The sequence below is a fragment of the Aedes aegypti genome, chromosome 3, assembly GCF_002204515.2.
Source record: "Aedes aegypti strain LVP_AGWG chromosome 3, AaegL5.0 Primary Assembly, whole genome shotgun sequence".
NCBI classification, from domain to species: Eukaryota; Metazoa; Arthropoda; class Insecta; order Diptera; family Culicidae; genus Aedes; species Aedes aegypti.
Window position 1 is genome coordinate 129,003,194 of NC_035109.1, and position 72,089 is coordinate 129,075,282.

General features: G+C 38.6%; 1 long non-coding RNA gene across 1 annotated transcript; it reads left to right on the plus strand.

Annotated features, from left to right (window-relative positions):
- Window positions 1–2,684: 2,684 nt before the first annotated feature.
- LOC5580139 lies at window positions 2,685–53,003 on the plus strand. The gene is made up of 4 exons (XR_002502423.1): window positions 2,685–2,996; window positions 3,062–3,192; window positions 3,261–3,524; window positions 52,923–53,003. It is a non-coding gene; the product is annotated as an uncharacterized LOC5580139 (long non-coding RNA).
- The last annotated feature ends 19,086 nt before the right edge of the window (window positions 53,004–72,089 follow it).

Consider the following 72,089-nt stretch of genomic DNA (forward strand, 5'->3'; position numbering starts at 1 on the left):
TTAGTCTCAGGAAAAGTGTTTTTTTTTTGTGTTCCTCTGCTGACTATATATTTAAAAAATCAACAATTTTAGAAATAATTTCCTGTCTGTTTTGATTTGTTCAATAGTTTCGGACATGTTTTCAATTGTCCACAATCCCAAGGACACCTTGAACTTTCTATAGACTAGCTCTCCCCTGTAAATGTTATGTTTGAAAACAAACACTAATGAGAGAAAAAAAATATTATTTATTGAAACATTTGATCATGGATTTCATCGAAGATTTTTTTCAAATATCGTTCTTCATAAGTGTACTCAATGTACCATTTTAACGTCATATATAAATTTGGATACGCTAATATAATGTAATCTTCTCGCGCTATTTATTGACCAGCCATAAGCAGAATTAGATCAGTCTATCAAACTTCAAATTACCTAATCTTCAAAATTTTCCCTAATTAAATAAAACCAATTTTCAAGCGTAAATATTTCAACCCCGTAAAGACCTCCCACATTCCCTGGAGAGTCCTCACACAAGCAAAACCCGCCCCCGCAAAGAGGCTCCACACAAACACACTAAAATTTAATCACATTCAAAATTTTCAATTTCGACAAAAACTAATTTCGGCTAAAACTCTCCCATTTCGGAAAACTTCACACATGAGCCCACTCCGAAACGACGCGAGTAAAAGCAAGGCATCGTCCAAGTTGTCCTAGCACATCCTCAACATCGTCGGAGCCACACTAGACACATAAGGCTAGAAGAGGATCACCACTGCCGAGATGAGTGGCACCACCCGAACCGGGAAGATACGAAACGGCAGGCAAGCTATCGAGCATTTAAAGAAAGGGAACACTCTAAGTTTTATCATAGAGATGCCAATAAAATAATTAAACGTAAGCAATAATAAGAACAATTTTAGCAATTGCAAAATTCAAAAAAGTGTTGAAGGATAATTCGGCAAACCGATATGAAAAGGCAATTACATATTGAAAAATAGTAACTAAGATCAATCGATGCCCTCATGAAAAATAGTGAATCAGCAAAAAAAACTTGAAAATAAGCAATAAAATATTGAAAATTAACTTTAAAAACTTTGAAAATGGCACAAAAAATTGAAAACGTTCAAGAAAATATAAAATTACATATCACTACACAACAAAAAATTTCCAGTGAAAATTTGAACCTGAACGTTGAAAACACCAACTGTAAAATAAAAAAAACACCACAGAGCCAACAAGTTTCTAATAAAATCTGTTAAAAGTATTGCTATTTTAAAGATTTCAAGTGCAATTCGTTATTTGTCCATGGAAAATTTTGTTATTTTTGTGCTTACATTCACTTTTTTCTTGGAAAATATCTAATTCTCCTGAACTAATTTCAGATTTTGTAATGTTTTTTTTTTCGCAACTTTTTTTGTCAAAAAAAATACATTCTTCAATGCTGTTCTGCAATTTCATATTGGTAAGCTTTACTCAATTATTACTTTTCTCAAATTATTTTGTTGACTGTTTTTGGATAAGCGAGTGATGACTATCCTATTCCTATGCCATGATAATATTTTCCCCGATGCGAAACGATATAAGCCTTTCGCCATTGCCTCCTTCCCTGTGAAGGCCCGAAACGACACATACCCACCGTAAAAGCCGTACTGGGTAAAAGCGTCTTTCTAATTTTAATAAAACAGCAAAAATTAAATTAATTTCGGCAAAGTTAATCAAGAAAGCCTTCACTGCTTTCCTATTTTAGTTTTCTGTTTTGGTGGAGCCATTTTGTGCCCGAAAGTTCTCGGCACATATGTGAGAGGCAATGTAGGAAGACGTCCGAATACATATCCCAATCCCACCCACACATGGGTTTAACAATTAGGAAAGGGTTGACTTGTCATGGTAACCACTGAATACACATGGTGTTTGCGTTTAGTCCTTTAGTTCATTGGACAGTTGGGAACGCATAGAAATTTTATCACTCTTATATGTAGGGTGCAGAATCACTTGGGTACTTCTATGATTCACTTTGGCATGGAGGGTTTTTCTCGGCCGAATTATCTGAAACTTTGCAAAATGGAGCACTTCACTACGCCGCATGTTGTGGCCAAATATGAGCTTTGTAGCTTTCAAAAAACCCCACTGCCGAAGTGAATCAAAAGTGCCAAGAATTGGGTTCGGCTCCCTATGAGGAGAAAGGTGATGGAACTTTGGGAAACTAGCTTAAAGTACGATAATAATTGACGTCACTTTGATATTCATGAGCTTATACTTTTCATAATAGAATTAGATTCTACTGGGTTCACATTTTTCTCTCAAATCATCTTTACTTACATTTCAATCACAATATACAATTTCTTGATAATCAATCATTTTTTTTTGACCATTGTTCATTCGACTGACTTTCAACTCGTTATTCTATCAATCTTTATACTACGTTCAGACTAGGGCTTAAACTTATGACAGACATGTGATACCAAAACCACTGCACACCGTGATATCATATGTCTGTCACCTATCACGGTGGTATCACGCAAGCATCTTAGTACCGTATCATGGTTTGCGGGCGTTGTACTGTACCAATGTACAGCAAATGGAAGTGCCATCAGCGCTTTTTCCAGCCAGTAGTGAAACCGTGAACTAAAAATTTCCATTCGCTTGACGTTTGTGAAAAGTAAACATAAACAAAAATACAATACAATCAAGCACTAGCGAGATCGTAAGTTACGATTACACTTAAAATCTATTAAATTGTTTGAAATCAATTTAATTAGCTGTAGTGCCGAAGAAAATGAGCTCCAAGAAGGTGACGAAAAAGATCGAGAAGATTAGTGCGAAAAAGTTATTAAAAATTCCGATGAAATCAACAAAGTCATCGATGTGTGGAGTGAAAATGTGGACGCCTTGCGCAAAACTTGCAAGAACTCCCATATTTACTTAAAAATGTGTGAGCAACTACGGAGCTATGGCATCCGCTTGACTCCAACCGAATTGCGCAACCGGATCCACAATTTGTCCAGAAGATACAGGTAATGTATTTTCAATTCTGAAACACTAAAAACATAGGACTCATATAAATATGATTTTGTTGCAGGGTCGAGAAAAACAAAATGGGAGTGTCCGGAGGAACACGGTTAACCTGGACCTATTTGTTTGTCAATTGTTTCTTGAAAAGCTTCAAGCAAAATAATATGACCGAATTAATGGACGAGAACTTTGTTGCCGGTAAGAAAACATACTTTGCTGCCAGGATGATATGTTTCATAGTTCTGCTTTTTCCTATGCATTTCCAGACTCGAAAGCAGCATCCAATCATCCGGAAGCCATATAAGAACCGGAATGTATGGAATTTGCGGAAAGCATGGGAGATGATACGGAAGACATGAAAGATCCGGATAATCCGACAGAAAGCATGGATCTGTAAGAGAAGGAGGATTTCGAAGTAGAACTCTTTGATGATGATGCTTCCGAATATTGTGTGCTGTACACACAGCTGTCCGAGCCAGAATCTCCCCGGTCACCTTTGTCAACAATTTCGCAGGATTTTGGCAACAACGGTGAGTTTAGTTTTAAATCTGTTTAGTACCGAGGAACAAAAGGTGGTCTAATATAGAATTGGCCACAACGGGATAACCTGAATAGGTTCCGGTAGGGCACTGAGTAGACATTTTCGTAATTTTATGTATTTATATCATTCGAAAGCTCAAACTCAATGATTTTTCATATAGAAAAGAATTTTAACAGTGTCGTAGAACCAATGATAGACCAAGATGTACCTAACCATACCGAATGATGTGGAATAGGTTCCAGTAGAGAATTTTCATAATATAATAGATTTATACAATTCAAAAACTCAAAGTTCATGATTTTTTAAATGACGAATTCTGATTAGAATTCTTGAAGAATCTTGAGCAAGATTTTTGATTAATCCTGACCAGGATTATTGACAAACCCTGACAAGGATTCTTGACGAATCCTGACCAAGATTCTTTATGAATCCTGATCACGAATTTTGACAAATCCTCACCAGCATTCTTAAAAAAAAGTCTTACTAGCATTTTTACGAATACTGACTAGGATTTTTGATGAATCCTGACCATGAATCTTGACAAAATCTTGACCAGGATTCTTGACGAACTGTAATCAGGATTCTTGACAAATCTTGACCAGAATTCTTGACGAGTCCTGGCCAAGATTCTTCGTGAATCGTTATTACAGCTATCACCAGCGTATTGCTGCGTGCGATAATCGCAATTTTTCGACATCTCCATTGCAAAAAAAATACAATGATACTAAAACGCGTTAGTATCCTGGAAATTCAGTTCCTTAAATTCGTCTGAATAATGAACAATACTGTTTCAAATGTTATAGCATGAAGCAGCATATTCACTGCATGATAATTTCCCATGTTTTTGGAGGATGCCCTGCTCGAGATGTCCAGTGATGATGATTGCCCTAATAAAAATTTTCTAAATAAATCCATACATTAACTAAATTAACTAAAATTACTAAAGAAACTTTTTATTCAAAATATAGCTGGAATTTTTGGTGAAAATTAAGGCCTAATTCATAACAGGTATTTTCAATGAGTTTCAGCCTGGCTTAGGCTTCTAAAAACAATCCAGCAAAATCAGTCAAAGTTATAGGTATTCTACTAAACATCTCGAAGATTTATTAACAGTCAAAGCTGTTTTTTTATTCCAGCACGAAATTATTTCTTTGATTCTTTGAAAACTTCGTTTTTCCAAAGAAATGTATTATGTACTCTGAAATTAAAGAACAATCAAATTCTCCAAGGAAGAGTGGCTTCATATCTTTTGCTACACATCTCTTATAAATTAGTCAAATAATATTATGAGATTTGTTCATACTTTCATTGTGAGTTCCTCCTGAGTTTATTTTCAAATAAGTTCCGGATTTAACTAAAAAAATATTTAAACTTTCAAAGTTTAATGTTTTCCTCCACAATTCCTCCAAAAAATAAATGGTTCTGTCAAATTCATTTATATTTAAAAAAAATTATATAAAAAAGACACATTCTTTCGCAAAGTTTATCAAAAGTCATTAGAAATATCCTATGTTTTTTTTCTGTAAATTTTACTTCAGAGGAAAATTGTTGAAGAGCCCCAGGCATATTTTTGCTTCTGAAATTAGCAAGGCGGGCAAGGAATCTGTGGCACATAGCAAAATAACTGGAAAGGATTTATAAAAAAAAATGGTAAAGAATTATATAAGGAAAGGATATTGCTCAGAACTTACTTAAGAAATGGTTTTACCAATTCTCCATATTAAGGAATTGAATTCTTGTGCAATTGTAAGTCGGAATTCCTAGAGGCTTTCTGGTAGAATTCTGAGGAACCCAGAAATCAAAAAAGGAATTCTGTAAGATTTCACGGATAATTTGAAAAGAAGATTCTGATGAAGCTTCTTGAAAATTTGTTTATTCTTTGAAGAGGTTTCAATTATCATGTAGTCATTCATCTCTATTGTTTTTACATTGTTCAATGTTTTGATGTTTCTTCATCCTTGAATTGACGATTTCTGGAGCAACATCGTACCAAAAAAAAGTTCATACTCCAAAAAGCAACGTTTCAAAGAATCTAAAAGAAATTATAATATTTATAAGAGTTTTGAAAAACTGTAGGTTTCTTTTATGTATACCTCTTGATTTCTGAAAATCCATCAAGAATTAATCATCAAATTTTCAAAGTAATGTAGAGATTTCCTCCCAGGTCTAAATTCCGTAAAATATTCGGAGTTGCAAAACATATGTTAGATAAAAATTCATTCAGTAATAATTCCATCCATATTAACGTAAATCATTGTTCTTTATAAAAAACGAATAGAAATTAACGATATTTTTTGTAGTAAATCCTTTAAAAACCACCTAAGCTATTCTGTCACACTGGAGCAATTTTCCGTATTTCCCTTTATGGACTTAGCATTTTACAATTAGCTTCTTCCAATTAAAAATATGTTTAAAATTATTGAATCTCAAACTTATTATTAAACGTACCGTCGGACGGGGCTACTTTTGATTCCAGGGGCTGTCCAAAGTAGCCCGTTTTGTATTTATTAGCAGCGTAAATATTAATCTGAGCAATTTTGTGTCTTCAGCACTTTTATTAACCAATACATGCTCTAACACTAGGCATGATTTTTTTCTTGGAACAACATCAACAATAACAGGATAAACAAGAAAACCTTTCAAAAAAGCCCGAAAAAATATTCACAAGGTATAAAACATTGGCTATACAAACATTGTTTGAATTTTTCCCATGTCGTGGAAACTTATTGGGAGCATCACAAAACTATCGAATCGTCATGTTTCATGAAAATCTTGTGATTTGTTTTGCTTAAAATTGTTGTTTTATTAAAATAATTGATCAAAGGTCTCATTTTTGCGACTTTTATTATATCATAATGTTTTGGTTTGTGTATTTCACAACATAAAAAATAATAAAAAATGTTTGTAAAAGTGAATAGACATAAAACACACATATTTCAATACGTACCAATGCCAAATTCACAACATAATCTCTAAAAAACTATTTTTCGTCATATTTTACATGAATTTGTAGTACAGAACAGTTGCATCCTTCAAATGCTTAAATTAAACCAGCTCTAAACTGCTAAGAAGCTAAAAGCATATTACAGAAGCTACTTCTTTGCGATCTTGCTAAACTTTACTTAATAGATTGCGTTTTTAATGAAAATTACTTACTGGTATGGAATTAGTTATCGGTATTAATGTGATTCTTCAACATATCGTTCATATAAAAGTAAGAAAAAAAAAAGAGTTTTTGTACATAACTCATTTATCATCGCAGTACCTAGTAGTTACGTCGTTCGTTTATGTCAACTTGAATATCGAGCATTTGTAATTGATAGTTCCATTTAAGAGGAAGTTGAAAATTTAAGTTTCATACTGCAAACTGAGAATAGTAAATGGCATGTTTCGTTGAAATTTGTTATATATTTGTAATTGATTCTAGCTTTGCAATTTTCTACATTAAGTTTATCAATGAAAAACGTTCAATAACATCACAGTGGACGACAATCTATTGAATCGGTTTGAAAGTTATAAGGAAAAATCATTTCATTAGCAAATTGTGAAAATGTCCAAAGTAGCCCCTTTTTTAACCTGAAGGACACACTTTTTTCGCTATTCAAGCATTTTTGTTATTTTTTGATGGATTTGCCTCATATTTTACACATTTGTTACGTACATATACAACTTAAATATAGGCAAAAATTATCAACATCTATCCATAATTCTAAGAGTTACAAATCCTCAAAGTTAAAGAATGTGGAAATAATGTCAAAAGAAGCCCCGTTTGACGGTATGTGTGAAATTTATGATACCTAATTGTTTGTTTTTGTATAAGTTATTTATTAAAATGTAATAATTTACAACAACATTTGTTTCTAGATTGAATCAAATCTGATACAAAAAGAAGTTTACGCCTCGACGTGTGGATAGCAGGTTCAAATGTATTAATTGTCATCTGTCACTGTAGCTAGGAAGATGCAAAGGATCTCTCCAATGCAAACTCCGTAGCGCAAACCGCAAAAATTTGCGTTGAATGGATTCAATGCGTTGAATGCTATTCAGGTAAAAAGGAGCCCACACAATTGCTGCATACTCTAAAACGAAGCGTACTAAAGAGCAGTAAAGCGATTTGAGGCAGTGAATATCAGAGAAGTATTTGGCAACGCGAAATATAAAACCTAGATTCTAAGTCCCTTCGAAACAATAATTGAAATATGATCATTAAATGTCAATTGATAATCTACCATAACTGCTAAATCTTTTATCGACTTCACGCGGTTCAGAGTATATTCTCCTATGTAGTTGAATTCTGTGATGGTGTGCTTACGGCTAAAAGAAATGCTTGAGCATTTAAACGCGTTCAAAATCATTATGTTGTTCTTTAAAACGCTCCTCTGGTGAGGTACTCAACGATTCGGTACCTTATGGCGATGGTGGCCAAGTACGATTTGGAGATCGACCAGACGTACGACGTAACTGTCTTTCTACAGGGCACACTGGGTGAAGAAGACCGAGAATTCGGTCTGGAACGGTGGAAAGGGCTTTTAATTCAAGGTTGAAGGCGACAAAGACGATTTTTTGCTGTTCAGTAACAACAAAAAGCTAAAGAAGGCCTTGAAGAAGTTCTTGTGTGAACAATTCCATATGAATGACCTTGTGGAGGCGAAGTACTGCTTGGACCTGCGGATAAGAAGAGATCGAGTTAAATATGATTCTTGGCCAGGTAAACTATATAGAAGCGATGCTGGACAAGTTCCAAATGACAAATTGCTATGCTGTGGCTACGTCGTTTGAACCCGGATCGAGATCGGACAAGTCGATGTGTCCAAAAACTAAACAAGAAAAAGACGACATAAGGGATGTACCATACAATGAAGCCATCGGAAATTTAATAAACCTTTCCCAGGTTTCAAGACTCAACACCAGCAACGTAGATATTGCAGCAAGCCAGTACAGCAGCAATCCAGGGCGGAAGCACTGGGAGGCGGTCAAACGAATTTTCCGATATCTACGAGGTACCGTTAGCAATCGTTTGTGTTACCGGAATAATGGAAATCCAGAAATAGCCGGCTACGCAGATGCAAATTGGGGGGGGAGACGTAGACACCAGGAAATCAACGACAGACTACGTGTTCTGGTTGCTAGGTGAAGCTATTATCTGGAACGTGAAGCGTCCGTCCGTTTCGCTATCGTCGTGCTAGGCCGAGCACATGGGAATGTCGAGGACCAATCAAGAGGCGTTGTGGTGACACAGTATACTGGAGCAGATTTTCGGCAAGCGGAAGATGGATATCCTATGTGACAAACAATCTGCGATCTGCGTTACCAAGAACGGATCGTATAACCCTCGAACGAAGCTCGTGGATATACGATACCACTTCGTGAACGATTCGCTGGAGAATTTAGTAATCGAGCTGAAGTACGTCAACACTAAACATTGAGCTGCCGACGGTTTTACCAAATCTTGACACACCAGAACCTGAAGGCGATGAAGCTACAAATAGGCATCGAGTAATGTGGAAGAGTATGGACCTATGCACGAGTTCACTATTTGACTTTTGAGCAGTGCCGTGTTATTAACGCGACCATGGCAACGAGTGAATTCGGCAACGCTCAAACGTCAAATTCGTAAACTCGTGCACATGTCCATTGGGATGGAAGTAATCCATTAAAAAAAAAACTAATTGTAGTAAACCATGAGAATTAGAAGTAAAATAACATTTTCATTCCATGGACCTATGCACGGGTTCACTATTTGACCATAGACGATTTGACGTTTTAGTGGTGCCATGTTATTTATATGACCATGGCAACGCGTGAATTCGGCACCGCTCAAACGTCTAATTAGTGAACTCCTGCATTGGTCCATGGACCGATGCACGACTTCAATAATTTGATGTTTGAGCGGTGCCGAATTCACTAGTTTCCATGGTCACATAAATAACACGGCACCACTCAAACGTCAAATAATGAATTCGTACATTGGTCCATTATCGTTACTCAACCTATCAAGATGTGTTTCAAATCTGATGAATGTAGGGTAAATGATCTAATGGTGTATTGTGAGCTTTATAGCCGTACGTCTTAGTGTCGTCAAGCAGTAAGCGCATCGCGTCATGGAGAGGTGGTTCAACTCCCGCTGCAGCCGATGAAACATTTCGTCAGAATTGTTTCACGCCTGTATTACTGCAGCATGCTGCCCATTGTCTTGTCAATTATGAGATAAAGTAACACAAAAACTACTTGAACTATTCAAACTTGTACCAATAGTTGCGGTAAAGTATTCCCATAATGGAGGATCAAGAAAGCAATGGATACAAAAGAATAAATATACCGCAATTTATTCAACAGTGTACCAATTTTTATTGGTAGAGGTATCATTTTTCACTGGCATGCGGTTGATTACTGCGATGAAATCGATATTTTTATTAAGTAGATGGTGATTACGTCCTTATGCAACAATGTTATGTACATTTATTACGCTTTTGAATTTAGAGCAGTTAAATGAATTTATTTCGTGTTAAGTACCTCCGCTATTAGAACATTTACCCTGCTTAATTATTGATCAAATACCTTCGAAAATGCTTGAAGTTTTATCGTTTTACCAATAGTTACGGTAAAGTGATACTATAGTAGAGGATCTCATAAGAATACAACGAATACCAATCAATTGGAAAACAATTTAAAAATAAACCAAAACCAAAAATGAACAGTACATCAATGGACCGATGCACGAGTTCACTAATTTGACGTTTGAGCGGTGCCGAATTCATTCGTTGCCATAGCCACATAAATAACACGGCACCGCTCAAAAGTCAACTAGTAAACTCATGCATTGGTCCATAGATGGAGGTATCATTTTTCGCTAACATGCCGCAAGTTACTGCGATGAAGTTATTTTTCTCGTAAAGTAAACAGTCGTTATTTCCCGTTACAAAAATAATGTGTTCATTTATTATTCTTATAGATGCCATTGGTTCATCTAACCTATGGACCGATGCACGAGTTCACCATTTGACGTTTGAGCGATGCCGTGTTATTTACGTGACCATGGCAACGAGTGAATTCGGCACCGCTCAAACGTCGAATTGGTGAATTCGTGCATTGGTCCATTATTGAATTTAGCGCATAAAACACTCTAAATAGCTAAAGGGTCTAAAAACATGATTCACGACAATAAATAATAAACAGGTATGGCCAACTTTTGCAGCACTTGTGAAGAGTCAGATCTCAGCTTCGTATGGTCGAAATATTGACAAGTCTTTATAAGTTAGATGTGGAACTAAGAACTGTCAGTTAAAATACAATGAAATGATGGTCGCTTCCTAGCAGTGAACTTTGCCTGTTTCAAAGTTGGTAGTTTATGTCGTCAAGGGAGAGATAAAAGTTGCTCATATCAGAGAAGTATTAGACCCCGCCATACACGTACTGGCACAAGTCCAACCAGGCAGGATTCTGCCTGCCAGCTATACCAATAGACATGCGGATATAATTTTAATTTAATTAAAAGAACATGCAGGAAGCCATGGAAGCGGGCCCGGGTGCCTACCATCATCTATCGCGGAAAACTTTCTCCCTACAAGACAGCAACGAATCCTTGCGAACCAAACGTTGCGCAACGAAGGCTCACATATGCCAAACCATATACGCACGCGGTATTCATTAAATGCAGTTTTTGGGGTGCGGGTTTCCTTCGGTTGTAATGTGTTTTATGCTTAAAAGAAAGTCTCAAAGCGCTCATCACTCCCCTTCCTCCACCAGCTTGCCGTTATTTTGTACAAAAACTCTACATATGAGGCCATCACAGCATCTCCTGCAGCCAAAAGATGACATGGGCAACCTTCTAAGTCTAGCTCCGACTGATTCTCGAATGGAACCGCTTTCCTCAGGAATTATGTGAATTTTCAGCATTCGGGCTTACAACGTAAATCAACATGGCAACGGTAACACCCCACCCCTCTTGTGAGCCATCACTAACCATTCAAGCACATCCATCCATCATGGGGCGGAAGAGTGTAGCTGGTTCGCGGTATAGATACGAACTCAGCCTGATCTAGCTGCAGCAACAGCAGTCAAAGGTGAAAACTTATGAAAGACAAATAATCATACAGCGCCTGCCAGCATACCACACATCTATGCCGAATGAAGACTTTTCAGGTAAAGGAGCGCCTTGTTCGACTCATTCGCAAGCCCGTGGATTCCGCGCTAGCTGGCAGTGGGTAGTTTCCCTTAGGGACCGGCTGCTGGATGATGGCTACGACAAAGAGAGTTGCCGGAGTAACCGTACACCGTTTCTACTACCCACATGCTCGCACGTGGTGAATTCTCGCTAATAAGCGTACTGTGTTATGCAAAATGCTCCTTACAGGATAAGCCAATTTCACCGCATAATAACTGACTGAGCGGGAAAATTGACGTTAAGGAAAATATTGCTGTAATGCGGTTGCATGCATTATAAATAGTTGACTGGGCTCCGTAATGAAATGTGACGCGAGATGAAAGATGTGTTCTGGCTACGAACTCATATTATGCACTCCGATGTTAAATTAATAATAACAAAGTCTTTAGCTTATAAGCTTTTGCAAATCCTTTTGATTCAAATAAGGTATTAACATTTGGTAAGATACAAACATACTTCTTATAATATATACTTTATTATAGATGACCGTACGAATTTGTAGTTGCTACACAGTGATTAACCATAACAATCAAATTTGCACAAAAAAAAATGAATGGGGCTTACCATTTGAGAGCTCAAAATTGACAAGTCAATCAAGGCGCCGGCCATGTCCTCATAGTGATTGAAGAAAGAAAAGAATATTAATTAAACAAATATTGCTACTAGAGACTGAAGAATCATCTGTATCCCCACAGTTGTCATGGAAAGGATATTGCGTTAGTGGGATGAGTTGAAAATCAGAGATTCGCATTTGATTGGTGATGTGATCCATGGTATTTTCACGCCTATCATTCAATATTGTTCGCCGAACGAGAGCTCATCGTTCGTCCCAGGACCCAAAACTTCATTTACTTCTAAAAGAAATACACCGACACGTTGTTGCTTCCAGTGGGCATTTTGCCCTTTGAAAGAAGCACCACACTAAACAACGGACTAGCATGCAACGCCCAGTGGCACAGTCGGAAAACATTCCTCATGAAAAGCGTTTCGGGTTGAAGCGGGAATCGAACCCACACTCCTTAGCAAGATGCAGATAAATGCCTGGTGACACTAACCGCACGGCTATGAAGCCCACTACTTTGTATAAAATATACTAATTTTAAACGTAGCGTCGATGGGGGTGACAATGGGTCTAGGGGACGAGATTGGGTCAAAACGGAAAAATATGTTTTGTGAAATATTTCAGCTAATAACGCTGATATTACTAAAATCAATAATTCATATGTTAGGGAACATATTATTACACATAATTCATAACAATACACATTTTTAGAAATAGTAGTTTTTGTGTACTACATTAATAAACTTGCATGTTGAAACTAGATAAAATTTACAATATTAAATTTCTCCTGTACAAAGTATCACGCATGTACTCTAGCCTCTATCGTTGTATTAGTAGAATGTTGAAAGTCTTTTCATTACACATCACAGGTATTTTCCGGAATCTGTTTGATTTTCCCACAAAAAATCATTTTTTTCGGTACGATGTCTAAATATTGAAAATAGGGGTGAGATTGGGTCAAGCAAGAACGATAGTAAATGAAATTCTAAGTCCACTTTTTTGACATTTTACGGTGCCGGGTGTTCTCCTTTTTCATTAAGATGTGTTTATTCTTTCTAAATACAGCATCTCTGAAACATCAAACAAGTCTACTGGAGTATTCCGTGCATTGAATAACAATTCAACGCATTTTGACAACTTCTCAAACCAGCAACTGTGTTTCGTGTGCAGCAACTTCGTAAATTTTTATCAAAAGGGTGTTTTTTTTCTAAATTTGATTATTTATCAGTGTTTTCATATTATAGAAACATCTCACGGAAGTACTAACGAGTTGGATCGCTGAAATACTGGGATTATGACGTCAACTTCTGCCTGAAATTTATTGATCGTGGAATGTCGCACCGAAATTTGACTATTTGCGAAGGTTTAAAATAATCACTGTTTCAGTACACCTTTGGGAAAACTGGATGGGCTTTATAGCAATGGGGATGAAACTTTGAAGACAATTTGAGGGAAAAACGAAGAAAATTTATGTAAACTTGACGATAAATGTATTTTTTCTCATAGCTCTTCAATTTTCAGTATAATCTTTCTTTTAAGTGGGTTTATCATACTTGTGAAACATCTTAGATAACTTTTTATCTTGTTTGCATCGTTTTTTGTCAATATTTTTCAGTTGTGAATGGTTTTGCAATCATATTCTCAAAAACAAGTTATTTCAATTACAGTGACTCAATGTCACCCCCTCTATGGGGTGAGATTGGGTCATTTTTCATTCACTTGTGGTGCCGCTGTGAATAAATATTTGTCTTTAATTTTTTGAACAGTTGTTAATGTACCATCAAAGTACATACATACCAAATTTGAAGTTTATTGGAGTTAAATTGCGATAGTTATTCAAAAAATAAATCGCACATATCCTTTTTTGACCCATTGTCACCCCCAACGACGGTATCCAAACACAATTCAATAATTTTGAGAAACAGATCAACCTTCCAGTCATCACGAGGTTGTTAACCGTCAGAAGCACTACGCTGAACATTTTTAACTCTAGCCTGATTGAGAACCATATAGGGTAACCAATATATTTTGGATCTTCTGAGCCATTTTTTTTTTTCAGCCAACAAATTTCCCAGTTTAAATCGAAATATCAACTCAGTTTACATGTTATTTGGATATATAAGACTGTTTTACATTTGCAGCAACCAATTGCCTTTATTTTGACAGAAATTAATCAAATTCAATCGGTTCATCCATGGAACCGTTACAACACGTTACACGCAGAAACTGAAGCCGTCAGAAATTGTTCGAATGTAAACAAAAACTTTTTTCGTGTTTCTGAGCCAAAAAACGCAAAATTACTTCGGTTTTCCACTGCTGATTGATGGATTGAACCATACGCATGCATATTAAACAAACAGTATGTTATTATTTGTCTCCAATCAAATGGTTTACAGTACAAAATATATACTTTTAGGGTCAAAAATGTATTGGAGTGTCCGAAAATATGAAAAACAGTGCTTTACAATTGCAATATTCTAGACGTATTTTGACCATGACTATGCATGGCCATGTTAGCATTTGTATCACAAAGAGAAAGTTTTTCTCTACATGTTGGCACCCAAGTAGCACACGAAACATCTTTCAAATGAATGTTTCCCAAAAATGGTTTCAAAGATGTATCAATAAAAGCATCTGTAATTTACCTAGTCAAAGCTCCGTTGCATATTAATCAAAAGCTCACAAGATTTCATTGTCGCTCCAATGAACTTGCATTTCACCCCTTGTTTGACGTCTAACATGATCGAAACGGCGAGATTTGTTACAAATGTCCACTGCAAGCATCAATGAAGTCAAGTTCATCAAGATGTGTTCTGGAACTTGCGACAAAATCTTGCGACTTCTCCAAAAATGCCAATTTTATTGTTATGTTTCAATATACTTTCATTCAGAGCATCCGCAACATAACTTCATTGCATGCAAGCTGCGTTTCAGTACCACAACTGAAGAAGATTCATCCCAGTTGCATAAAAGTTGCACAAAACTACGTGTATGACAGCTGAAAGTTTGTTTGCTTCAATCTAGTTGCAGTTTAGTTAAGTTGCACCTCACGTATAGTGTAACAACGAAAACATGTTCTGGAAACAGTTTGTTTATTTACATGGCGTTTCTCATATGTTGCGCGAAAGTTTTTGCAAAAACTTTAGCTCTGTGGGTCGTGTTCAACACTGTTCATGTTTTGCCAGTAAAAAACTTGTATTCCGAAATTGTATTATTCTTGAGTTGATACAAACTGTGTTGCGCAAAAGTTTTTGCAAAAACTTTAGCTCTGTGGGTCGTGTTCAAAACTGTTCATGTTTTGCCAGTAATGAACTTGTATTCCGAAATTGTATTATTCTTGAGTTGAAACAAACTGTGTTGCTTGGGCTTGTTCTTTGACTTGGTTACGTTATGCAAATTAAGCATAAGCATAAGCATAGATGACCGTACAATGCGTAGTTGCTACTCCGTGATTGGCCAGAACAATCGAAGTTGCACAGAGATTTAATGAATTGGACTGGGGATTAGCTTACCATTCTCAATGTGCACAAATCGAGAGCTCAACATTTAAAAGCCAATAACGACGCCGGCCACGTCCTTACGGTCATCGGGGAAGGGAAGGAATGTTAGTTAGTGTGACTACCGTTGTTACAAGAGACCGAGATCACCTCTGCATCTCCACGGTTGTCATGGAAAGGATATTGGGTTAGTGGGATAAGGTAGAGATCTGGGAGTCACCAATGTCATGGTCGAAGGATCAAACACTACTCGACTTGGTTACGTTATGCAAATTGAGACAAAACCCAAAATCACCTCCTTAGAGGGCCTTCTGTCGAGTTATCTCCCTTTCACAGTTATCGTTCTTCACATTAACGTCATCTTTCAATTTGGGCCTTATCTACACTGAATGACCGTTTTTGTGTGTGACAGTTGGTAGCATGTTTAGCAATGTACGCTACGCTCCTGCTAACATTCCTCCCCTCATGAAGCTGCCTCGGTTCCTCAGCTTTACTCTCTGAAAGAATGTCTTGAACCGCAAGCTTTGAGAAAAAACTACGAAAAGTTCCGGTACATGTACGAACTGCTGCTTGCCTGATACGGCCATCTTTTCCCGTTACCATACCGCGAATCCAGCGGTTCCAAACACTTCCGTCCACGATGAAGACGGAAACAAAACCGATAGAAGTAGACGATATACTTCTATCGGTTTTGTTTCCGCGAACCATTTTGTCCGTCGCATAATAGTTAGCAGATACTCACGGATCCATCTGCTTAAGAACTGATCCAAAATGTGTTGTCAAAGTTTCCAGTCACTTCGATGAACTGCTTTAATCTCCGTCGGTAATTTCTTAGTTTGTTTCACTCCATTTGAGCTGAGAAGGATGAAATGGTTAGGAGTAAGTGCCTCCTGATCCGAATATTCCAACGGTATGTATTTAGATTAAAGGTCAAAAGTTTACCATGGATCCGACCTCGCATGAAACGGTCTGGAACACGGTGTATTATATTAAGAAGGTGATATATTCCGAAAACTGACAGCTACTTGGCGACGTCATTAGGAGTGACGTCACATGTTTACAACCAAACTTGATATTTACATCAGTAAAGAGCCTGCCTTGTTAATTTTTATGTCGTGGTCTGGAATACTTCTTCCGTTGGAGATCTTGGATGGTTGATAGAATTCATGGCCGCCTTTACCACGCTAACCATCCTCTCCCGAAAACAGGTGGCACTTAGTGCTTTTTTTTTTTAATTAATTTATTTATTAGTATCATTCCAAACATTACATTCATTATTTCTTATATCTAGGCGTTCTGTGTTATTAGACAACACTATCATCCTAATTTGGTAAAACAAATCTAAGATTTTATTAACATTTTGTTAACAACATATTACATTTCATTTGCCGTAGCAGTTCAGATTTTTTACAGGTGAGTTGATTAACATGCTTATAAGAGAAACAAAAAACGCGCTTTCAATTTACTTAACCTAACTTAACCTAAACATAAAACGCATTAATCGTGGCAATAGAAGATTGTAACGATTTTCGCCTGAAATTATTGATTATTTTATTTGACGTTTGTTCCAATGTTTCAACATTGGATATTCTATGTAACTCATTGGTACTATACCAGGGAGGAAGCCTCAGAATCATTTTCAAAATTTTATTTTGAATTCTCTGCAGAGCTTTCTTCCTGGTATTACAACAGCTAGTCCATATTGGTACAGCATACAACATGGCTGGCCTGAAAATTTGTTTGAATATCAAAAGCTTGTTCTTAAGACAAAGTTTTGATTTTCTATTAATAAGGGGATAGAGACATTTTACATATTTGTTACATTTGGCTTGAATGCCCTCAATGTGATTTTTGAAAGTTAAATTCTTATCTAGCATGAGCCCTAGATACTTAACTTCATCTGACCAATTTATTGGAACCCCTCTCATCGTGACAACATGTCTACTTGAAGGTTTCAAATAAAGAGCTTTTGGTTTATGTGGGAATATTATTAGTTGAGTTTTGGAAGCATTAGGAGAAATCTTCCATTTTTGCAAGTATGAAGAAAAAATATCCAAACTTTTTTGCAATCGACTACAGATGACACGCAGGCTTCGTCCTTTGGCGGAGAGGCCTGTGTCATCCGCAAACAAGGATTTTTGACATCCCTGAGGTAACTCAGGTAAGTCAGATGTGAAAATATTGTATAATATTGGTCCCAAAATGCTGCCTTGGGGAACACCAGCTCTTACAGGAAGTCTTTCAGATCTGGAGTTCTGATAATTAACCTGAAGTGTACGATTTGACAGATTACTTTGAATTATTCTAACAATGTATGCTGGAAAATTAAAGTTATTTAATTTTACAATCAAACCTTCATGCCAAACACTGTCGAATGCTTTTTCTATGTCTAGAAGAAGAAAAGCCTAGAAAAGCCTAGAAAAGCCTTCAGATTTGTTGGAACGGATCAAATTTGTTACACGTAAAAGTTGATGAGTGGTCGAATGTCCATGGCGGAATCCGAACTGTTCATTGGCAAAAATTGAATTTTCGTTGATGTGGGCCATCATTCTGTTCAAAATAACCTTTTCAAAAAGTTTACTGATGGAGGAAAGCAAACTGATTGGACGATAGCTAGAAGCTTCTGCAGGATTTTTGTCTGGTTTTAAAATTGGAACAACCTTAGCATTTTTTTCCATTTGTCAGGAAAATATGCTAATTGTAAACATTTGTTAAATATATCAACTAAAAATGATAAGCTACTTTCTGGAAGTTTCTTGATGAGGATGTAGAAAATTCCATCATCGCCAGGAGCTTTCATATTTTTGAATTTTTTAATAATAGTTCTCACTTCTTCCAAATCAGTCTCCCAGGCATTTTCGAAAACGTTCTCTTGATTGAGAATATTTTCGAACTCCTGAGTAACTTGATTTTCAATTGGACTAGTAAGTCCTAAATTAAAATTGTGCGCACTTTCAAACTGCATAGCAAGTTTTTGAGCTTTTTCGCAATTAGTTAATAATAATTTGTTTTCCTCTTTCAATGCCGGTATTGGCTTCTGAGGTTTTTTCAAGATTTTAGATAATTTCCAAAAGGGCTTAGAGCCGGGGTCCCAAACTGTGTTTCAACAGAAACACCTAAAGTTTCAAAAACTTTAGTTTCAAATGACGAAAACAGTTGATGTTTTATACGCCTATGAATGATGATTGCAACTCCCCCACAAGCCCCATCAAGTCGATCATTACGATAAACAAAAAAGTTAGGATCTTTTTTTAGTTTGGATCCAGGTTTTAAATACGTTTCGGTAATAACTGCTATATGCACGTTATTAGCTGTAAGAAAATTAAACAGCTCGCCCTCTTTACCATTCAGAGAACGAGCATTCCAATTTAAAATATTTAAATTATTATTTGGATCCATTAGAAAAACGTAATCCAATAACAATTTGATTTGTAAAGTTTACACCAACTTGGACTGCTTCAGTCATAGTGGTGGCTTTGAACATTGCATCAATCATTAGATTCAATTGTTCAGTTAGAAAATTAAAATCAGAGGCAGACATATCATCTGATGATTTCCCATTGGAATTTTCAAATTACCTGCTACGATATCGGCAAAGGATTTACTGTGGGTAGATACATTCGAAATTGAAAGATTCGAACGGCTACCCGACGGATTAAAATTTGTTTGTGAATGAGCATGATTATGATCTTCCTGGTGGGTATGATTCCTAATCAAGCGATCGTTAACTGAAAATGAGCATTGTTCGATGCTCTACCAGGGAAATTCCGGAAACGACCGTTATCGTAACGGATATTATCCTTCATCTGCCTGGCACGAGCCTCAACGACTCTTTTGCGTGAAATGCATTCCCAAAAGTTTGCTTTGTGAGGGCCTTTGCAATTGGCGCATTCAAACTTTCTGGTATCTTCTTTCACAGGACAGTCGTCCTTACCTCCGCAAATCATGCATTTAGCATCCATGCGACAATTTTTTGTACCATGATCCCACTTTTGGCACCGACGGCAGTGAGTGGGGTTCTGGTAATTTCCTCCAGGTTTCTGGAAATGTTCCCACGTCACACGGACATCGAACATAAGTTTAGCTTTTTCTAAAGCTTTAATATTATTTAGTTCTTTTTTGTTAAAGTGAACTAAATAATATTCTTGAGAAAGCCCTTTCCGAACAATGCCAGATTGGGTTCTCTTTTTCATAATGATTACTTGGACTGGGAAAATCCAAGTAAATCATTTATTCCATTTTTGATCTCTTCAGGTGATTTATAGTCACTTGAGAGACCTTTCAAGACGACTTTGAACAAACGTTCAGTTTTGTCGTCATAAGTAAAAAATTTGTGCTTCTTCTCTTCAAGATATCTGAGAAGAAGTTCACGATCTTTAAGAGTTTACGGCAAAACGCGACAGTCTCCTTTCTTTGCGATTTGGAAGGAAACCTTGATTCCCCTAATGGAGTTCAAGATCTCCTGCCTAAATCCCCCTAATTCGGAACAACTGACCACGATAGGCGGTACTCTTTGCTTCCTCACTTGAATCAAAGAGCCTGGGCTAGAGGCTGCTTAGATTTGGTGTTCGGAAAATTTGTCTAGAGCATCGAACTGATTGCTCATTTCGATACAATTATTCATTTCACCCTTGGAAGAAACTTCGCATTCCGGGGAAGCGTCCTTTCTTCCATTCTTGCCACGTGTAGTGACAGTTTTAAAACCCACTTTTTTTGGAAGGAAGTAGTGAATTCAGAGATTCACCCTTCCTTTTGTTAGTTGTTGATACTATGTTTAGTTAATAAACGAGAAAGACGTGACCTTCGAGAGGTTATCTGTCGATAATAAGTGTGATAATTCGATAGCCATTTGAAAGAATCACTGGGTATTTCGCATCGTTCGTTACGAATGGAGAAGCACTAATACGATCTCCCATGTGAAGCTCACCACCCTTGTCGATGAACGGTGATAGTTCTGTTCTTCTGAATTCTGCTTTCGTTCCCTGCTTTGATCTGCTTCAGTTCTTCTCTGAACTCTTCTTTTTGGGCTGTTCATCACAGAGCGTATTCTGCATTCTTGAAACCCTCTCGATCCAACTCTCCTCCAAACTCTGATTTCGAAGAGTTGCGACAACATCGAATAAACAGAATCACGTACGTAACTATCCTTGAGATGCGTTCCCATTTAGAGAACCGGTTGATCTCGATGAAGCTGACACTGATATCATCTCGATAAACATGAACCACGCGCAACTCTATCGGGATTTCAACTAAAGCTACCATCTGTTGAGGCCAATGACTCTTTTGTTTATACAAGAAATCTAGTCCTGTAAACCATCAGTTAGCAGGTCGTAATTCTGGATTTCCTTTCCATTTAGTCGCATTAGTCGGCTACGTTTAGCGCTGACGGTACATATCTCCATTCCAGCACCTTGGCTTCAATAAGAAGTTCGCCTACTCGGACTGCAACGTACTGTCGCTACTTCCTGGTATCTGGTATACAAGACAATGTTGGAATCGGACCAGATGAATCATTTTTTAATTTAAACTGAATGGCTGTCGACGATTCGTGCCGCGAGCTGAGATGTGCCGGGATAAGGATGGGAGCATCTTGACGGACGGACGCGAGGTGATCGAAAGGTGGAAGCAGCACTACGATGAACACCTGAATGGCGCAGAGAACACAGGCACAGAAGGTCAGGACAGCGAAGGCGATGGCTACGTCAGCACAGCGGACAGCGGAAATCAACCAGCTCCCACGATGGGGGAAGTTAAGGATGCCATTCAACAGCTCAAGAACAAAAAGGCCGCTGGCAAGGATGGTATCGGAGCCGAACTCATCAAGATGGGCCCGGACAGGTTGGCCGCTTGTCTGCATCGGCTGATAGTCAGAATCTGGGAAACGGAACAGCTACCGGAGGAGTGGAAGCAAGGCGTTATATGCCCTATCTACAAAAAGGGCGACAAACTGGAGTGTGAAAATTATCGTGCAATCACCATCCTAAACGCCGCCTATAAAGTGCTATCCCAGATTCTCTTCCGTCGTCTATCACCTATAGCAAACGAGTTCGTGGGAAGTTATCAAGCAGGTTTCATCGACGGCCGCTCGACAACGGACCAGATCTTTTCCGTGCGGCAAATCCTCCAGAAATGCCGTGAGTACCAGGTCCCTACGCACCATTTGTTCATCGATTTCAAGGCGGCATACGATAGTATCGACCGCATAGAGCTATGGAAAATCATGGACGAGAACAGCTTTCCCGGGAAGCTCACAAGATTGATCAGAGCAACGATGGACGGTGTGCAAAACTGCGTGAAGATCTCGGGCGAACACTCCAGTTCGTTCGAGTCTCGGCGGGGACTACGACAGGGCGACAGACTTTCGTGCCTGTTGTTCAATATTGCGCTTGAAGGTGTCATGCGGAGAGCCGGACTTAACAGTCGAGGCACGATTTTTACGAGATCCGGACAATTTGTTTGCTTCGCGGACGACATGGATATTATTGGGAGAAAATTTGAAACGGTGGCAGATTTGTTCACCCGCCTGAAACGCGAAGCAACAAGAGTCGGGCTAATGGTGAATGCGTCGAAAACAAAGTACATGCTGGTTGGCGGAACTGAGCGCGACAGGGCCCGCCTAGGAAGCAGTGTTACGATAGACGGGGATACCTTCGAGGTGGTGGACGAGTTCGTCTACCTTGGATCCTTGCTGACGGCTGACAACAATGTTAGTCGGGAAATACGAAGGCGCATCATCAGCGGAAGTCGTGCCTACTATGGGCTCCAGAAGAAACTGCGGTCAAGAAAGATTCACCCCCGCACCAAATGCACGATGTACAAAACGCTCATAAGACCGGTAGTCCTCTATGGGCATGAGGCGTGGACTATGCTCGAGGAGGACTTGCAAGCTCTTGGGGTTTTCGAACGCCGAGTGCTAAGGACGATCTTCGGCGGCGTGCAGGAGAACGGCGTGTGGCGGCGAAGGATGAACCACGAGCTCGCTCAACTCTACGGCGAACCCAGTATCGTGAAGGTAGCTAAAGCTGGAAGGATACGCTGGGCAGGGCCGGACAACAACCCTGTAAAGATGGTGTTCGCCACGAATCCGGTCGGAACAAGAAGGCGTGGGGCGCAGCGAGCTAGGTGGATGGACCAGGTACACCAGGACCTGGAGAGCGTGGGTCACAGTCGAGGATGGAGAGAAGCGGCCATGAACCGAGGGAATTGGCGAAATATTGTTGGCGAGGCTTTATCAAGATAATTGATGTAAAGCCAAATAAGTAAGTAAGTAAGTAGGCTGTCGACGATAGGCTACATTAGACGGCTTCCCAATCCAGCCGCTTTCTCCAGTCGCGGAATTGAAAGCGGCTTCAGTGAGCTCCCTAGCCTTCGATGCCACTAATGAACACCGTTCCACGATCAAATACAAATATGCTACACAGGCCATAGCAGATAAACTTGCGTCTACAAACATATGCAGCTCAAATATTTCGTAGATGTTTTCTCGTAATCTTTAAAATAGCAAAGTGGTACACAAACTTGGTTCAGTTCACTGTACACAGTTAGGAACTTTCTCCAAGTCTCGCTGACTTCGTCGGGGATAGGATCGTCCCATTCGACTCCACATCTCCACAGATCTTGAATGACGATCTGCCCATTCTTATGCATACGTGTGAGATTAACCCATTTGGATCATATAGGCTCATGATGATTTGCAAGATCTTTCTCTTCGATGGATCAGAATCTCGTGCTACGAGTCGCTACAGACCATCTTCTTCTTTTTGGCGTTACGTCCTCACTGGGACAGAGCCTGCTTCTCAGCTTAGTGTTCTTATGAGCACTTCCACAGTTATTAACTGAGAGCTTACTATGCCAATGACCATTTTTGCATGTGTATATCGTGTGGCAGGTACGATTATACTCTATGCCCTGGGAGGTCGAGAAAATTTCCAACCCGAAAAGATTCTCGACCGGTGGGATTCGAACCCACGACCCTCAGCTTACTTACTTACTTACTTACTTATTTGGCTTTACATCAATTATCTTGATAAAGCCTCGCCAACAATATTTCGCCAATTCCCTCGGTTCATGGCCGCTTCTCTCCATCCTCGACTGTGACCCACGCTCTCCAGGTCCTGGTGTACCTGGTCAATCCACCTAGCTCGCTGCGCCCCACGCCTTCTTGTTCCGACCGGATTCGTGGCGAACACCATCTTTACAGGGTTGTTGTCCGGCATTCTTGCAACATGCCCTGCCCAGCGTATCCTTCCGGCTTTAGCTACCTTCACGATACTAGAGTAGAGTTGAGCGAGCTCGTGGTTCATCCTTCGCCGCCACACGCCGTTCTCCTGCACGCCGCCGAAGATCGTCCTTAGCACTCGGCGTTCGAAAACCCCAAGAGCTTGCAAGTCCTCCTCGAGCATAGTCCACGCCTCATGCCCATAGAGGACTACCGGTCTTATGAACGTTTTGTACATCGTGCATTTGGTGCGGGGGTGAATCTTTCTTGACCGCACTTTCTTCTGGAGCCCATAGTAGGCACGACCCTCAGCTTGGTCTTGCTGAATAGCTGCGCGTTTACCTCCTACGGCTATCTGGGCCAATATTGAAATTTTAACGGTACCGGTAGAGCGGAACTACCAAAGCGAACCCCCAAATCAGATACTGGGTCAGGTGGTACTCACCGAGCAAGTCCTGCAGCCGGATGGCTCAACACGTGGTACTTTCTACCCACCGCCGGATGACGACGATCACCTCGTCGTGTGCGTTCGGCGTGAGGAACCCGCGACTTCCTACAGGTCTCGGATTGGGAACGGTGTCCCCTTTCGACGCGCTTCGACTCTTTGCACTTTTTCTCACTTTCTGCTGCTTCCTATCGGACCTTGGGTGAGCTGGGAACGGTGTCCCCGTTCGACGCGCCCCTGCTTTTTCTTCCGATCACTTTTTGTTTCACTCGCGCCCAGCACCGTTCTTTTCACAATGGCGGACATCCGCCAAAAAAGCCAAAAGACGACTGACTTCCTCCAGCAAGAATCTTCTCTCCCCCGTCGAACGACGGTTGTCGGATTCAATCGAATGTCCGCAATGTGCGAGGGGTGATTCGCATAGGCCGTCGTAGGCGAAATTGCACGGAGCGGAAAATTGCTTCTTTCGGCGATTTTTACACTTTGCTTATAATCGTCTAACTATCGTTCAGTAACGAATCTTACTTAAACGTAACACAACTCTACCGTAGCGGAAGAATTTTTCATAAATCGGTGATCAAACGATTTATGAAAAAATCACAAAACTTCAATCATCCTCCTAGGATGATGGTCAGAGTCAAGTCAGTCAATTTAACTCTTGAGTAGACCTCAAGTTTCCTTAGGTTCTTCAACCTTATGCAGCATAACTCAACACATATACGCAAGCCTTGGTTGCTTGCCAAATCAAAACTCAACCATCGCCTGAACTGCATAATCTTGATCCAGGACTCAATATCACGCCAGCTGCGCCTGGCAGAATCTTCGACCTCTCAAATTGTCTCTGACCAAAGTCCTTGTCCACTTCTACAAATCCGAGCAAACTACGGCAAAGCAATCAAATCGGATTTCAGCCTATTGAATTGACTAAAATAGGCCTAATCTCACACTAAACATAGAAGCTTTATGTACAGACTATTTACAAGTACTAAATTGGTTTGTTTGGTTTGTGCATAAAAACTGAGAAAAGAGGCATTTCCGCGACTAAATCGTCATGAGCCCGAAAATAGGGTTTTACCGCGCCCCTGGTCGCGTTACCTTGGGATGAAGATTTCATGACGACCGCTACAGACCATCTGATAATGATATTATGAAGATGAATATGTCCTCATCAGGAAACCAAGTCGTCCCCAAAGACACTCTATAGGGCTAGTCTTATCGCTGATCTTATGTCCTTCCGTTGGATTATGTCTTGCTCTCTTAGGCGCGCTAACACTTGTCTTGAATTAGCTAGCCAATTCATAATTTCGAATCCGGCCTTAACGAGCCCCGTTCGCACATCTGTCGCCAGTTTCACCATTTCCTCAACCGTATCTCGGTAATCTAGGTAGTTTGGGGGACCGACGCGTAGCCACAACCCACGTTAATATAAATTATTGAGAGAAAAAAAATGTTGTGAAAAAATTAAGCAATTTGGTGAAGCCGTTTTTGAGTATGAGCATTTATGTGTCTGGAACTACGCTGGCCAAATAAAGATCCTGAAAATTTCGAAACACATCGTATCGTAATATTCAGATAACTTCAATAACACTTAACAAATTTGAATGATTTTTTACCACGCTAATGCTGCTTCCAGAAATTCTGAGCCCCAATTTCGGCGTTCATGTTCTCAATGAACTGTGCCTAACACGGAGAACACGTAGCCAAAGGTCGCAGCATACATGATGAATATCTCGGGTGGTTGAGAAGGATTTGGATTCCACAGGAAATATAGCTCAGAACGATCTTCTTCACGGATAAAGAACAGATAGTACATTTCGCGTACGTCTCCGACTACTGCTATCTGCCGTTGGCGAAACTTAAATAATACCTTCGGCGATGGGATCAATTGGGGTCTTTAGAATCATGCCGGTCGGTACGCCAGAGCAACCCAGTCTCAAAGTGATCATCTATCCGTTGAACTGTCGTCTTTTCAATAATCTCTTTTGCACGGCGGTCTTTATTTCCCTCGAGTGTACGTTGATCTGCAATATCCAGACATTCTTAGATATTCCGGTAGCATTTTTCTGTAACGCATGAACAGACTTTGTTCACCCTTTTCCACCACTGTTAATAACAACTTACCTGAGACTGTTTGAACATCATTCATTGCAAGAGAGAATAACTTGTCGACATGTCTGAATAAGGGCAATGTTCTAGGCTGCATTGAGGCTGCAGAAGCGATATAAGTGCTATGCAAAAACACTTAAGTTAGTTGTCAGAAGTGTGTTGTGATTTTTGTTTTAAAATAGAATCTTTTATAATCTTCACTTACTGCTGTCATAAAATGTCAACGTAACCGTGAAAGGTAGCTAACCGCGCGCTCTTCGTCGAATTACACTCGCTTTATCGAATTATTCTTTTCATATTATTGCTTTGATCATTCGAAGCTAGTAGATATCCGTGTTGTCTATTGTTCTGCTGTGAATATTTTGTGTAATTGGAGAATAAACTATGTATATAAAGCATGACTGAATTGAAATCAGTTGTCAGTGAAAAGAACTTATACTGCAAAAAATGCTCTGTTTGCATCATTCTACTCCCATTACCTCTGCTACGCTAAATGGAACAAACCAGTACTACGACTCTGCTGTAGAACGTGATCCAATAGAGCAATGTTATAACGCGCCAACTTTATCGGATGATCGTTGTTTTTCGCTATTGTTGACCAACATTGATAGTGCCACTTCTGAGAGCGAAATAAAAACGATGGTTTATCGATGTCTTGAAGTACCTGTTGGAGACTGCGTGATCACAGTGAAATAAGTTTCTAAGCGAACTGATTATAGGCTACTCGATTACATTTCATTCAAATTTACTCTGAAATGGAAATGGAAAGATTTGGCCATCGACATCGACAACGCAACACTTGAAAGCCTTGAAAGCGTTTTATCGTACTGTGGAATATTATTATTGTAGAATCCTGATATGTTTAAAAATGTTTCGTGAATGTTTCTGTGTTCAATTTTAATGTTATTGTTACGATTATGTTTAAAAATTGGTTGCCTGAAATAACTTGATTAAGATAAGATGTATGATTTAGTTATAAGATGTGAGATGCTTTTTTTAATCTAATCAGTCTGTACAACACTATAAGTTGAAGATGGCGAACAAATAATAAAATAATCATTGTTGTCAACTAAGTTAGTAATAGCTACCGCTACTGCTTCCTTCAGTTAATGAAACATTTTACGAAGAAATCTTCGTGATCGAGAGTAGTATTGCGTCTTGTTGTTACCCAAGCTCATCGATGCTGAATTCAGGAGTTTTTTTTAAGTGAGATAGGCAGTGGATGTTGATTTAATAAAAGCTTTTAATAACCTTCAATCAATGTCATTAAACCTTCAGTCGTCGCGCGGTTTGCCACCGTCAGAACCACCACGCTGATGCTGTGTGCGAAAAGCGAGGTTTTTTCACCACTGTTGTACAAAACACTACAGCGCGACGACTGAAGTGTTAATGCAGGCTGAACAAAAGTAAAAACTGTAGATGGAAAACAACTTGTTATTCAGCTTTGAGTGTACTGCTGAATGAGAGTGTTTAATAAGCTATTTTTCATATTATTACTCTTGCTGTTCAGCTTATTGAGACGCACTTGTTAGCTTACATCTAGACATGAACGGTTTAATTACTACCCTTCAACAATTAATCACGGTTTGTGAAAAATTCTAACAATGTTTGCATAGAAAATTTTTATATAGCTTGTGAATATTTGTTCATACTTTCTTTTTAAATAAATATTTCGTAACACTGCAATACATTGTAGCATTGATGTCGTTATCTACCCAGCAGAACATATTAGCCAAAAAATTGCACGTTTTTCGGCATTCTCGTTCATGTCCCCGATAACCATACATATTTTAACACGGTTAACCGAAATTCAAATAACCACCAAGATTGTACATTAGCCCCATTTCGGTTCCACCGCTGTAACCCGAAAATGTAGAATTCTAAAATTCCATCAACCTCCCACACACAGCCCAGAGGCATCAAGTTGCTGCAAAATGTCTGTGAAGTACATACCGAGAACCGTGTGCATGTGATGTATTTGCCGTTCCCGGGGAAAGAACTTGCTTAATTATTCATCAAGCTCTTTACCTCTTTCAATTTTCCACACGCCATTCCTGGCCCCTCCTCCCCCACACAGAGATGCAATGTCCCCGCGAGTCCCGCCGAAGACGCGGCAGATGATGGTGAACTGCGGGACTTTCTTCTGCACAGTCAGCCCCCCAAAAGGCAGCCAGCAAAGTTCCAGAAAGTTGGCCATGTGTGTTCTTCGCCAAGTTCGAGTCGAAGAGATTCATGTTCGCCACCGCCGAGCTCCGTTCATATAGTTTGCGGTTTTCATCATAGGCAGTATCTAGGAAAAGTGGTGGGGTTCCGCAGAGCTTCCTTGAAATGCAAGATCCGCCTAATGGTCCTGGCACCATCAGGTTTCGGGGACCTCATACATACAGGCACATCATCAGGCATAATCAGCCATGGAACCTTCGAAGATAGAAGATAGAAGATCTAGATAGAAGATAGAATAGAATCAAATGTTTCACTTTAATTGCAAGTTAGTCTATTTGGGATGTTAGAACCCCTGGCTACGCAGATGCAACCAGCAGTATCCACAAAGAGCATGGTTTCGAAATTTCGATCTCGCACATGAATGCATATTCCACTTTTCCCAGACCAAAGCGACTTACCACCTCATAAGACGTACAGTATTGGACAAAACATTTGCAACTTTTTCGATTTTTCATACAAAATGACCAACTTTGGAAAGCTATATCTCAGTTATTTATAGACCGATTTGAATGAAATTTTGACAGAACATCAGACATAACTTGAATTTTAACATATATTTTTGAGTATTTTTTCCAATCACAAGTTCAAAAGCAGTAATGGTTTGACTAAAATCAATTTTTTGACGATTTTTTATAAATGACATAACTAAACATATTGAAGGAATAGCTTCATGGTATCTTCAGCAAAGTTGTAGATTTTAGCGATGTGAACAAGTTTGCTGAAGACAGTTTTTGTGTAGGGCTATCAGATTTTGAGATAAATAGTTTTGAATTTTTCGTCGAAAACTACACTTTAGATAAACCGTTATAATTTATAAACCCGTGATTGGAAAAATCACTTAAAAATATATGTTAAAATTCAAGTTATATCTGATGTTCTGTGAAAATTTCATTCAAATCGGACGATAAATAACTGAGATCTAGTTTACCAAAGTTGGTCATTTTGTATGGAAAATCGAAAAAGTTGCAAATGTTTTGTCCAATACTGTATTCCCGCGACGACAACGATGATGATGACGAGGACGAGGACGACGTCGTTGTTGCCGTTGCCGTGGTTTCTGGAGGCGCACTACGGATGGATGCTTGCATGGATGGTTGGACGGTTGGATGGATGGATGGATGGATGGGTAAAAGTTCCTTTTGTTGAAAGTTGCGAAATATACAGTGCAAAATTTATGCAAATGAAAGACCCTCCCATTCCACCTCATGTGGCGTTTTGTGTGCTTTTTGAGCAAAGCGAGCTGGTGCTTTTAGTGTGGTACATTTATTGTGGAGAAAGTTTTGGTGTGCAAGGAATGTGTAGCATTCTGGGGTTCATTGAAAAGACGAAAGGAAGGATTCCCAGAAAATGGTCTCCTAGTTATGTGCTGTACACATTTTGAAAGACCAATGAAAAGGGGCCACTGCAAGTCATGCAAGGGAAACCTGTAAACTGCTAGTGCGATATTGTTGTAATTGAATTTAGTGATCCAATGATTGGAAGCATTCTACATGCGATGTTAAATTGTAACTGATGTTCTAACTCTTCAAGTCAATATGATTTTCAACACAGAGTAAATATAAGAATAATCCTACCAAATTTTCATGCGCAGTGCACTATTTTTAATATTTTCAAAATGTATAGGGTACAAATATCGGTTTTGGTCAGGCGCCAGTCAATGTCATAGTGAATTACCGTTTTACATAGATATAGATAGAGCTACATTCATTTACTCGTCCGAATTGATTCAAAATATATAAAATGTAATTTATTTTACTCTTCATTTTAACACTAATCAGGCCTGGATACTCCTCATTTGGCAACTCGCATAAGAAATCAATTTGATTGGCCAATTTAGGAACATAAGCTAAATCTTTGGCCGAAACTGGTTCAGGTGGCCTATTTTGACCAACGAGATTTTCAAACCTAGAAAATGGGTTCAGCTCAGTTCCGATATTTTTCATACATAAAATGGATTGTCAGTGACGCGGAAAGTGGGTAGGACAGGTAGGACATGTACTACACACAAAAAAACACTGGGAAGGACAGTCAAAAGATTGTCCTACCCACGATTCATCCGTTTGTTATCTATAAAAAGATAAGGAAACTATAATATCCTCACTGGTGTTCAATGCAAGCAGTTTGGTATATTTTTGTCCCATTTCCAAATTCATTTCACATGATCCAAAAAACATGGCTAGTAGTAGGCTTTTTTATTAAAGACTTAGTCTCCATCTTAATGGAAGTTTCTAAGAAGTATATATTTTTAATGGAAGGACTCTAAAGCTATCTATTTCATCTAAAATTGTGCTTGGCTTGTGTCCTTATGCAAATCTGTACAGACTCTAAAGAAACCCTTAGGGACTATAACGGGCTAAACAGGCTCTTCAGGAATTTCTTCCCCAAAGAAAAGCTTCAGGAATTAAAGTTATTTTATTCAGAATACTTTCAGGGTATCCTACACGGTTCTCTCCTAAAATTTTTCAAAAAAAAATATCTACAAATTACACTGCGGAACACGATTTTGTCTTAAGTACCAAAATACCATTATTATCTTAATTAAGGGTTGCTGAATCCATTGTAATTTTCAGAAAAATCATAGCACGTTTAGTTTTTGAGATATTGACTGTTTAAATGCTCAATTTGGCTATTTCATACAACTTGCCTGTAAGTTTGCCAGCTTGTATGTCAATTTATTTGCTTAATTTGCCTCAGAACTCAAACTTCATGTGTATAACAATACTTATCATGTTTGAAAAATTGATTTAATCTAAATTTAACCGTGCAATTTCAACCAATTTATATCTGAAATCAAAGTTAAAATCCTATTTTGCATGCTTGGTGGATTAGATCACAATTTTATTTTATAAATGATTGTTTAAATTTTATGTAAAGATCAATGAAACCTGGGTTTTATGCAACTTTTGCGACCTGTAGCTAAAAAATGAGACATGCTAGAACATTTCTGAGAACGGCATAAGATTCAGCAGCCCCAAATCCACTAGAGCCACATAATTTGATTCTTGAGACATGACAAAATGTCATGTTTGTTACGTTGTATTATCCCAAAAATGTTTCTAGCAATTTTTCAATGGATGCTTAGAAAAATTTCCTCAGAATTTGCTCCAAATTTACTTTTTTACTGTTCTTGAGCTGAACAGTATACCTAGCTTTACTTGAGAAAATCTCAAAGAATTACAAAAGGAATTTATGTAGAAGCAGGCCTGTCCAACCTTTTTGACTCTTTTTCGACATAAATGGTTGGTGCGTTCGCAAGAATAGACCGATATGAACAAAATTAGTCTCAAATGATAGCTTGGTAGTATATTTGTCTAATCCTCGCTGAAAATTTTTAATTTGTATCAACCTCTTCGCTCCCGACGTAATTAAGTATTAAAACGACGTAATTAAGTATGCAAAAAATGATCCGGCCCGCGGGACTGATTTTTTTCGTTGCTTGCATCGCTAGTGAAGGTGTCGAAAAAGAGCCAAAAAGGTTGTGCAGGCCTGTGTTAAAGGATACAAACTCAAGTCAAATTAAATGGTATAGTACTAAATTCGGGTTTTCATCTACTTAGAAAGTTAAAAAGAGTCTCTGGAGCAATTGCAAAAGTTATCTTTAGAAAAATCCCTAGTTGAAATCTTATTCAATCCTGAAAAACACACTTAAAAAGAATTAGAAGTTATTGATGATTTTTAGCACAATTTGTAGGGAGATCTCTATAAGAGACCCTGTAAGTATATGGCAATTCCTTAAGCTTTTCCTCGGGAAATCTGAGACGAAATTCTTTAAGAGTATATTAAATCCGGCTTTGTAGGTTTCTTTAGAGTCTATACCATTTTACAGCAGGCATTAAATCCAAGCAGAACAAGGAATAAAGAGACATTAGATACCATTTTGGTTAAAATGGATACTTCAGAGACCTTAAATTAAAATAGAGACTATTGTAAAGACTTGCATTAAAATAGAGACAAAGTCCCTAAAAATCATCATCATTTGTGGGCTGCTTGGGCACGTCAGGAGTTAATCATCAATATTAGCCTCCTTTTCCCGAGCAGCCTAGATAGCCGCGTAGTGTCGGTAGCGGTTGTTTCAACTGGCTAAGAATCAACACTACGGACTGCCTGTTCCGGTGGTAAAAGTCCACCTCACAGGTGTCCCCTAATTTATGGTGTGATGCGTACCGTGCCTAAGAATGAATGGTTAGGGGCTGAGAGAGACTCGCGAAGAGGAAAAATATCAACGTCATATGCAGCCCAGATTCCCCTCTCACGAAACGTCAAATGCAGCCCACCGTTTTTATGGCTGAAAAAGTGAAAAGTATTGTGTTCAAAGTATACTGTTATTAAAAACCTCAGTCGGCGGAGCAGTTTTTTCCAAAGTTGCTGATGAATCTTACCAGAAGATCAATTATTTCTAATGTCTGCTACGTTTGCTGGCATGAAATTTCACACAAACGGCTATTTATGATTCGATGTGATGCAAACTCAATCATTTTTTGCTGAGAGATTCATGTGTGGATTTGAACAGCATGCGCATAATTGGTATAAACACAAAGTGGAATAAGAAAAAAACTTAGCAATCACAGAAAAAGAAGACCGTCTTCGCGAGTCTCGTCTCAGGTTAGGGGGGTCCAAATAAAATCTAACCGCAAACGGAGCCTGTGGGGTACCAGGGCGCCCTCCACAGTATTGAGTCCTTCCTGTGCTACCCGGAGCAATGGTGCAGGTGACCTTGTGTTTCTCCGAGATAATCGGCTGCCCTTCTTCAGTCTCTATACTGAGGCTTAATAAGGGTGGGGTTATGAATATGTTGACATTTAATTTAAATTATCACCTATATGGATTCGCATTATGCGTTTTACACAGTGTATTCTGTGCTCTTTCGCCTTTGGCGACTTTAAATAGATACCGATCTGGTTTTTTCGTTGCTGGTCTTTTTCGTGCTAAGATTGCAAAAAGCTCAATCCTGCCTAGTTTGGGTAGTGGCTACGGTTAGGTTAGCTCAGATCAATATTCAGCATAAAAGAACAGCAACGATCAATCTTTGTAGACTCATACAAAATGGTGCAGCCCAAGTGGCGCTAGTTCAAGAATCCTACTTTCGTAGAGGGAACTTCTATCTAGGTAACCTTATAGACCCAGTTTTTGCTACTTTCAGCAAACTTGAAATGACAAACTCGCGCTCCATGCCCCGCGCATGCGTGCTCGTTAATAAAACAATCATTGCTACACTCATTTCTATGTTAACTACCAGAGATGTATGTGCTGTCACAATCGATGTTTCTGTTGGTGACCTCAACAGGAAATACGTCTATTGTTCGATATATTTACCACATGATGAACCATCCCCAACGGATGATTTCAAACGAGTTGTCGGACACTGCGTAACAAAAGGCCTTCCGCTGATTGTGGGTAGTGATGCCAATGCTCATCACATCATCTGGGGCAGCTCAGATATCAATTTGAGAGGCTCCAGTCTGATGGAATATTTAAGTAGTACAGACCTTGGATTACTTAACATAGGCAATCGCCCAACCTTCATGGTTTCTAATAGAGAAGAAGTGTTAGACATAACGCTCTGTTCGAATAGAATCAGTCACGAGTTGACAAACTGGCATGTATCAGATGAGGAATCATTATCTGATCATCGCTACATCTTCTTTGAACATTCAAATGTAACTGCGCAGACTTTGCGTTTTAGGTATCCCCGGTCAACAAACTGGGAACTCTATATTGAATTGGTTGCGACCAAATTTCATGGATATTCTCCGTCCATTGAAAATCCAAGTGATCTAGATGATGCCGTTGATACTACAACATCTTACATTATGGAAGCTTTTGAAGAAGCATTGAGGAACTGAATTCAGTCAACTCTGTAAACCTTGTATGGGTATCTGGCCATTCTTTCATTGCTGGAAATGAATTGGCTGATGAGCTAGCTCGCGATGGAGCATCGCATGACTTCATTGGCCCTGAGCCGGCTATTCCAATTTCGAAGTGCTGGGTGAAGCTTCAGATAAACTCTTGGGCGGCAACTCAGCACAAGCAATATTGGAATAGTTTGGAGTCATGTCGTCAAACAAAATTGTACATTACTGAGCCATCTCCAAGGGTGGCGAAGTATTTAACAAATCTGCCAAAGCAGAATTGCAGTCTCTTGGTCAGAGCGTTGACAGGCCACTGCCGACTCAACTATCACATGGCAAATATTCAGCGTGCTGACTCATTTGTGTGTGATAGTTGTGATTCCGATTATGGAACTTCGTATCACCTGATATGCAACTGTCCAGTTTTTCGCAAATGCGATTCAAATTACTTGGTAAACACTTATTAAGTGAAACTGAATTCAGAAGCCTGAATCTTCAGGACATTCTGTTATTCTTAACCTGCTGTGGTAATGAGCTATAGGCTCTCTTTACGCTCATGCGTTTTGCAGTGCCCTTTTTAGGGCGCTGTTCGAACCCATTGTGGTATGGAGCTACATGCTCTCATTTCGCTTATGCGATCTTCCCTCGTCAAGGGACCCCACTCCTATTTCCTCCCATCTTTCCCTTCCCTTTCCTCTCCCATCGGGTAGATGATGAAATAGGCTCAAATATGGCGATGGCACAAATCTCCCAACTGGTGGGGAACGTGCCTTTGGAGCCGGCCTTCTGATACCTTCTGATACCTGAAGTCAAATTAAATGGTATAGTACTAAATTCGGGTTTTCATCTACTTAGAAAGTTAGAAAGAGTCTCTGGAGCAATTGCAAAAGTTATCTTTAGAAAAATCCCTAGTTGAAATCTTATTCAATCCTGAAAAACACACTTAAAAAGAATTAGAAGTTATTGATGATTTTTAGCACAATTTGTAGGGAGATCTCTATAAGAGACCCTGTAAGTATATGGCAATTCCTTAAGCTTTTCCTCGGGAAATCTGAGACGAAATTCTTTAAGAGTATATTAAATCCGGCTTTGTAGGTTTCTTTAGAGTCTATACCATTTTACAGCAGGCATTAAATCCAAGCAGAACAAGGAATAAAGAGACATTAGATACCATTTTGGTTAAAATGGATACTTCAGAGACCTTAAATTAAAATAGAGACTATTGTAAATACTTGCATTAAAATAGAGACAAAGTCCCTAAAAATCATCATCATCATCAAGCGCGCATCAATGTGTGCGCGATGGTCGGCGTAGGAAACGATTCCTTTGATTGTGTTGTTTTCGCTGCATTGTGAGCAGCTATCATGATTGTTCGGTCAAAAGGAATTGTGTTTATACGTTTGGGCTGAATTTTAATTACGAACAATTAATTTTAAAGGAATCATGTTGAGGAAATGGAGGAAAATGCCCGTAGATGTAAGCCGTTTGATGTGAGACAAATCTGGAAACTGATTGCGACAGAAAAAAATGTTTCGGGGAAATGAGCTATTCGGGGAAACAGAGTATTCGGGGAACTGACATTTGAGATACTGGCGATTGAGGAAACGATATTCAGGCAAAAGTAGCATAACCATTATTGGTGCAAGGATTTTTGCAGGGAATTTTAAGTAAATCGGGATTTTTTATTTATTTATGTTATATTCATATTTTATGTTTTTATCAGTAAGTTTCTATCTGAATAAATTCGCATTCCGTATTGAAATCAGTGTTAAAGCTTTCAAAAATAACTTTCATTGATTTTCCAAGGAATTATCTAGAGCAATATCTGCAAGATTTACTTAGGTGAGCTTTTCAGAAATCGTTTGAGGAGTTCAACGAGCAATTCTCGGAAAATTCTAAGAAAATCCGTTCGATAATCTCTGGAAAATGTCCTGAAAATATCTATGGATTTTTTAAATCTCGCAGTAATATTATTGGGAACACTTGCTGAAATCTGTGAAAGACTCATGAACGAAACTCGTGAAGAAATAGCCGCAATTTTTTTGTAAAAAAAACCCTAGTTTCCCCAGGAAAGATTTTGTGGAGAAATCCTTTGAAGTAGTCCCTGGAAATAAGCAGAAGAAACATGATAAAAATCTCGTGAAAGTTACTAACAGTATTACCGATGAAGTTCTTAAATTAATCTTAAGTAAACCTTAGAATAAATCCATACCTTAGAGATATTCTTGGAGAAACATGACAAGACTTGTTGGGAAGAATCTCTGATGTAACGCAAAGTAAAATCTTAGGAGGAATTTCTTGATAAATCTGTGAAGAAATGTATTGAAATATCCATTGAAAAACCATAAGAGGAATTATCTCAAACTAGAGACTTTCCTGGTGAGACTTTCGAGCGATTATTTGAAAATTCTAAATAAAAAATGACAGGATTTGCTGAGAATCTCTAAGTGGACTACTTGGTATAACTCTTGGAGAATTACCAATAGGAGTATTATTAATATTATGTGAAGAATGAATGGAGAAAGAAGAAGAAACGAACGTTACTTTCGGCAACCGACCTGGCAACGAAATAAGGACTATGATTGGAAACTCGGTACCTGGAACGTCAGGACCTTAAATGAACCTGGACGAGTGAGCCTTTTGGCTCGTGAATTGCGAAAAGTTGGCGTGTGCGTGGCTGCTATTCAGGAAGTGCGTTGGCTAAGATCTGGAGAACGTGAATTCAGAGCGGTAGATCCCGTCGCTAACACTGCTTTCAAATACAACATCTATTACAGCGGTGGCGATAAAGCTGAACACGGAGTCGGTTTCATAGTGATCGGGAAGCAGATGAAGCGCGTTATTAGGTGGAGGCCGATCAACGAGCGGATCTGCGTATTGAGGATTCGGGGCAAGTTCTTCAACTACAGCCTGATCAACGTATATGCACCGACTAACGACAAACCCGATGACGTGAAGGACGCGTTTCACGAATGTCTAGACAAGACCTATGGAGAATGCCCAAAACACGACGTGAAAATTGTCATCGGCGACGCTAATGCGCAGGTCGGAAAAGAGGACTTCTTCCGCCCTATCATTGGTAAAGAGAGCCTTCACTCTGTTACCAACGACAACGGCCTACGTTTAGTGAACTTTGCTGCCACCAGGGGGATGGCCATCAGTAGCACTTACTTTGCACGCAAGGATATCCGCAAGCACACTTGGCAACACCCAAATGGCGAACTTTGCAACCAAATCGACCATGTTCTGGTAGACGGCCGACATTTTTCCGACGTCATCGATGTTAGAACTTTCAGGGGTCCTAATATCGACTCAGACCACTATCTCGTTGTAAGCAAAATTCGAGCGCGATTATCAACCGTCTCGAGTTCTAGAAATCGACAATCGTTGCGTTTCAATATCCAACGCCTGTCAGCAGATGGTGTAGCAGCGGACTACCATCAAAAGCTCGACGAGCGGATTAGCGAAATCGACGAAAGCGTCAACCTCAGCGATCTGTGGGAGTCAGTCCACGGAGCAGTGAGCACAGTAGCGCGAGAAGTGGTAGGTACTGCTCAACGAAGACCAAGGAACGGTAGGTTCGACGAGGAGTGCCAGAGAATGACGAACGAGAAGAACATGGCTAGAAGCCGGATGCTGGTGTCTGGTACCCGTCAGAGCAGAGAGCGGTACAAGGAAGCAAGGGCAGCCGAAAAACGGATCCATCGCAGAAAGAAAAAGGAGCATGAAGAGGCAGTAATTGCTCAGGCGCAAGAAGCTATGGAAGAGAACAACATGCGACGGTTCTACGAGTCCGTAAATGGTGTGCGGAGAAAAACAGCGCCGTCTCCCGCCATGTGCAACGACCGCGAAGGAAACTTGCTGACGGATAAGACAATGGTGGCCGCCAGGTGGAAAGAGTACTTTGAGTCATTGTTGAATGGAAATAATGGAAGTGGATCTGGTAGCAGAATTCAAATCGATGACGATGGACAGGCTGTGGAACCTCCAACGCTAGATGAGGTAAAAAAAGCTATCAATGAGCTGAAGAACAACAAGGCTGCTGGGAAGGCCGAGCTCCCGGCCGAACTTCTCAAACACGGAAGCGAGCAGCTGCACGAACTCCTTCACCGTATCATATCGAGGATATGGGAGGAAGAACAAATGCCTACTAGTTGGTTGGAAGGTCTCATTTCCCCTTTGTACAAGAAAGGGCATCGACTGGAGTGCGCCAATTACCGAGGGATAACACTCCTTAATTCGGCGTACAAAATCATGTCTGGAGTTCTGTTCAACAGATTGAGACCGTATGAGGAGTCCTTTGTCGGCGAATACCAAGCTGGTTTTCGAGAGGGCCGATCAACGACGGATCAAATGTTTACCCTGCGTCAAATCCTAGATAAATTCCGGGAGTACAACTTGCAGACTCATCATCTGTTTGTAGATTTCAAAGCAGCGTACGATTCAGTGAAGAGAAACGAGTTGTGGCAAATTATGTCCGAACATGGCTTTCCGGCGAAGCTGATTAGACTGATTCGTGCAACGCTTGATGGATCAAAATCAAGTGTGCGGGTGGTGGACGAGATTTCATCATCGTTCGTAACCTTAGATGGATTGAAACAGGGTGACGCTCTTTCTAACTTGCTGTTTAACATAGCGCTCGAAGGTGCTATCAGGAGAGCCGGTGTGCAGAGAAGCGGTACCATTATCACACGTTCTCATATGCTCCTTGGCTTCGCGGACGATATCGACATCATCGGGATTGACCGTCGGGCAGTGGAAGAGGTGTTCGTGCCTTTCAAGAGGGAGACAGCGAGAATCGGGCTCACGATCAACACCACAAAAACGAAGTACATGATAGCTGGTGGTCAACGTGGGTCCGGACGTGTTAGTGGTAGCGAAATGGTGCTAGGTGGTGATAAGTTTGAAGTGGTGGAAGAATTTGTGTATCTTGGAACACTAGTGACATGCGATAATGATGTTACCCGCGAGGTGAAAAGACGTATTGCAGCTGCGAGTCGGGCTTTCTACGGGCTCCGTAACCAGCTGAAGTCCCGTAGCCTGCAAACGAAAACAAAACTCGCGTTATACAAGACACTGATCCTTCCGGTTGTCCTTTATGGCCATGAATCATGGACATTGAAGGAAGTCGACCGGAGAGCTTTCGGGGTGTTTGAACGTAAAGTGCTGCGAACAATACTCGGCGGTAAACTAGAAAACGGCATCTGGCGGCGTCGCATGAATCACGAGTTGTACCAAGTGTATAAAGAGGTGGATATTGTCAAGCGCATAAAACACGGCAGGCTGCGTTGGGCTGGTCACGTTGCCCGTATGCCGGAAGAACGACAAGCAAAGATAATATTCAACAGAGAACCCGGACGAGGCCGCCGACTTCGTGGTAGGCCGCGCACACGATGGCTTTTTGCGGTTGAGGAGGACTTAAGGGCACTTAACGTTCAGGGCGACTGGAAGCGATTGGCCCAGGACCGAGCCCAGTGGAGAAGACTCATCCATTCGGCGCAGATTCATCGTAGCGAATTGTAGCCCATCAAGTATCAAGTAAGAAGAATGAATGCGGAGTGTAAGAAAACTCTACTATAGCATTAAGGCATTTTTGAAAAAAGCATTTGCAAAATCATTGAATCACTTTAAAAATAATTTCACATATCAAATTGTCAAGTTCTAGGCTATTCTAACCTAAGGAATTACACTGTTGTAAGGATTTGACGTTTAAATATACACGACGAACACTTGTCAAATGTACAAATTGAAATTGAAACTGCGAAAAGAAACCACGTGCTCCGGTGGGGATCGAACCCTCGAGTCCCTATTCGCTAGATGCCCCTTGAAATAATACTGAATGAGCCATAAAAGGAATTTCTAAAAAGAGAAGGAGAAATTAAGAAATTAAAAAAAATCCACGGTTAGCATATTTTCCTGACAAATGGAAAAATGCTAAGGTTGTTCCAATTTTACAACCAGACAAAAATACTGCAGAAGCTTCTAGCTATCGTCCAATCAGTTTGCTTTCCTCCATCAGTAAACTTTTTGAAGAGGTTATTTTGAACAGAATGATGGCCCACATCAACGAAAATTCAATTTTTGCCAATGAACAGTTCGGATTCCGCCATGGACATTCGACCACTCATCAACTTTTACGTGTAACAAATTTGATCCGTTCCAACAAATCTGAAGGCTATTCTACTGGTCTTGCTCTTCTAGACATAGAAAAATCATTCGACAATGTTTGGCATGAAGGTTTTATTATAAAATTTAAAAAAAATAATTTTCCAACATACATTGTTAGAATAATTCAAAGTTATCTGTCAAATCGTACACTTCAGGTTAATTATCAGAACTCCAGATCTGAAAGACTTCCTGTAAGAGCTGGTGTTCCTCAAGGCAGCATTTTGGGACCAATATTATACAATATTTTCACATCTGACTTACCTGAGCTACCTCAGGGATGTCAAAAATCCTTGTTTGCGGATGACACAGGCCTCTCCGCCAAAGGACGAAGCCTGCGTGTCATCTGTAGTCGATTGCAAAAAAGCTTGGATATTTTTTCTTCATACTTGCGAAAATGGAAGATTTCTCCTAATGCTTCCAAAACTCAACTAATAATATTCCCACATAAACCAAAAGCTCTTTATTTGAAACCTTCAAGTAGACATGTTGTCACGATGAGAGGGGTTCCAATAAATTGGTCAGATGAAGTTAAGTATCTAGGGCTCATGCTAGATAAGAATTTAACTTTCAAAAATCACATTGAGGGCGTTCAAGCCAAATGTAACAAATATGTAAAATGTCTCTATTCCCTTATTAATAGAAAATCAAACCTTTGTCTTAAGAACAAGCTTTTGATATTCAAACAAATTTTCAGGCCAGCCATGTTGTATGCTGTACCAATATGGACTAGCTGTTGTAATACCAGGAAGAAAGCTCTGCAGAGAATTCAAAATAAAATTTTGAAAATGATTCTGAGGCTTCCTCCCTGGTATAGTACCAATGAGTTACATAAAATATCCAATGTTGAAACATTGGAACAAATGTCAAATACAATCATTAATAATTTCAGGCAAAAATCGTTACAATCTTCTATTGCCACGATTAATGAGTTATATGTTTAGGTTAAGTTAGGTTAAGTATATTAAAAACTTTTTTTTTCTCTTATAAGCAGGTGAAATCAACTCACCTGTAAAAAAACTGAACTGCTACGGCAAATGAAATGTAATATGTTGTTAACGAAATGTTAATTAAATCTTAAATTTGTTTTACCAAATTAGGATGATAGTGTTGTCTAATAACACAGAACACCTAGATATAAGAAATGAATGTAATGTTTGGAATAATACTAATAAAGAAATTAAAAAAAAAAAATCACGGTGTAATTTGGAGACAAATCACTGAAGGATTCCTTCATTTCATCCAATAAATCAACGTTAAACTCTGGTTTGCTGTTCACAAGCAGAGCAATCGCCTATCTTGAGGCGTATAAATAGTCAACAAAATCACGTTTCTTTGATCGCAATATGCAGTTTAGCGAAACAGACTCGTTAACTAAGATAATGATAAACATACGTTAAGGTAAAGATGAATCGAAGCCAAACCTACAATTTTCCAGAGCCTGCATCTGGAGAACCAGACATCCGTTTGAGCTGAAAACCTCCAGCTAGTGACCAATCGATTAAGTTTTCAGCTCAAACGGATGATCGGTTCTCCAGATTTGTGCTCTTGAATATTGGAGTTTTGACTTCGATTCATCTTTACCTAAACGATAATGACAAACGATACCTTATCGGCCATCATCGCTGATCGGAACAATTCTTGAAAGAATATCTTACAGAGAAATTCATGAGTATACATAAAAGTATTCCTGAAGGAATCCTTGGTGGAATTCCTGAAGAAATTCTCGAACAATAACTTTAACAGTTATTTGAAGGAATATCTTAAGAATATGTTGTATGAATCCCTCTAGCAATTTCATATTATAATAAACGGATTATATGAACGAATTCATTGAAAAATGTGGTGGAACCGCTGATCATGAGAAATATAAGATATAAAGAAATAACTAAAGAAATCTTCGAAGAAATCCGTAGAGAATTCCTTTAGTAGACCTTGGGATAATCTCTTGCTGAATTTATATTTAAGGGGAGGTTGACTAGGTGGGTCTAAAGGTCTGAAAGAATCTCATAAAGGAACCCTTAAGGAAATCCTGGAGAAGTTCATATAGGAGTCCTTGTGGGTTCTCCAAGATGAAGTTCAGCAGAAACTATTAGATGGATCTCTGGAGATATTACAGGAGGTAGGGCGACATGGGGCAAGAAGGACACCTGGGGCAATAGTGCCACCCCTAATTTCACGTAGTTCAAATCAATTTTTTGATATTTAACGCAGGGTTAGTATAAATTGAGTACTAATTGAGGGTTGTGCAAATATTACAGTCAAAAATGTTTAATACAAAAAATTAGAAAAATGTCTTTAACTCACTAACGCAAAATATGCGAAATATTATAAGAATGTAAGACTGGAAAACAAGGTTTGACTCCCAATAAATACAAAACATATTGATTTTTCCGCACAGTATTGATAATTTTCAATTGTTTAATATAGCTGTGAGGATTTTTTTTCGAAAAAGTCCTTTTGACATTAAAATTTACATATATAAAAACAGTATGCCTTATGGGGCAAGAGGGACACCGTAATTTTCACATATAAAATCGAATGAACTTTTATTTTTCTTGTTTAATATTGCATTCAATCGATGTTTCCTACTAAATAAAATCAAAATAAACCACCTTGGACATTCAAAATGTTTTCTGAAAATTTTTACTATTATTGTTACAGTCAAATAAGATGAAAACTAAATTATTTTCGTAAAATTACTTTTGAACTGTAAGTCAACTTTTATCCCTCAGTTTTTATCTTTACTTACTCTACAATTTATCGTTTAGGCGGGGAAATAATAATATACAAAGTTTGTGGCATTTTGCTCTGGTGGTCTTCTTGCCCCATACGAGTGGCACTCTTGCCCCATACCTCGTTTAAAAACCTCATAAGAAGGGATATTTTCAAAAATCTCAAATCATCATGTGTTTCTTATATTTTTGAAATCTATCGATAACATAATTTAGAACAAGAGGTGAGCTTGCCCCTACACTGGAATAATCGTCAAAAATTGTGCTAATCAACCATGATTTGAACCCATATATCTTAAGGTGTCCTTCTTGCCCCCAGCCCCCCTATCCTAGAAAGAATCTCTGTCAGGATTATTGATAAAATCCGCAGTAGAATTACTGGAAAATCATCTATGGAGAAATTATTGGAGAAATTTTCATGAAGAACGCCTATAGGAATGCGTGAAGCAATTCATATCTTTTGGTAGAGCTTAGTAAGGTAGAAGCAGAATTACAATGAACACCTGAATGGCGTTTAGGCAGAAAAACCATGATGACAGAAGACAAAACTATATATAACAAAATACAAAATACATACATTTAAAAGCTTATTATTACCGTGTGTAGGAAAAAATCCCTTTTGGTAAATCATGGAGGTGTTCCAATAGTTATTTACCATGTTATAAATGAGAGCTGTATCATAAGTCAACAAAACAATTTTGCTATTCGAATTAATTTTAAAACTATTTTGGAACATTTTGTCTTTTACGTAAAGCAAGTCCATTGTCATTAATTTTTCTCGTCCTTATGAGAAATCATACATTTACAACTCCAATCTCAAGGGTTTTGGTTGACTACCTAAACAACAATTCCCTGAAAACGTGTAACCTTTGTCAGTCCACTCACCGGAAGATGATTGCTCATTGCGCAAATCGCAAACAACTTCCATGTCACTTCCGGGAAACCAACATGCGGGACGTGGCTCCAAATGAAGATATCGTTAGTATTCGCGGAATGTGTAGTTTATTTATGTCTTGTAATTTGGCAAAACAAACAAATGCCTAGACTTCAGTTTGATTATGTGTACACATTTCACATCCCCAAAGGCAGTTGGCATTCGCGGGTAGGATTTAACTAACAAGCACCAACTAAAGGGTTGTTTGATGTTTTTTTCCTCTCTGTCTCTCTCTCTCTCTCTGGAAAAGACGTTTTCGTCAGCTGCACAAGACATTGCCTTGCATCTTGTGTCCCCCGCTTTTGGAAAGGATTGCGGTTGCCCGGGAGAAGATGATTTTCGCAAATGCTTTCCGAGCGCCACTCATTCGCGTTCCTACGGAGTGAAGGCAAATGAAACTGCTGTGCACTAGGGTGCAGCAAAAGTTCTCGAAATCAAAAGCTCCTGTGCTCTACTGAATTTAATTTATATAGAGAGAGAAACCTCAAAATATGGGAAAAATTTATAAAGAGTAAGAGGTGGCACAAGCGACTTGGAGTAGTTTTTTTTTTCAAGACATAAAATTTGACCTTCCGTAAAGTTTGCATACTTCGTTTTTTTCCAACTTATTTTTATTCTTTCAATACGATTATCTTTAAAATGCAAAATTTGCAAAATATTTATAGAGCATCAAACTGGTCTAAAACTAAGTATAACAAGTAATACTCAGTTAAAAATACTTTTTAGTATTATAATTTTAGCATACTGTTGAAAATTAATAAAATTACAGTGGGATTCCGTTTTTGGCAACAAAGTTGAAATTTTCAGTTGCCAAAAACGGAACCGTGCCAAAATCGGAACCCATATTTCAAATTTTATTTTTCGACTATTGATTTTGAAAGCATCATTACAATGTTAATACATCATTTTTATGGAATCATAAGGCGTTGAGACTTCGAAAAGGTTCACTTCGAAGCATTTTCCCGGAGGGTTATACTATGCTATGAATCTATAGCTCCGTAATATTAAATCTGGCAAACGATTTTCTGGTCGCGTTTTTACGCCTCAACGTCTTCAATTATTTTTTAAAAGCTTTATGCATAATTTTTGTATAAGAGGGCCTTGTAAAACCAATAATCGCATAAGTGACTTTTATTGAAGAACTGGACATTTTCTTAAAACTATGAGAGAAAACGAAAACAAAAATGTTTTCTTTTAAAGACGTATTTGCGAATCAAAAGCGCTGGGTATTGCAAAACGGCATGGCCTTTTTTTCTAATTAACTGAACATTTAAAATCAGTTTAACTTTTGGACTTTAGCATAAAATCTGAAAAATTCGGTAAGTTTAGAATTGCTCCTTCAATTTATGTTTCTGATAAAGTAAGAATTTTATAATGAATGGTTGACTGTATCAAAAGGGCAAACATAAACATGAGAAGATGCATAAATGCCTTGTAATTGTGTAGAATTTAATTTTTAATTCAGCTTGATATATGTTTACACCTGCCTTATTAAATCAACTGAAATTTACAGGATCCTGTTATGAAACCTCAAGAATCTTATAGGAATCTTCAGGTTCTCATAAGAAATCGACAGAAAAAACGCTTGAGCTCTGAAGCATCTTGCCAAGCATACGTAGGATCTCGCATAGAGTTCTTGCTAAGGATTTTGCTATGAGTTAACATCTTGGAATTCCACTGCGATGTTGCCGTAAATTCTCAAGTCTCCGATGAAAAAAAATAAAAGTTTATTATTATTAGGCTACCACTAGCATACCTCAAATTCCTCTGGGAACCTTTTCAAAATCCTCAAGCTTTCGCCGAAAGTATTAAAAAAAAACTACTAGAAATTCACATTATCCCGCTTAAAATTTACAAGACGCCCTAGAGTTTATTAGGAATCACCAGATTTTGGACATAATCCTCGATAACCAGTTATACACTCTAACGATCCCTCAAGAAGCTGTCAATGTCCACTTGTAATCTGCAGATATCCTCATGATTTCGTTAAAATTTCTGAAAAGTCCCACAAGAACAAAGAATCCCTTAAGGATTCTCCAGGGTACAGTTAGGAAACTCATAGACTCAGCTCGTAAGGAACATTTTGATGATATTGAGACCCGTATCCTTGATTAACAATCTTGTACAGAATTCTGGATCGTCTCTTAACAAATCTAACGCCTTATAGAGTCTATAGAAAAGACAGAACGTAGCTTTAAATAGTTGAAACAGAAAGATCAATATACACACCAATACCACAGACAAAAAGTAAAAACACTCTCAGTCGTATTTATCGCACGCTCCAATGGTATTATTGAAAATAAATTGTAGTTTGGACTGTATTCGCATTTGTCATGTTATTCAATGAAATTTAAAAAAGTTATGATACACGACACTTTGCTGTACATATTTGTATCTTTTATTGCAGTGTGTTTTTACATACGCAATGTATATAAATCCATAAGGGACCGTCCATAAATGACGTAGCAATTTAGGGGGGAGGGGGGAGTCTATGATTTTGCTACGAACCATGGATAAGGTATGGGAAAATAGGCTACAATGGGGGAGGGGGTTGTCAAAAATTGGCCAAAAAATGCTACGTCATTTATGGACGCTGCCTAATAATAAAGACAGCGAGACAAAATGTATGATTGTAACTCTGTGTGAGTCATAGATTTTTCGTTGCTCTTATGTCGGTGCTGGTGCTTTGTTCGAACAAGCTGTTTCAAATCTGAAGAACAGTGTTTTTTTTTATTGTATCACCTACTGGCAAACTCAAGTGGGCTGGTCACTCAATATGAAGTCCTTTGAAAAAAGAATGGTCTTAAGTTAAGATACTGGTGAAGATTATTGGTCTCATGAAACGTTGCCTATGTATGACCAATGACCATTCTGAAGTAAATAAGCGCGTACGTGAGTCCTTAGTAGTTGGTGAGATTTGGGGAAACATCGACGAAAATGGTGATCTGGAATGTAATCGGTGTGGAGTTGACATGCTATTCAAGTGACTAAAGCAAGAGACACGATAATATTTACAAAAATTTACAAATTTTAATGGTATTGAAAAATGTTGCCAAAAACGGATCCATTTTGTTGCCAAAATCGGGGGGTGCCAAAATCGGAGCATGCCAAAAACGGAGCATGCCAAAAACGGAATCCCACTGTATCTCCAAATGCACGTAAAAATAATGGAAAAATTGTAGTATTTTTGAAGTTATGATCAAACACAGATCAAAAATTTAGTAAAGGAAAGAAAATTGAACAAAACTGCATATATTGTCATAGATTAAGACTAATTTGGTGTTCTACAAACTTGTCATAGAAAAGAATGTTGCAAAAAGATTTGAAATTTGTTAAAAAAAAAACAAAGTTATGTAAATTTCACCTTCAAGTCGCTTGCGCCACTTCTAAAGCTTAATATTTTCGGCTCAAACTTTCAAAATTCTTTATATATGTAGTTCTAATTCAGAAGAGCATTTGAACATTTGCTTTCAAGAACTTACGAAAAATAATCCGCACCCTACAGCGCACTAACCATAGGCCCGGGAAAATGTGTCCTCTTATCTAAATGCCACTACCACACCACGGCGACAGGCAAGCAAGTTGTCGTTTCCGTACCAGTCGGTAGTTAAAACTTGTGGGCGGTCGGATAAGGAATACATTCTAACTAGTAGTGGGTACACACAAGACAGCCTCAGCGTATGTAGTCTTTTCGTTTTCTTATCGTTGATGGACCATTTCCGCTTGAGAAGACTCTGGTTTGTGCCAGCTTGGAAAACAAACTGTAAATGTTTGTTTGAGCGCTGTAAAATTTTCATCAAGATGAGACCCTATGAGATCGATCATTTAGAAGCTCTGAGTGGCGAACGATTATTAAAAAACTGACTTATTTTTTTCTTATGAGTCACATAAAATTAAAAAAAAAAGTTCAAGGTTAGAGTACAAAATAATTTCAATTTCCATGTACTTCCAGTACTTGGTTTCAATGGATTTATTTTCTAAACCAAAGTTTTGTACGCAGTTTAGGAACAGAAGTTCAAAATATATTGCAAACCAAAAGATATTGCAAACCAAAACATCGAGATGAACAATTTCCGCTGAAATGGTGGCCATTTTAAATTTGGCCGCCATCTTGAATTTCGTCAGGAAAAACGTTTTCTCACCATTAGCGCACCGCTTGTTTTGAATTCTGAGATCATCATCACAAAACTGAGAAAACTATAAGTAAGATAGACTACAAAAACTAGGTGCACAATGATATTTACCCAATCAAACGAACGAATTTCTAAATTATGCTCTACAATTGTGACGTATATGGCGAGAGCAGTTTATGCAAACATCATTTTTCGTATTACAAAGAAACAAGTTTAAAAATAATTTTTTTTCTTCGAGTCGTGAAAAGAATAAGAGTATTATTTTGAGAGAAAAAAAACTGGCGTCCATCTTGAATTTTGATGCAATCTTAGATAATTTCCAAAACGGCTTAAAGCCTTAAAATTATACATAAATTTCTACAATAATGAATGTGTCCTCTGCAAGTCAACCATTGGTAAAACAGGCAAACCTCCATATGGCAAATATCCATCCATATACCTCATATGAGTTGATATCTGAAGAGACCGTCGTCTCATGGAAATATCAAATCATTTAACAGATATGCTTCAGAAAGCTGATTGAGGGGACCATCGTGGTAACCATGAAATTTTGTGTGTAGTATGGTTCCATGAGTCGATGTCGAGTAATGAAACACCGACTCATGGAGGTTTCACTGTATGTATGCCAAGCTTTCACGTTGCCCTCGGGGATATCCGGAAGAGAAGCTACACCGTTGAGCCATTGAATAAAGCCACTATCCATAAACTTGTACACATAAACCGCTCACTGACTGGTGAGACAGGATTTTTATGTGATGTTTGGTTTGCTAACGTAACATGACAGGACGTAAATAGGAGCAGATCTTGAATAGCTTCGGCTATGTTAAGAGCAGCACCTTCAACTGTGATTCGCCGCCATCCAATGAATACAAGAAACCGAATGGGGTTGGCTGACGGATATAAACAACAACAACAACAACAACGGGCTGACATTCTTTCCTGTCGGATATCCTCCGCGCCCGAAAATGTGCTCACAAGCCATAAGCCAAAACATCCTTTCAGTCGCGCGTTGGTTGGTGAGATTCAACGTTGGAATGAAGCATACAATAGGTGCTTTGGACGTTGTGTCAGTTTTGTATGGTAAAACCAGCGATTCTAAAATCTACAACTATGTTTTGGTAAGCATTTTAAAAGAAGGCACTAAGAGTACTAACAATAGCCGTCAAATGTATCTAGCCTAGCAGACCATAATTTCTGAATTAACCCATCATTGACGTCTTTTTCATACACTATATTTTTAATAACTAGAATCAGAGTGAGCTTTGACTAAAGAAAATGTGTTTTGTTGACATGGAACGTCAGAAGTTTTCATTGTTACTAGGATATGGGAAACAAAAATATTTCACAGTTATCTATTTTATCTCAATTTTTTTTTTTAATTCTAGATTAGAAGAAGGATCGACGGCAGGATCATATACCAAAACGTGTTCGTCCACTGACATTGTCGCAAGAATCACGGATCTTTATGATTGAAGGATCTACTAATCCAGAACAAAGCTTTGTCCTGATCGCGTCCATTACACTACCTCACTGTTTCATTTTGGCCTTGAATTAAAAAAGACAGCACATGTTTTATGCAGGTGTGTTTGTTTCATCCCGAGGAAGAAGGAATAACTCGCAATAACTTATGCATACCGTAAAACGGGGTAACTTTGATAGGTTTTTCAAGGAAAACTTGAATATTTATGCATGCTGTTTCAAAGAATTATAATGTAGATTTTTAAAATAAGTACTGTCATCCTAGCTATCGATTCCAGTCGATAGATTGCCAAAAGATTTATTTTGTATGGATATATAATTTTTCATATAATCGAAAGTTGGTTTTCTGTTTTGGGGTAACTTTGATAATGGAGTATGATTCGAACAAAACTGAATGAATAACGAACATTTGTAGGGCATTGCATACCTCTAGGCATTTAACGTTATATGGAAATTTCTGACTTAGATTACAAAAATGGTCCCAGTTTGTGAAAATGCTTTTCGCTAAGAGATTTGAGACCGTATTCAAGGTCTATGATAACTAGGCTGTCAAAGTGAAGTGGCCAACTAGTCAAATCTACATCAAATAGTGACCGTAGAACAGATTGTTTGTAAACGTTTTGAAAATGCTAAAATTGTGTCAAATTTTAATATTCGAATTAAAAGCCTCAAATGTTCTTGGTTCTAATGAAAACCGCTCTTACATGAAGTGTCATACTAATATTATTTAGTTTTGCATTCGTTTTGCTTAACTGATTGACAGAAATTATGATTTTTCGTTGAGTATGTGGATGATTACGCACTATCAAAGTTACCCGCATTATCAAAGATACCCCGTTTTATGGTACCATAGTTTGGTATCATACCATAATTAGGTATTGTTCAGTTGTCAATACCTCATTTTGGTATTATAATGGTATTTGAAAACAATGTTTAAAACAATTAAAAATACTTCATTTTGGTATTCGATAGGTATTGAGGACTGGTTTTATATGAAAATCCATCAAGCATTATTTAGGTATTGCAATACCTGATCTTATTATCAGCATGGTATTTGTAGAATATGCGGAAGGTATTAATTGAGGCATTTTACCTCTTATGCAGGGCTCATTCATACCTCATTCAGGTTGTAGGTATTGGAAATTATCTGGTATGGAATACCTCAATTTGGTATTCAGTAGTTATTTTCTTCTGTTCAGGATGCTTCCAATAGGAATCAAATCAGCTCTTCCCGTACCACACTCCCGCCACTCACCTCTTTTTTCTTATTTTCATACACAAAATTTATATACTGTTCTATAAGTCAAAAACTTCCAAACACTTAAGGCCAACAATGACTTCAAATGTATCTGATTGGCATAAATTGGCTGATATTTGTGTAAATTTTAATTTCTTTGCAAGTCTTACTGTTAGCTATTAGGTGTACCGATAATAATGTTGATTTAATTAGTTTTAGTATTGTTTCACGTAAAAGTATGGAACAACATTTTGATTCAAATGCCGAACACTATGTTCATTCTGTCTCATATTCCGAACACTTTGATTCAAATTCCGAACAGCACGAATAAATCATATTCAAATAAATAATTTAGCAAATAAATTTATATAAGCTTGTTCTTCTGGTCTCAAACAAGAGAATCATCACTACTCCTGTGGTATAAATTATTTATGAGACATTAAAATTGAATTGCAATTAACTGTAGTTTCCTTGTTATTTGGTGACATATTTCAGCGAAACATTCCAACAGAATCACCAGACAAAAACCGAGTGTTCGGAATATGAGTCTGTTCGGAATTTGAGACAAAACGGTACTTCAACATTCCGAAAAATGGAAGAAGTGTCGGGAGCCTTCCTTAGCCGAGTGGTTAGAGTCCGCGGCTACAAAGCAAAGTCATGCTGAAGGTGTCTGGGTTCGATTCCCGATCGGTCCAGGATCTTTTCGTAATGGAAATTTCTTTGACTTCCCTGGGCATAGAGTATCATCGTACTTGCTGCACAATATACGAATGCGAAAATGGCGACTTTGGCAAAGAAAGCTCTCAGTAAATAACTGTGGAAGTGCTCATAAGAACACAAAGCTAAGATGCAGGCTCTGTCCAAGTGCGGACGTTAATGCCAAGATGGAGGAGGAGGAAGTGTCGAACTTCCTACCCAGGACAAAAATTTAATAAGCTAGTTTAAAACTATCGCTTTATTGAATACATTTTTGCACCTTTTTCCATAGACTTATGTTATTTTTAAATGCCATCCAAGCTTTAATCCATCCAGCCCTGTCAAAGTTTTGCTCCGTATGCTGTTCTTATTGTTGAGAGACATCCTGAGCTGAGATAAGCAATAAGTCGACGACAACGAACGGAATTTATGTTTAATTAACCCTATGGCTTGATTGTTTTATCGTCTATGGGACTTTCTTGAAGCGCGATTAGTTCCACGTTTCCAGGTACCTTAAATAGTGTAAAAGAAACAGGGTTACTTAGAAAAAGCGAAGTATTTATTACACTCATGAATATATTATCGTACTCAGAACAGTCATATTTAATCCGGTTAGTCAAACGACAGAAAACCTATGTTGCGCAAGTTTGCGCAAGATGAGTCTATGATTTACCGAAACTTGATTGAAAAATCTTCAACTTAAGACTAGGGTCATATGTGTGCGAGTGTGTGCTCATAATTAAAATCCAAATTGAATTTCATTTGGTTTTCTCCATATATTTTACAAAGGAGCAAAAAATACGATTACGTTGGTCGTGTTCTTCAAAATGCTCTCAAAAATTCAATTTTCACTCCACCTTTATGAAACTTTCTAAAAAGACTATTCAATTATCGTATAAAATAAAACAATATTTTGGGAATTAATAGTGCAAGTTTCTTTTTAGACTATTTCCCGTTCTCGCATCACAAGAAGAAGTTGAGGTCCGGCGTGCAGCATTATTAGATGATAGTATCGGAAGATCAACTAAGTTAGATGGTGTTTCGCTGGTAATATCATTGGGTGCTTTGCTGGCTCCGGACTATTCGAGTGACTCAACCGCCTAACAACACGCAGAACGATGCTGTCTTCAGTGATTAACGGGTAGAACCAACGCAACGGCGAGTTTCGAGCAACAGAGTGGCCTTGATTCAACGCCTTAATCTCCTTGGAAAAATGATCCTGCTGGACTTTGCTTACTAGTATTATTTCCGCCTGTTGCAGTTCGACAGTGGTTAAAAAACCTTTCTTGCACTTATCATCGTGTTTGAGTATTGCGATTAATCGTAGCCAGTAAGCAGTAGATCGAATTAGCCTATTGTAGTCCGAAAACCGAAACGAATGAAATCTGCCTTGCTGTATTAATTGCCTAAAACAATTTCTTTAAAAAAATCATTTTTTTTTTTGAACATTGACCGCCTTGGGGACGGACCAGCACAATTGTGCTGGTCTGAATTTGGCCCTAAAAAGTTTATGGATTGATAGAATAGCTAGAATAAAGAAAGTTTTGTTCTACGAGATGATGAATTTATAAGGTATATTTTGAAATAATCACTCAAATATGGTCCGTCCCGAAAGGGATATTCAACCGCCTCAACTACTTCATTCAAGTTTTGTACAGCTCTATCGAATCCTTCCACCAATCGTTGTAGCTCACCAGCAGATTCCTTGGCAAGAGAAGGTAGTTTTAGCAACGCCTGCACTAGAACTTTTCTCAAAAGTTTGCTATTGTTGTATCGTTCAAGCAACGTATCCCAGGCGATTTGGTAATTGGCCGATGTGATCTTTAGAGGATCTAGTAGTGCCTTGGCCTCTCCTTCAAGACAACCCTTAAGGTAGTGAAATTTCTCAACATGTGATAAATGTGCCTTGTGGTGAAACAGAGAAGTGTAAATGTCCCTGAAGCTCAGCCACTCACCAATGTTCCCATCGAAACACTGTACCGTCAAGCTACCATTCACCGTGCATTTAAGAAAAATTTGCACTTCAAAAAATTATACAACTTTTCCAAATAACTTAAAGCGTACTAGAATACCACTACGTAGCGTGCAATTATATCATAATTCAGGGAAAAATCTAAAACTAGTGATGCATAACAAAAAATTACTTAAAAATTATGTTTGAATATGTCATGTTAAGGTCGCCTCGTACCGTTCTATGTCACCATTTACCGTGCACACTAGTGCACCATTCACCGTGCGTATAGTTTTCGTCATGATTTAATTTCGTATCTTGAAGAAACGTTGTTGATGGAGTAACTATGTTGCTAGTAGTGTGCGCACTCATTTTTAAGATTATTCAAATCTTCATTTACAATAAAAACCATAAAAAGTTTAAAAATTTGCTAAATCATTAATTTTTTATTAAAATCGTTATGGGAGGTTTGACTGTATTGTCCAAACCATTCCATGTTCACTCAAAAAACTAAATATGAAGTTATTTAATCACGACATAACAATAAATCTAATATTACCGAATAATTTCATGCCTTTCAAACTAATGCACGGTAATAGGAATCATATATTTTGAAAAGGATCCATTCACCATGCATTTGGGTTTCGACTGAGACACAATAAAAAATTACAATTTGCATAAAATCTCATTGCTCATACGATGAAATACATCTTACTAATAGTGTCCGCGGTGAAAACTTGTTGAATCTTTGAAAAATTTCATACTCTAACGTTAAAATGAATAATGTGATTTTTTGGCGTTTCTACTAAGAGTGTTGTAAAATCTCATTTTCGAACAGAATTCACATGATTTTGACTACATAACCTAGGTTTTTCAGAATGCTTTGTGACAAAAACTACTTCATTTGATCAGTTTTATCTTATTTTGCTGACAAAAGAATAGTATGTGAAAATTGTATGAATTTTCTGTAGGAATTTGTATATGTGCACGGTGAATGGAGGCCGCACGGTGACTGGTGACTTAACGGTAGTTTTATTTGCGGCACACTTCATGTAGAAAACTTTCATTTCCTCGATTGGTTGGAATTTGAGGATTAACACCGCATAATTCGTTCACCTTGTCCAACAAGAACGATTTCACATCGTAAAAACTAGCTTCAAAGTCAGATTGCTCCTCTAGAAAATTATCGTCCTCCTCAAATTCCTCTAGCGCTTGTATAACCCAACAAGTCTCGTTGATTGACTGCCACAACTCATCGATACGAGAAATTCGAACATTGATCTGACTAACATTACATCTTACTTCATCTCACTCACAAACCGTCGAATATTTCTGAACGTGGCGCGAAATCCTCTTGATCCCGCCTTCAAAGTTTTCAAGTCTTTCGATGCCATCGTGGAGTCAGATGTTGGATTCCAAATAGTTAAAGGTTACGTGGATGTAGTTTCAAAAAATGTCTTGCTTTGGCTGAACGTATACTGTTCACCTCACCTGTGAGAGAAGGCAGTATCACTCCCGAAGCCGATCAAGTCCAATATTGAAACCAGCGATAGCTTTCCACGTGTATGCGTAATGTAGTAGCTCCAGACCCCAAATCGATCCAGTGGCAACAAAAAAGGGCAGAAAAGGACGGATGTAGTATGTAAAAAATGTCAACTTCGGCTGTACATATACTGTTAAGCTCACCTAGAGAATAACAGATTACGCCAACAGCCAGATTCGCACGTCACATTCGCATTCAATTACAGCAGCACATTTAAATTCGTCTCGATCAAGCAATCCAGTGCATCAGAGGAGAAAAAAACAATGTTGTATCGAAGGGGAGGTCTGCCACGGAAGGACATATACTCTTAGTCTCACCTGGAGAACTAAAGATGACGCCAAAGGTACTTCAAAGCTTAAGGGTAAATTTTATGATTGTGGAACATCAACGTAAAAAGTAAGTTTACCTGACAGACAGAACTATGCAGCGTTGCCCAAGCTCGAATGGTGTCGTCGATGTCCTCTAGCTTCCTCCAATCTCGTTTGTTGGTCGTTCACCAGATCGCGGCCACATTCACCACAAGTCCACATCGATCGATCAGTTCGCTCGCATATCGATTAGCACACCGGCCGTTGGGGAGATAAAAACCAAATCGACATGGTGGTGTTAGAAAACTGAATGTGGGCTTCGGCCAGACACATACTCTGCTTGCCCAAGTCGAAGGATGCCTCAATTCGCGACCTTTGACTCCCATCAGCCATGAACCAGCAGATCTAGAACCACTGACTCCAGCGCATTTTCTCACTGGTGGATCCTTGCAAACATTTCCGGATCCAGACCTTAGTTCGGTTCAGTTGGATCGACTAGATCGTTGGCTGATAGTACAACGTCAACTGCAAGATTTCTGGAGACGCTGGCGAACAGAATACTTGTCGCAATTACAAGCCCGAAAAAAAAATTGGAAACCTTCTGTTGATATAGTTGAAGGTAGTCTATGCGTCATCGTTGACAGTTTACAACCACCGATGAAATGGAAGATGGGGTGAATTGTTCAACTTTATCTAGGAGCTGATGGTATGATTAGGGTAGTTACCCTTAAGACCGCCACCGGTACCATGAAGAGAGCGATCAACAAAATTTGCCTTTTACCAGCTCAACACTAAGGCATATATCTAGGGAGTGCCCCGTTGAGTTTTACAACTTTTTTGTTTAAGGGCCAGTCTACTGGTCACTCAGATTACCCATACCTATAAGAGCATTGGACTGGACAGAAACGTAGCGGAGACATCAAGAGAAGTCAGTTGTCCACTGCGATTTCTCCGCGTACTTTCTATGAAACCCATAAATTCACATGGTCGAGTCCATTGAGTTTCCACATCATGGTTAAAGATCTAGTTCTTGTTGCGTTTGTGCAGTGTTATAATTTTTTTGAATTTATGAAACAGTTCAAGAATACAACTTCGCTCTAAATCATGATGTTATTGATTAAAATTTGAATCCAAAACTTCTTTTGGGATGCCAGTTTTAATACGAATGTGGATTAAAAGATCCGAGATTTTTTTTGGAAATGTGGACAGGTTGTTAGAATATAATGAACTTACAAAACTTATAAACTTGTACGAAATCAAAACTTAAACATATGAACCATACAGAAAAATAGTTTATAAACATTCTAGTATCGTAAGACAAAATATATGAGTTCATCATACGTTCATTATAGTTGTTTGGGCAGTAAATTCCATACCAAGACTTTCACCATTAGTCCCTAATACATCGTAGGTTACAGTTAGAATGAAATCAAAACATACTTAATTTCGCTCAGTCACATAATTTTTATTTCACTTTCGACATGGATACGGATAAGCCCCTATCTAAGCACGAAAGCGTGAAATTCCAATTACGGAACTGGCGGGAAAAATTAGCGAGAATGTGAAAATTTACGGTCCTATATCCTCTTTGTTCAAGGATCGAAGCCAAAGTCATGCATGGTGTTTGTGGTTCCACCCACCGCCGCCCAGGAAAGGGTTGAAATATGCCTTTCGATGGCGGTGGTCCATGGTGGCACAAAATACACATACTCGCTCACATGGAAGGCCACAACCCTTACGGATTGGAATTCACGAATACGGCAGGGCAGGAAACTTGGGGAGTTCGTTGTTGCCTGGTGCTTGAAAACCATTGGAGCATGAGTCGCTGGCACTCATTAGGGAAAGCCGCCGCGTCGCTGACGTCCTTGTTGGCCCTTGTGGGTCGTTGAATATACTTATGGATAAAATGTGTGGCTCTGAATTTATCGAAGCGTACACACACGATGAGGGCGCTGCACAGTGGCCGCATCCCGTACAAATGCTAGCCAAAAGTACAATTTTCACTCAAAACGTTCAAAAATGCTAATTATTTGACAAAACATGATTTTTAGAGGTATTTCGATAGAAATAATCGCTGAAACAGAAAATCTATATTTCCGGTGCATTTGACGGAATTAGCTTAAAATAGCACATAATTTTTAATTCAATCAATGAAATCCGTACCCAGATCAAAATCGAATAAAACGTCATTATTTCGATGCCAACTTGAAGTAAAGTCTCGTAGGCAAGCTCGAGTTGGTTTTCGAATCTATTCGGGAGCTTATAGTGGTAAAAAATGCGGTATTTATAACAAGTATGATGGTCTAATGGGCTGATTCGCAGTGTAACTAAAAAATATTTTTTCTTATCTTGGCGCAAAAAAGCGCAAGTGAAGCCATAGTACATCGAATACTATGGAATATTTGCCACACATTGAGGGGTAAATGATCATTTTAGAGCGTTTCCCTGATATCTTGCACTACATTTGAAAAAATGCCTTATTTTTGAATGAGCTCTATGTTATACACTTCTTGACATTCTCAAATGTAAAACATGGTTGAAAATATCAAATGTAAAATATGGTTGAAAATATCTTCAAAATAAAGCCTAAGGTATGTTCTTTCGAATGAGACCGGTTGAGAAAGATTTGGTCATGATTTAGTACAGAAACTGCAACTTCTTTAGAACAACCTTCACGAAATTTGAAAAATCCAAAAGGGTCAATTTCAGCTGACATCTCTCCAGGTCACATGCTGTAAAAAATCGAAATATTCACCGATCGATCTGAAATTTTGGGGAATTGTTATTCAATACTGAAGAAATCGAGAAAAATTATTCGAGACCGAAATTGGAAACTTCATTTTTTTGACTTTTGGCCAGCTTTGGGCCACTGTGCGCTGTAGAAAAAGTGAGTGAAATAAGCAAAATCTCCATAACTATGTTTCCTGCGTTCTTTAAATCCCATAAACAATAGTCTACTCATAAAAGGCGCAAAAAAGCTTTAATGTGTTACAGAGTTTCCGCAGCATTTATTTATTTATACACCAACATACAGTAAGCCCCAATGATGTTTTAAACTAAAAAATACAGTAAAATACTAAGTTGAAACTTAACAAAACAAGGCAACAAAATGTCAAAAAAAAACAAATGAAAGTCTTAAATATTCACACAGAGAGTCGGGATAAAATTTCTACATAGTTACGACGTATTACTTGACGGGACAGGTGAAAATCAAACCCTTCAGCAACCCTATTGAACACGCGTTGAAGACCGACCATAGCACTGTTTTGGCCATAGTTAGTTCGTCGCAATGGTAACCTCAACATAGCATTGTTACGCAACGTCCTGGAATGAGCACTCGCATTGATAGATTCCAGGAGCGCAGGACAGTCTATTCTTCCTGAAAACAAGTCAGCCACTACCATCGCTCTATTGACGTCTCTACGGGTCTGCAGTGATTCCAGTTGAATGAGTTGACACCTACTTTGGTAGCTAAGCAACCGGAACGGGTCTCGCCATGGAAGTCGACGGAGAGCATAACGGATGAAGCGACGTTGCACTGACTCTATCCTCTCCACGCCGTTACGGTAATACGGATGCCAAACTGCGGAGCAATATTCAAGTGTAGCCCGAACTAATGAGCAGTACAAAGATTTGAGACAATATGGATCCGTGAAATCCTTGGCAATACGGAAGATAAAACCCAATGTCCTGGAGGCTTTCTCGATGACATAGGACAGATGGTGTTTGAACGTTAACTGAGCATCCAGAATAACGCCAAGATCTTTAACATCTTGTACTCGTTGAAGCACCTTTCCCTTGAGCTGGTAACAGAACAGGATGGGCTGCAGTTTGCGTGAGAATGAGATAATCGAGCATTTCTCAGGATTAACTGTCAATCGATTCATGTCGCACCAAACTACAAAAACATCTAAATCATGTTGAAGAGCAACGGCGTCGGCGATGGTACGGACCCGCAGAAACAGTTTTAGATCATCTGCATAAGATAATCGAGGTCCTTTGATTATTGTGTTGACATCGTTGAAGTACAGCAAAAAAAATCAGGGGTCCCAAATGGCTTCCTTGAGGTACTCCGGAAGTTGCCGTGAAAGATTCGGAAGAGAATCCTGCCAACTCCACAGTCAAGCGACGATCAGTCAGATACGAGCTGAACCAGCGCAACATTAGGCCCCCGACACCGAGCCTTTCCAACTTAGCGACAGTTATTGCGTGGTTTATTTTGTCGAACTTGACCGCTGCAAGTCGGTATAGAGTTGTCCGATTTTCAGCTGCTATGATGGAATTGTATTGGATTTGAATGAGTTTAATTGTAAATTTTGAAGGAAAGGTCGATTTTAAAACAATTTTCTCATTTTCAACTTAAGCTGATCGCCATTCCAGTTTTTCTTTACTTTTACTGCAATCAATTGTATGTGATCTACTCCGATGCCTTCGGCAAACGAGTTCAACTATAACACACCAGCAACCCCAAACGCCATGTGCTGTATCTCACTTCCGTTGTCACACATAAAATCTCATCCTGCCATCCACATCCCGTCCAACAGCAAGCGAAAAAGTAATATTAGGTTACCCATCAAAGTGCCACGCTATCCCTTCAATCGAGCTAACATTCTTTCATCACCAGGAAAAGACCGAACGCCTTGAAGCAACGACGACGGATCATCGGCAATCCGTCCTCTTCCTCGTTCCACAATATCCAACAAATGGCGATGAGGCGAAAAAAATCAACCCGAAGAAAAAACTGTTTCTCGTTCCGGGACCATGGGTCCTCCCGGCATCGATACCATTTCCATTTATCACCAAACACAAGAAATCACCTTCAGCACACTCACACACTACACACCTCATCATCGTCGGCAGGAAAGCAGAAGCCATCATTCGGCACAGGAAAACCCATCAGCCCAACGAGCACTGTAGGGTGGGGCGTATTTCCAAAAATGTTTTGTATTCAAAATTTTCAAAGTGAAAAATGATCATCGGTCCCAAAATAATATCTTGTGAAAAAATGAGGAATGTTGGTGAAGTTTTAGAAGTGGCGCAAATTTCAAACATTTCCTTTAACCCATCTCCATCCATTCAAATAGTCATTTGGGTTCATGGTAGTCAGTCAGCGTAACCATCCAAGAGCGAAAATTCGCATACATAGATTATGTCTTGTCAAATATCGCAATTTTGAGGTGATTTTTTGACCTTGATCATCATATACAATCAAGATCGGTAGTCGAGAAGCTTGACCTCGGGGCTATAGCACATATGTAATTGCTTGGCATCAAATGCAAATGTTGTTTGAAACACTACTGCGTTGATGATATTTGATAGCTGTTTTCTTCAATCATCATCCATCATTGAAAAAGCAAAGCTACTATGTTCAGTTTTGTAACATGTCAGCAATTGTGCCATTTGGTAGCAGCTCTAAATGCAGGGGAATGATGAATGTCGTATTTCCGATGATTTTTTACAATTTATCTGTAATTCGGATACAAAAATGATGTACTACAATAATGTTCAGAAATGACAAAGGAGTAATACTACGATTGAACTTTTATGATTAGGCATGAGGTTAAGAATCTTGTAGAATGAAAACTGTAGAGAAATGTATGTTTTACAGGTACTTTAATGAACAGAAATCATTTTTATGAGGCCAAAACCATCTCTAATCGACATACAGTGCTCTCAAAAGTTGTAAAGTACTAATAATACGTTCAACTAGTGGTATTTATTTTGATTTTCGTTTTTCCAAATTCTCGTTAGAATTTTTTAAATGTAAAAAATAGCCAAAAAACACAAATTCCTAATCTTCTTCAAATTGGATGAAAATTTGTCTGGTAGTTTGTTTTAGTATTGCAACTAGGACTAGGGGGTGACTGGTTAAATCCCAGACATTTTGATTTTTGTGAAACTGTCTAATCTATATACCATCACTAAAAATCTTCATTTTTGGACCCATGAACAAGCTTCACATTGGAAGTTTTTGCTACGAATGATTTTTGCAAATAATCCTCACCCTAAGCAGGCAGCTTCTTGGTGTGGCCACCGTCACCAAAGCCACGTTCGATAGTCATTGCCACTGATGGCAGCCCGTGGCCCCAAACCCAAGCTCATATATCTGAACCTGCGAAAAAAAAACCGAAGAAGTACATTAAATTTGCATGCGGAGATAAGGGTATAGAATTTGCGAAAAAAGAAAGTGCTCTCGACGACGTCACATGTCCCGGAGTCACACCGCTTTCCCCCCTCGGCGTACATTCCATTCGACATTCGACCGTGGTTTTCGGTTTCTCCAGTCCTCGGAAGGGTGGCCACACGACGGCGTCCATATAGTTCCATTCTCGTCAGCGCCAGTCTTCGTTTTGCTGGAATAAGGAGGTATCGAGTTGTGATGGCGATGGATGGTTCCATTTCTTGTGCTTGCCGGAGGGAAAATTCTATTTTCGACCTCAGAAAGTGCGGGTCGAACGATTTAGAACTACTTGAGCAACTCTTACAATCGTATGACGGCTCACCAGAGTAGCATGTCCGAAAGAACTTGAAATTATTGATAACCAGGGCTACATGTCCAAAGCCCTGATAAAGGTGGATCGTTGTGATGGCTATGACCGTGGTCAAAATGTAAAAAAAAAACAAACGGACAATGTTGTATTGTGTCAGCACCGAGGAGGCAGCCCCTCTAGCACGATGTAGGTAGCGCAGCCATGGTTAGGTGACCTATAGAAGACTCTTAAACCAACCAAGAAACAGACACGGCTACGAATAAAGGAAAGTCGGATCTTGGAACGTGAGAACTTTAAATGAACTCGCGCGTGTTAGGTTCCAGCCATGTAAACTTCAGAATGTCGACGTGAGCGTGGCAGCTATCCAGGAAATACGCTAGCCAAAAACCGGAGAACGTGAATTCCGAGCGGTGGATCCCATCGCCAACACTTCATTCATGTACTGTTGGGGAGACTGTTCAGTTCGGACGGAAATGAACAATCCTGATAGCAAGTCCGTTAGAAAGAGCTTAAAGCTAGAAATTTTATTTTCCATATTGGTTCTAGACAAATTCATAGTTGTTCAAGTTTTACTTACATTTGGCTTAGGTTATATTTGTCCTCACTGTTTTCTCCGTTCTAAATTCAATCTGTGAAAGTAGTTTATAAGTTTAAAGTAGTGCATATATAAATTTCGATTGATTGATTGATATTGTACAAATTGTACATAAATTCAACTAGAATACGAATTCAATAAAGTTTACTTCAGGATTAACTTTAGCTTTAGTAAATCGATCTTCGGATTTTGCATGAACATATCAAGCGCGAGATTTATGAAACAGATCTCTAATGAGTTTGCTTTCGCGGGAGAGCTTATTGATTGAGATTTGAGTATGAGTCTATCAACACTGGTTTCGCCAACATCCCCCGGCTCGTGTAGTTCCGGTACGTTATATCTGGGTGTCCCGGAGTCTTCTGTTCGCGGTTCTGGTACTTCCAGTAAGGCCAGCTTAGTGGCTGGCCGGGTAATTGACCCGTTTGAACTATTGCTCTACGTACTTGTCCATCTTTTCCTGGTAAAACTTCTATTACCCTTCCGCGAATCCATCCATTCCGTTTCCTCTCTTCGACCACTACAACCAGATCACCCGGTTTCTATGGTTAACAGGCTGGAACCACTTGGTACGTCTCGTAAGGGTCGGGAGAAATTCGCGCAACCATCGAGTCCAGAAGGTATCGACGAGGGAGTTTGCCAACTTCCAAATGTCTCTCAGCTGTATATGTTCCTCAGTTAAGTCCTGGCATGGTTTATTAATCCCTTGTGTCAACGGGTAATGGATTGGAAATAATGCTTCTTGATGCTCATAATCCAGCGGCACGTAGGTTAGTGACTTGGAGTTCACTATGGCCTCAGCCTCCAGTACTATGGTCTCCAGAGCTTCATCACTGCGATGTCGAGGATGATCTGCAATTGCAAACATTGTGACCTTCACTGACCTTACCATGTGCTCCCATGATCCTCCAATATGAGGCGCAAGTGGAGGATTGAAGAGTCATTTCGTATCCGAGTTTGTGAAGATTGCTGCGCAGCTCTTCCCTATGGTGCGAATTTGCTCCTTGAGTATATTACTCACATCCACAAAGTTAGTTCCGTTGTCAAACAAAAGATAGCAGGGGAACCCCTGCGAGCGACGAATCTCCGAATGGCTAGAACACATGACTGTGTTGATAAGCTGTGAAGTGTGCGTGAACGGCCGGATGAAGGGCGTAGGCCGAATCGTGGGTATGGGTGCCATCATTGGCACTTGAGGAGTCGTCATCCATACACGACAATGCTGACACTGTTCAGCTATCTTGGACACAACCGAAAAAAGCTGAGGGATGAAGAAACGCTGCCTCAGTTAGTTGAGCACAGTCTCGTTGTTTCTATGCAGGAAACGTGATTCTACCCCATTACCCCAAAATCCATTACCCCGAATGCCACTACCCTGAATGTACCATTAACCCGATTGTACTAATACCTTGAATGACATTGCCCCGTGATACTATAATTCAGGGTAATGTCATTTGGGGTAATGGGTCATTCAGGGATATGGAATTCGGGATGATGACATTCGTGGTGATTTAATTCGGGGTAATTGCATTCGGGGTAAGAGGGTAGAATCAGAAAACGTATATAGTAGCTTTCCACAAGCAACGCAGTTACCCAGTGTTCTTTAGGAAGCAAAAAAGGATACTTCAAATCCGTGGATACTATTGGTGCTCTGGTTATTCGACTGTTAATCTGCAGTATTCCATTGTCGTCCGGTGGTTTTTGGAGGTGCTGCTTTTGTTTTCCCCGCTATCAGCGTACATTGTGGAGCCTCGTTACCGTAACTTCTAAGGTACGCTACGCAAGCATACGCGTTTTTGCTAGCATCCACGAACATGTAAATCTGCGCAGCGTTGTGAGCTTTGCCGTGTCCAGAAAAGAAGCATCTTGGAACAGTGACTTCATGAAGTTTCATTAACAATCTGCTGTCAACAAACTTGTCGCTTCGTTGGAGCTATTATGTTCACTACAATGTTCTGCACCTCTTCCTTCAGGTTCAACTCGAACGTGAATGAACCTTCGGATGGATTCCATACCATTCCAAGAACCCTTTCCACATTTGCTTCAAGGTTGATCGACTTCTGTTGCGTACTGCTGGCTTTTCCAATAAGCTCAAGAACTTCGGAAGGACTGGAAGCAAGGATCAGAAGTTCCATCGTTGCTAGGGCGTGAACGTGCTTCACATCTTCGATGCGCTCCACTGCTTCATCCACCATCTCAACACTATCCAGAAAATCAATGATGTTTCAATGATGGCAAAATCTGCTTCCGGATACTGCTCTCTGTAGTCCTCATAATTTTTTTAAACACTACGCATGGGATGGTAAGCACGCAGCGCCAAACGTGGCAACATCCATCAAGAAGATGTGATGAAGCATTTCATTTATGTCTCCACTGAATAATACGCTTTTCTGGCGGCAACGTAAAAGAACGACTGGAAGAGCAGGTAAGAGATCCATGCTTTCAACATAGTATCGTTGAACGAAATTCCTTTAGTTCGGACTACAGTTTCCCAAACCAGACGGACCTTTTCTGGGTTGCGTGGATTCCTTATTACCCCCAGGGGCCGTAGTATCCAGCTCTGTCGTTGTAATCCGATGAGCATATCCGACTAGAGGTACATAACAAAAATATAATAAAATTTTATCAGAATATAATATGCAAATCTTATTACAGTTGTCTCTCCACATCTCGATATCGAAGGGACCATCGAGATAGGGAGAGATCGAGATAAGGAGGATATCGAGATATGGAGAAAAAATTTATATGCAGAATGAAGGGACCGAGGAAATCATCGACATAAAAAGAGATATCGAGATGTAGAACATCGAGATGTGGAGAGTCGACTGTATGATATAATCTTGTTAGAAAATATTGTAACAAAAATATATCATATTGTGTTATACTTATTTTGAATAAATATTTTTTTTTTTTGTTTATTTTCAACAATTTTATAACTTGAGTTTTTGAATCAAGCGAAACATACATTTTTTTTATTCGACAAGAATGAAAGAAAAATTTCTTGGGTTTGTAAAACCAGCCAAGCGGTTACAAAATGATATGATCTTAATTTAATTATTGACTTATTGCAAAAAATTGGAATGTGATTTGTTGCGACTTTTAATTCCTTGTTTTATATCAAAACATACATTTTTATGTATATTGCACCGAATATGGAATTTTATTAGAATTTTTATAAATGTAATTGATAAAAAATCTGGTTTTAACCATCTATGTTTCTGTCTATTGCACGGAACATCATGTATTGTTAAATTTTTCATATAATTGACCAAAAAACTCGTAACTTAATGAGTTACCCCGTATATTACACAGTATTATAATTTTGATACTTTGTATCAAAAATTATAACAGGACTTTATATTTTTTTGATAGATTAAAGACATATTTTGTTATATTTATGTTACAATTTATTGAACTTTTTGTTATAAATTTAGTTATTTTAACAACATCCTGCATTAAAATTGTAACAACATGTTCGATAAAATCTTTATATAATGATAATGTAAGCTGATATAATTTTGTTATGTACCCATAGTTGCGTATCCTTTTACAAAGTACTCCTCAATCAAACCTCTGACTTTTTCCCGCAGTTGGTCATCTATCGACAATTTACGCTCAAGGGCATTCTACGGGCAGCCATATCCTAGCTATCTGGAAGAGAAGGCTCATCGCTCCACCACAACAGTCCAGTTTCCAGTCTGCCGTCTACTCTTCGGGTGGTTTTTTGTAGAATCTCTAAAGGTCTCTTATCTTCATTTGAAAGTGGACTCCGTTTGACGCTTGCTTCATCAACCGTCATAAATTTCCTAAACAGATTGTGCAAATCTTTGTCTGCTTCATGCAACTCCATATGCGTGTTCACGTAGTCTACAAGGTTGCTATCGGTGGTGGCATGTCGTCCACGGAGGCACCATCCTAGTCGAGTTCTAACTGCAACTAGTTGTTCAGTTCTGCTTTCACGGCTTTTAAGGGCACTGATTAGCTTAGCGATGTCCACGCCAATAATAAGTCCAGGTATAGCATTAGGGTAGCTGGACAGAGGTTTCTTTATGGTATGGATGATCCAAACAAAATTCCTCGTAGTTCACAGTTTGTTTCAAGAATTCAAATGGTCCTACAATTCAAGTTTTCATTGGAAACTCCTGGACATCGCGACTCTTATATGCTGGGAGTATTTTTTTCCATTCTCGATACATCGCCTGTCCAGCCTAAATACAACCACGGTGCTCCACTGACCGTTATTATCAAAAAAAAAATCTCCATCAAATATGTGCTCACCAGTTGTTTTCTATAGCTAAGCTGCATGTCAGGGCAAAATTTCAAAAAAATCGTAGGGCCCGTTTTGAAGTTACGCCCTTTTGATTGTATAAGCCCACAAATTCAAAGGAAATCTTGGATATTTAAATGGATTTTTATTGGCCTGGATTATCAGAAGAAATAAACCAACAAAATTTGATTAAAGTAGGTGTTTTAAGATATTTGTAACCTCTGTGTGGAGTTTTGAATGAGCAGAAAGTTGATATTTTTAGTAACGCCCTTTTTGAAGTGTAGGTATTAAAATCATTTATTTTAAATAGATTAATTAGGCATTCTGATACCGGTAAGCATGTTCAAATTATATCAATGACACATTGCACTTACATGCCGTCAAGGTCTTTCATAATCGACTGATTTTTCATAGGCTCAAGCAATATGGAGCATTACGGAGCCAATTTAAATTTTTATACAAAAATATTCTGGATAGTTTGGTGAAGCGTTGAACTCATGATTCAAATGATTCATGTTGTTTATCGAAGTGCAATTTGACATCGAAGAATTCTTCAAGACTTGACTTTTCGGTTATGAGTAGCTGGGTATGGAATAAAATGAAATTAACAATTTGAAAAGCAGCAACACAAAATGGAAAAAAAATAATGCAAATATCTTTCTGAGTTCCATTACCCCGAATATCATGAACCTGAATACCATAATCTCGAGTTCCAGTTCCTTAAATGGCGTTACTTCGAATTCCATTATCATGGGGCTATGTCATTCAAGGTAATTATTAATTCAGGACAAGAGCATTCAGCATAATGGTGCGTTCAGGGTGATGACTCTTTAGTTAACGAGACTCGGAGAAATGAAATTCGGGGTTATGGGGTAGAATCTTTTCAAGAATAGCTTTTGCAAATGGCGTATAATTTTTTGCATGCAACTTATTTGAAAAATTCTAATTTCGAAACTGTTGATTTTAGAGACAAATGTTCTATGAAGAAGTTGTAGTAAACCGTTTGGCCTACAAGAAAATTATAGACACTGAAAAAGTATTTTATGGTTTTTCATGAAAAATTCAAAAAATAGAACTTAAATTTTAAATTACACAAAAACCCCATTTCCGATTTTTTTTCAATTTTCACCATACAATCTTGATAGTATACAGCTGTTTGGGACAAAATTTCATGATGGAGAAATTTTTAATAAAAAGTTTTTCTAAGAACAACTTTTGGCCGATTTTCAAAATTTTGATTTGTTTTTTGTCAAAATTAATACGTTCTGATGACACAATAATAACCTTGAAATTATTTTGAACCATAATGATTATATGAATAATTTCTCTAGAAGTAGCCATTGTCGAATAATATCGAGATTAATGCAAAAATACTATTTTCTTGTAGGCCAAACGGTTTATTTCAACTTCTTCATAGAACATATTTCTCTAAAATCATCAGTTTCAGAGTTAGAGTTTTCCAAATAAATTGCATGCAAAAATGTATAGGTAATTTTCATAAGTTATTCTCGAGTCAAAATTCTCCTTTAAGTCACCTGCGCAGCCACCATATCTTAATTTTTGGCTCAAACTTTGAGGTTTCTTTTTTTTTAAGCACTCTGTGCTCGTGGCCACTACTGTGCCGGACTCAGTTGATCTTGTAGCTTCTTTACCGATACAGATCTATTTTCATCTTATCTATATTTACATCTAGTTTCACTCTCTCCTACTCTTTTACTCTCACACCGAGCAGGTAGAAGAGAGCTCTGCTGTTAGTGAGGCTAGCTGCCTGCGAAGAGGGTCAGTTTGTCTCAGTCACCATCTGATACTGACGGAGGATGGACGTGCTCCCCAAAGCACGGTCCTCCGTGAGGCGTCTTCTGGTGGCTGGACGGATTTTTTGTGGAAGGGCTGGGAATCAAACCCATGACCTTCCGCTTATGAAGCGAAAGCGTAACCTCAAGGCTACAGACCCCCCTATCGAGTCAAAATGATCTATTTTTCTATGGAAAACATTTATTGTATCATACCAAAAAAAATGTGCAAAATTTACTGCAAATCGCAGATGGTCGAGTTCTGCGACTGACCAATTTGAAATGGAATTCATCACATGGAAAATTAAGCTCTGCAAGTGTTATGATTTAAAAATCAAATTATCCAAACGATACCGAATATTTCTCACATTTCCAGTATTGAAGCTAATTCTGCTCGAATTGGCTTGAGAATGTGTTGATTGATTTATATAATTCTTTCGCTATTGTATTTATCTCTCTTACGTAATTGTGAGATCGAAAACACCGGGAAAGCCACAGGTAAAATTATAGATTTGTGAAAAATCTAAGTGTTGTAATGCATGCTACAAATGATCACAATAGTATCGATTGTCTAGAGTGCCATAGTTTGGTCAATAGTGCATTAACACAGCAATTGCGGTTTAAATTCTGGGGCAGTACAAGGTAGTCAGAACAGCCGGGGGAAGCTAGTTGGATTATAACAATATTTTATGACTAATAGGGTAATTTGCCCATTATTGCGGTATTCCCTATTATTGCGGTATAAGAATTAAACCCTCATTATTAATCGAAAACTCTATTTTCTATGGATATTATTGATGATGATGAAAGCTTATAGTATTCCCAAGCTGTACCAGATAAATGCTTTAAAAATTAAACGAATTTGATCGTTGGAAGAACAGTTTTAGATGATGCATCAAGCAAAGCCTATATTTTTAACCAGTCTCTCTATCTACGGGCCTGTTTTCATAAGCTTAAATTTTTAAGTTTAGAACCAAAACAATTATATGTAGCGGGTATATCAGTTCAGTATAGATGTAGTTACATGATAGATATTGAATTTTGAATAAAAGTTCTATATTTTTGAGAAAAAGCATATACCGCAATAATAGGACAATGAAAATAGCTTTTTGCCTTTTATTGCGGTATCTGTAAATCTCATTCAAAAATTCGATATTTCAATAGTCATTTTAAATGTAATTGCTGGAAACATTAATTATATTATTAGGAAACTAATTTGGGACAGAATTTTGAGTTATTCATACATTTATTTAGTCAAAAAAAGGTTTATGTTTATTTTTACCGTGTAATTCCTCGTATTTACAAATATTTTGCAAATAAATACAATGTTTTACCAAAAAATCACGTAAACTGACTGAAAATCGGAACAAATGCCAAACATATGTTAAAAAACTAATATATAAGATGATTGCAAGGAAGCAATTCTTTGAAATTGTGTTGCTAGTGAAAAATATTTTTAAAAGCATCAAAATTGTAGGTTATACTTGAGTCAACAAATTCATTTCTTATATAGCGACTAGTGGTCTCAGATGGAAGAACCTTGTCTATTCATTTTAACATTGTCCACCTACGACGAAAGAGGAGACGAAACCGGCAGAAAATCATTCGATTCTGTTGATTTGTTTTCGAATCGTGACATAAAGTAATGAATTAGTTTTCCTCATAGATATGTCCAAAGTCACACAAACTGACAGTACCGTGCAGTGTCATTAACATGGAGGGAGCATAATTTCAATGCTCGAACATTGTGTGGTATTGAATGTATCTTGAATGTAATAAAATCTATGATTTTTGGTATACCGCAATAATAGGACGGCACTACCGCAATAATAGGATAAAATACCGCAATAATAGGACAGAGGTAGAGCTTCAGATTTATGTCAAGAAAATGTATGTATGATTCCACAAATTACTTTTTTACTTCACTATACTCCAGATAAAGGATAGTTTTACCACTTAACATTGCAAAATACTATAATAATTAGATTTTGGACACTGCAATACGATTTTAATTTCAACACCGTGCTTAAGTCCTCCATAATAGGACGGATACCCTAATAACAATATAAAATTGACTCCGTAATGCCTTATATCACTTGAGCCTAAGTAAAATCAGTCAATTGTGAAAGACTTTGACGGAATGTAAGTGCAATGTGTCATTGAAATCATTTGAACATGCTTACCGGTGCCTAATTAATCTATTGAAAATTAGTAATTTTAAAAGTTACACTTCAAAAGGGCGTAACTCAAAATTTCAACGATTTTCGCATTCAAAACTCCGCCAAGAGGTTACAAATATCTTAGAACACCTACTTTGAATCAAATTTTGTTGGTTTATTTCTTCTGATAATCCAGATCAATAAAAATCCGTTTAAATATCTCAGATTTCCTTTGAATTTGTAGACTTATACAATCAAAAGGGCGTAACTTCAAAACGGGCCCTACGATTTTTTTGAAACTTTGCCCACACATGCAACTTAGCTATAGAAAACGACTGGTGAGCACAGATTTGATGGAGATTTTTTTCTGATAATAACGGTCAGGGGAGCACCGTGGTTCCGCTACCTCCGCTTCCATCATTGTTGACGAAAATCTATCACCTAAGAACGCGAATATTTCCACACTCTTTCCATTGTAGTGCAATGTCACAGGCAGATAGCGTAGCAGAGCACAAGAAGTTACTGAATGGTGATTCTGGTGGACGACGTTCCTTCTTGATGCAGTTGTCGATGAGGGTACTTCAGATGCCGCTTTTCTTAAGTGCAGTATAGCATAATGGCGCATGCGGCAATCTCCAACTCCGCATTCTTACTTTTTACTTTCATACGCATTTGCTTAGATATTGCAGGCTGCTTGGGCATGTCAGAAGTTAATCATCAATATCAACCTCCTTTTCCTGAGCAGCCTAGATAGCCGCGAAGTGTCGGTAGCGGTTGTTTCAATTGGCTAAGAGTTAACACTACGGACTTCCTGTTCCGGTGGTAAAAGTCCACCTCACAGGTGACCCCTAATTTATGATGTGATGCGTACCTTGCCTAGGAATGAATGGTTAGGGGGGTGTGAATAAAACCTAACCGCAAACGGGGCCTTGGTATTGTGCCCTTCCTGCGCTACCCGGAGCAATGGCATAGGTGACCTTGTGTTTCTCCGAGATTATCGGCTGCCC